The 72089-nt window shown below is 34.3% G+C and overlaps 2 protein-coding genes, 1 long non-coding RNA gene, 2 other non-coding genes and 2 pseudogenes across 5 annotated transcripts; 4 read left to right on the top strand and 3 right to left on the bottom strand.

Annotated features, from left to right (window-relative positions):
* Positions 1 to 26796: 26796 nt before the first annotated feature.
* On the bottom strand, positions 26797 to 30497 carry LOC107629874 (Tetraspanin family protein). Its single transcript, XM_016332811.3, has 6 exons — positions 30063 to 30497; positions 29507 to 29606; positions 28734 to 28814; positions 28497 to 28601; positions 27920 to 28072; positions 26797 to 27209 (listed from the first exon to the last, which is right to left on the bottom strand). Exons 1-6 carry the CDS (start codon positions 30230 to 30232, stop codon positions 27198 to 27200), a joined length of 621 nt encoding a protein of 206 aa, XP_016188297.1. The 5' UTR covers positions 30233 to 30497; the 3' UTR covers positions 26797 to 27197.
* Positions 30498 to 30586: 89 nt separating this feature from the next.
* On the top strand, positions 30587 to 30659 carry TRNAV-UAC (transfer RNA valine (anticodon UAC)). The gene has a single exon. It is a non-coding gene; the product is annotated as a tRNA-Val (tRNA).
* A 93-nt stretch (positions 30660 to 30752) lies between these two features.
* On the top strand, positions 30753 to 33975 carry LOC148570024 (uncharacterized). Its single transcript, XR_015907520.1, has 3 exons — positions 30753 to 31283; positions 31692 to 31881; positions 33629 to 33975. It is a non-coding gene; the product is annotated as an uncharacterized LOC148570024 (long non-coding RNA).
* A 233-nt stretch (positions 33976 to 34208) lies between these two features.
* LOC148570025 (signal recognition particle RNA) lies at positions 34209 to 34517 on the top strand. Its single transcript, XR_015908704.1, has one exon.
* Positions 34518 to 41383: 6866 nt separating this feature from the next.
* Positions 41384 to 45353, bottom strand: LOC107629875 (uncharacterized). The gene is made up of 3 exons (XM_016332812.3): positions 45148 to 45353; positions 44719 to 45040; positions 41384 to 41793 (listed from the first exon to the last, which is right to left on the bottom strand). Exons 2-3 carry the CDS (start codon positions 44963 to 44965, stop codon positions 41564 to 41566), a joined length of 477 nt encoding a protein of 158 aa, XP_016188298.1. The 5' UTR covers positions 44966 to 45040; positions 45148 to 45353; the 3' UTR covers positions 41384 to 41563.
* Positions 45354 to 50239: 4886 nt separating this feature from the next.
* Positions 50240 to 50858, bottom strand: LOC107632635 (bifunctional dTDP-4-dehydrorhamnose 3,5-epimerase/dTDP-4-dehydrorhamnose reductase pseudogene; annotated as a pseudogene).
* A 20849-nt stretch (positions 50859 to 71707) lies between these two features.
* The window catches only part of LOC148570026 (uncharacterized), a 7039-nt pseudogene continuing 6657 nt past the window's right edge, over positions 71708 to 72089 (top strand).

A 72089-nucleotide genomic window follows, 5' to 3' on the forward strand; every position in this document is an offset into this window, starting at 1 on the left:
CTCAAAACATACCCAAACATAATAAAACACTACCTCCTACGTCAATTCACTATTTCATAGCATTTCCATCAATTTTGACACCTATTACACTCATTCTCTTCCAACTTTTTTCACCACAAATCAAACACATACACAACTTCCAAATCAAAATATCAATATTAACCAATTTGCACAATTCAACCATTCATAAACCTCATCCATCCTATGACATATTCAATCCTCATAAGTTACATCATTCAACATCAATATCAATCCTCAACATCATTCATTAACAACAACATCATAATATCATCAAAATCATCACATTCATCTAAATCATCATACATCATCAATCCACAATTTTCAACAACCAATTCAATTCTATCCTAAGGTCCACTAGCCTAAATGTCCAGAAACATTACATATTACATAAAGAAAATCGAAACCATATCTTGGCCGATTTCTAACACCAAACCTCAATCTAACATCATATAACATATCACATCAAACCAAGGATTTACAAAAATAACTAAACACAAGGGTTTAGTGAGACCTTATCTTTCCCAATGAGATTAGGGATAAAATCCAACAATTACCTGCTACTAGAGATCACCTAATAATCAAAATCACAAAATTTGCTCAAAAACTAAACCCAAAAATACAGAATTATTAGGGCTGGAAAATGGAGCTTGAGTTTCGATTTCTTACTAACAAAGTTTAGCTAGAAATGAAGAGCTCAACGAGAGTTTCACGTGGCTGCAAATGACTCGTCAATCGGAGCTCCGTAGCTCAAGATATGACCAAATGAAGAAGAAGGTGAATAATATCCTCTCTTCTTCTCTCATGCTCGAACCCTCACTCTTTCTTGGGGTGAAATGAGCTGAATGGTCATTAAATGGCCTTATATATGTTGGACCTTGGGCCCAGTTTGGGCTTGGTCCAACTTGTTAGTATTTTTGGTGCGTTTGGTCCACTTTGGGCCAAAACTTTTAAGATTAGTGCTCGGTTTTACATTCTAAATTATTTTGGTCTTTTCAAAACAATAAATTAAATTTTCAAAATCTTATTTTTCTAAAAATACGATACCGAACAGACTAGAGCCGGTACTGCCGGCTTAAGCACCGGTACACATTTTTACTAAAATCTTTCGCAAAAGATACATTTTCTAACTCAGAAAAATTGATTGAATTAAAATTTCACCTTTATATTTAAAAAAAATATTTTTATATTTTTAAACCTATTTCGGACAATTAAATTATCATTTTATATTATCTAAACGGTCGGTTTAATCACAGGTCTTATAGATATAAAGGTTATGCTCAAAGGAACATCCTTTGAAATAATTCTGAGTGAAATAAGAATCAATCTTCTTGTACCACGCTCTTGGTGCTTACTTTAACCCATATAAAACTTTCTTCAATCTGTAAACTTTATCTTCTTTTCCAGAAATTTCATATCCTGCAAGTTGCTCAACATACACTTTTTCTTCTAAAGTGCTATTTAGAAATACAAAGTTAACATCCATTTGATGTATCTTCTATTTATTTTGAGGCGAAAGTGAAATAATCATATGAATAGTATCTAATCTAGCAACGAGAACAAATAATTTAAAGTAGTCAATACCTAGTTTTTGTTTATATCACTTAGCAACCAATCTTGTTTTGAAACGATCAACTTCACAGTTGGGTTTGTACTTAGTTTTGTAAATCCACTTTACTCTAATCAGCTTCTCATCTATTGGTAAATCTGTCAGCTCCCATGTGGCATTCTTCTTGATGGCATGAATCTCCTCATAATTGCTTTTTTTTTTTAATTTTTGTCTCTAGAGGCTTTTTCAAAGTTCAATGGCTCATAGTCTAAAAATAGAGAAAAATTTATGATTTTTTCATTGGACTGATTGTTGTCATTGCCAACTTCATAATCTGCTAATCCAGCAAGTAATCGTTGTTCTCTTTGAGGCCTTCTAGATGATTCTGGTTGTTCAGTTGTGTCAGGTTACATTTCTTCTACTTCATCATATGATTTTGGAATCACAATCGGCTGCTTTTGTCTTTGTATTCCAGTCCCACATGTCTTTCTGGTCAAATGTCACGTCCCTATTAATGATCACCTTCTTTGATTCTGGATTATAGAGCTTGTATGCTTTTGAGTTTGTGCTATAGCCAATAAAGATACACTTCTCGCTTTTGTTATCTAACTTCTTCCTTAACTAGTCTGGTACGTGGGCATAAGTAATATACCCAAAGACTCTAAATGATGAATGGAAGGCTGCTTTCCACTCCAGTCTTCCTCTGGAGTTTCATCATGAACACTCTTTGTTTGACACCTGTTCAAAATATGAACTGCTGTTGCGACTACTTCTTCCCAAAATTCTTTAGGCATTTATTTTGACTTGAGCATGCATTTGACCATATCCATGATAGTTCTGTTCTTTCTTTCAACAAATTCATTTTGTTGAGGAGTATATCTTGTTGTTAGTTAGTGTTGAATTCCATGTTGCTTAAAATAATTTGAACATGTAAGATATTCTGTCTCTCTGTCTGTTCTGAGAATTTTGATTTTACAACCACTTTGTTTTTTAACAAATGTCTTTAATGTCTTGAAGGTATCATATACTTCTAATTTCTGTTTTAGAAAGTATACCCATGTATATGTACTAAAATCATTAATAAAAGTGATATAGTACCTGCTACCACCATTGCTTGGAACTTCTACAGAACAAAGATCTGAATGCACAATTTCAAGTAATCTTTTGTCTCTCTATGACTTTCTTATAGGGATGATAAATCACAATTTTATGGTTTATTTTGTATTGAATTTGGTGGATTTTGTCAACTTTTCTCTCATTTATTCACTAAAATAGCACGGTTTTATAATTCTTCCTAATTTGTGGCTAAGAGTGAAAACATGCTTTTTATGCCTTAAAATTGTTAATTTTAATTCACTTTAATTCCATTCAATACCTTGATATGTTTGTTGAGTGATCTTAGGATTTATAAGGCAAGGATTGGATAGAAGAAGTGAAGAAAAAGTATACAAAGTGGAGAAATCATGAAGAAATGAGCATTTGAAGGATTCATGGCGACGCGTACGCATGAGAAGGTCATTTTCCATGTGACACGCACGCGTGACCCATGCGTATGCGTGATAAGCAGCACGTGACCACATTAAAGGCAAAACGCTGGGAGCGATTTCTAAGCCCATTGAAGCCCAGATACAACTCATTTCTGATGCATTTGAACCCAAGGATTGAAAGGGGAATGACAACAAGTAGTCATAGTTTAGTTTTCATCAAGTTTTAGATAGATGTAGAATTCTAGAGAGAGAGGATCTCTCATCTCTCTAGGTTTTATGGTTCTTAGTTTAATTTCTTCTTAGATCTAGTTTTTAATCTTGCTTCCATTTAGTTTTCCTTCACTTTTATATGTTCTAGTATCTTAGTTTATATACTTCTCTTGTTAATTCCTTTATGTTGTTAATTTTATTTCATGAACTTTCTTGTCAATTTCAATTTCCTTTCAATGTAATTTTATGTTTTCATGTCTTTGATGTTTACATTAGTTGCTATTGTTGATTTTTTGCTTATGTTAGTTATAACTTTTATTAATTCTTACATTTTATGATGTTTGCTTTTATTGCATTCTAGGTATTTGATAAAATATTTTTTTTTTAGTTATGAGTTAGATTTTTCTCCTCTTGACTTTGGTTGGTTACTTGGGTGACCTTGAGTTGCTAATGTCCAAGTCATTGATAATTGGTGTCCATTGACACTAGCTTTCACTAATTCAATTAGTGAGTGGCTAGGACTTATGGATTGAGATTAATGAAACTCATTTGACTTTCCTTTAATTATTAGAGGATGACTAAATGGGATTGATCCTAACAATTATCATGTTGTGGTTAGTAACAAGGATAGCGATCCTTAACCATCAACCCTTGCCAATACCTTTTTACCATTTGAATTTTCTTTCCTTTATTAGTTAATTGTCATTTACTTTCTTATTATTTACATTTCTTGTCTCTTATTACAAAATCCCAAAATATTCCGTCATAACTAATAATTGAGAACTCAATTGCAATTCCTAGGGAGAATGACCCGAGACTAATACTCCCGGTTATTTTGATTTGTATTGTGACAACCTTTTAAACTTTGATTGAAGGTTAATTGCTGGTTTAGACTATGCTTGCAACGAAATTTCTTTGAGAAATTCTAGACCAACATTTATCCCTCATCAAGGGAATGGATCTCTGTGCTTCTTTTCCAGTTAACAAATCTCACAAATACAATTAGGAATATGAATTCGTGGTAGACTAGAAATAGGTCATTTTCTTGACAAGTAGTTTAGACCAAAAAGATAAAAATGCCCAAACTGCATATGCCACAGTCAGCTATCATCAAGTATTACAGAACTCATGCAAGAGGGATTAGCATATTGAATTTTCAATAGAAACATTATGTTTGAAGTCATCTTTTCTTTATCTATGAACCTTTTGTTGTTGTCAAACATAGTGCAATATCCATGATAAGTTATTATTTTATATTCTTTTTAGGTAACTGCCACATACTAAATAAATTGCAATAAAGTTCAGGAGCGTAGAAAACATAAAAAATAGAACTCATAGAACCATCATTCAATCTAATTGGTATTTCCCCTTTTTCTTCAATAGGGATCTTTGTACTATTACCAAAATTCAATAGTAGTTTAACTGAATCATCTAGTGAAAATTTTTTTTTCTTTTTTACCAAACATATGATTACTGCAAGCATTATTCAGGTACCATATATTTTCATCTTCAGCACATGAATTACTTGTAAAAAATAAAGTTTGTGTACCCGAATTATGATCATTATTTTAATGCTGATTTTTTGCAATGTGTGCTTGATTGTTACTCATAAATTTAAATATGTAATATGTTGCTTTGTGTCCATACTTTCAACAAGGAAAGAAATTGAAATTTGTTCTTTCTTGATAAAAATTGTCTGAACCTCTTTCTCGGTTGATAGGTCTGAAATTTGTTTCACTTCTTCCTTGATTATATTGTGTAAAATTATTATACATTCCTTGGTTGTAATTTTCGCGATCTCTTTCTCTAAAGTTTTCTCTGCTTTTATTTTGAAAATTAAAACCACGACTTCGTCCTTATTGTGTATGGCTTAATTCTGCAATATTATTTAAATTCACCCGGCTTTTCAGGGCTTCTTCGGTTGATTTTTCTGACTTCTCTAATATTCTGCTTATGTGACTTTCCATGGTTCCTTGCAACTTTGTAATCGTCACGGTATCGATATCATGGGACTCTAGTATTGTAGTCATCACATGATCATACTTCATCGGCATGGTGCGAAGAACTTTTTCCAACACTTTGCTATCGGGCATATCTTTTCCATAGACTCTCATCTTATTGACAAGATCTATAACACAAGTAAAATGTTACTCAACTGTTTCTGAGACATCTCGTACTTTTCATATTCTCTTTATAAAGATTGTAGCTTTGCTTTCTAGACTTTATCAGCACCTTTGTACGACAGCTTTAACGTGTTTCATGCCTCTTTTACACTTTACTTCTTGATGAATTTGAGATAGCGCCAATTGATCTCTCCTCTGTTAGGCAGCATTAGCTCCTTCTTGCAAATCCAGTTCAATAAAATTTCATAGGTTCTAGTCTTCAAATGGGTAGATATCAAAGCCCGCAATGACTGTAAACAAGTTTTCCATCTAATTTGGGATCGGACCACACAACAGTGAAAATATTTGCTATGCTGACTCTATGAACAAACAAATACGTGAGAACTCTCTCACACCTCACAATCTCTCAAACACTTGGCATTGGATTAACTAGTTCTGATACCAAATGTAAGTATAATACTCACAATTTATTGGCTCCAAGATCACTCACTCATATAAATAACACTATTATCTTTTTTTGGCTCTCAAATTCACCAACAACACACTCATAAAGTATAACAGAATTTCTAATAACTCAATACATTTTCACTCATGTGAAGAGATAATTAAAGTACATGGAGTTTAAGTCTATAGACAAAGTTTCATAATAAAATAATAATTCTTATAACAACTAAACACTAGTTGTAATAATTCAAGAAACTAGTAGAAACTTTGACTAGTCAACTTTCTTATTCAATTTTGCTTCAAATTCTTCAAGTTTAGTCACAACTTGAAACTTTCAATTCATGATTCTTCTAGAATTTTGTAAAAAATAATATATGAGTTATAAATTCTCAAATCTTCAAATAACTTGGCAATGTGTGGAGTCTTCTAGTTTCTTATATTTTTATCTTATTTGCTAACTTCTTTATCTCTCATAATCATTCATGATGATTCTAATATTGAGGCAGATACAAGTTAATTTATTTTATCCAATAGATCCTATTCTTAAGCTAAGACAAGAGAATTATTTCGAATTAGCTAAAAATATTTTATTAAACATTTGGCATTTGGCATTCGGCATGTATGAATAGAACTTAACATTACAAGTAATAATATCTAAATTTAAATTAAGCAAATTAACAAAAAAGGCAAGAATAATTCAAATAAACATAGATTCAAGATAAACAAGAAAAAATTTATTCCCTAACATCAAATTAAATATAAAAGTAACAAGCATCCATAACTAGTAATTAAAGAATGAGAAAGAATAAACCAAAGTATACTTGCAGAATTGCACTATAAGAAAAATAATGAGTACTGTCGAATTTATCATCGCAGAATAGCGATAAATTTACTGTCGGATTTATCGGCGATAATCACGTCGAATTTGTAAGGTTAAGTAATAATTACCGGCAGATTCTGTTTTCCAATGATAATCCGCCGATAATAGTTGGAGGGAAAATAAATTAGATTGGCACATTCTTTACCGTCAGATTTTAGTGAAGCGATGCGTTTTGGTGACCCGCAATGGAGACGGTAATTTTTCTACAGAAAATTCGACGATAAAAGAGTCGTAAATTCAAATCAAGAATCTCTTCCCCCTTATTCGAACTCTCTCTCTCTCTCTCTCTCTCTCTCTCTCTCTCTCTCTCTCTCTCGTTCCAACTGCCGTCACCTTCATTTGCCACTGCCACCGAGACCACCGCCATTGCAAACCCCTCTCCGTCGCCGTCAATTCTTTACGCCGACGCCTCTTTCTTCCCCTCCCTCTCTCTCTCTCCTTCGCCGTCACCACCATCTGCCATTACCATCATCTGCCACCACTGATACTTTGGTGACCAAGGCTGTAACATCCATCTCTTTCCTTATTTCTTGTTCTGTTCTTTATTATAGGTTCTTGAGAAACTCTTTTTCAATTTCTTTCATTTTAGTTTAATTTGGTTTAGGTTTGAGTAGAATTTCAATTTAATTTTGAATTAGTTTCAAATCTAATGGATTTAGTTTTCTAATCTTAGTAAATTAGGGTTAATTAATTTAGGTTAGATTCAATACATTAGGTTTTGAATTATTAAAGTGTTTAGAATTCTCTAATTTTGTTATTTTCTACGTTGATGACTCTTTTGTTGAAAAATTGTTGCTGAGATTGTTTGCTAATTATTTAATTTTAGTTTAATTTAGTTTTAGGTTTAATTAGAATTTCAATTTTAATTTTGAATTTGTTTCAAAGTTAGTTCAGTTCAGTTTAATTTTGAATTAGTTTTTGCGAAGAAAAATAAGATTTTGTCAATTCACTGTAACTCGAAACTTGATGTCTTAACTTCGAGTTCGAGTTGGAGGTCTATTCTAAATTACTTCTTTAGGTCCAATACCAAGAATCGAGCTCAAGTGCATCTAAAATTCCAAAGATCCAGATTGACAATTGAAATTATCTCGGATTTCAAAAAAGACTTTTACGTTTTAAAAGTATTAAAGATAGAATAACAATAATTCTTTATTACTTGATACTTATATTACCTAACCAACTTCATGAGTTTGATGGCTTACATTGTAACTATCATTTTTCTATTAAAGAAAAAATTACAATACTATTATATATAGGCGTAAGAAAATTGAACTCAGGATCTCACAGAATAAGTGTAGTTCACTATCATAGAATCAACTAATTTAAAAGACAATTTGTGACCTTGAAATCACATAAAAAAGATGAATTCATAATATTATAATCTCATGATATATAAATTATTTCAAACACATGTACTCATGTTTGATCTTTAATTTAATGCTTCTTGCAACTTATGCTAACTTGAGTGTCAAAATCCTTCTAAATATACCCTATCATAAGAAATGACAAATTTAAAACTCTAAAAATTTAGAATACAAGAAAATCTTGATAACTGAGTTTTTAATCTACTATCTCTATATTTTATTCAAGTAACTTTTCAACTTAAAAGGTGATAAAACACTTCTAAACAACATTATTTGAATTCATTTTGCTCATATATCTATGATTTCCAAGAATGAGGATTGATAAGGAACCATCTCGGAGTGATGCGCAACAAAGTGTCAACTATTTGAATATTACTTGGACCGCTAGTCTCTCTTTAGCTTCCAATCAATCTTGTGGCTGGAAAACAATTGTTTTATTTATTTGCTTGAACAAGAGCCTTGATACAGGTAGTGAAGGAATTGCACGAGCTTAACTCTCATGATCCATATAGATTGTTGAAGAATGCACAGAGCTAATATATAGCTCAACAAGAACAAACTTAGTCTTGGACACATTTTATCCTCAAAATTAAGATTTGAATTTTAAAAAGATCCAATGAGTCTTGATGAGAAATATAATATACTATTAACAGTGATTTTTAGAATTTTCCACCCAATCTTTTCATAATAGAAAATATAAAATAAAAAATATAAAGGTCAATTAAGCCCTTGCAATATTTGTAACTTTCCTTCTTTTCTTTTTGACGAAGGTAGAGTACTAATAGTAGTTCTCTTTATTTAATTTTGGCTGCATTATTATAAGGTGACAAAAGAAGGGAAAGATTTGCTTTGCTCGGTGTTGTTTTTTTTGCAGGTATGGCTTGTCCATATGTGTAGTCACTACTCACTAGCTGAGAAATTTGCGGACATTTTCTTAGATTGATTGCCCTTTTGGCCCGATGAGGCAACTATTGTATGTCATTCTCCATTTCTTATTTCTTATCCCTCAGTGGTGGACCAATACATGTACACATTCAATTGTAAAATACAAGTCGATAAACAACTTAAGTTGGTTCAGTTATTAATTTATTTGGCCATTTAAGCAAGTGTTAAACGTTCAAATCTCAACTTGTGCAACAGTTATTTATTGACTAACGATAAATTTTTAAATAAAATTTAGATTCACAACAAATTATTTTTCTCTCAAAATTAAGAGTACTTTATTAATTAATAAAAAAAATATAATTGTCCAACAATAGATCAATCAAACAAAGAAAAGGGGTGTCTTCCCAAATACATCACTACAGCAAAAAAAAAAAACTTAAGAAGAAGAAAAATTATTGAATCAAGGGAAAAAAAAGACTTGATAGAGCGTGCAACATCTGGAGCTCGACCAGCAGCTTGATGGAAGCGGAAATCACTTTTGATGAGGTCTTCTTATTTTCTCAAAAACCCAAGAGTTACGTTCCTTCCAGCTATATCAGAGAAGGATCGCCAAAATAGCAGAATCTTTTTTACCGTTTCGATTCAATTTGAGCTTTCTAACCATCGCCTGCCACCATTGATGAAAGCAAGTGGGGGACACAGCTAGGAAGAACCCATTCAAGGAAAAACGCACCCAGATCTCCTTAGAAATTTTACAGTATATTAAGCAGTGAAGTATTGTCTCTAAATTTTCATGGCAGGAAGGATAAGTGTCTGTTGAGTTAAGAAATTAACTAACATAATTGATGATGATAAATATTAGATTATTGAGCTAATTATCCAATCAGTTTTAATTATTTTGGTGTTGTGTTGCAGGCCAAAAATCAATATGAAGCAGCAACCCAAGTGGATGAAAAATATAAACAAGGTTGATGGGCTGTACAAACAAAGAAAGTCCAAAGGAATCAAAGCAAATGAACTCAGATAGGTCAAAGATATCAAACGGGTTGCATGAATGATAACCGATCCAAGCCCGATTGTATATCTCATTCAAATTCCTCCAATTTGCTTTCACCAAAAGCAACGTTCACCTGTTCCCTCATGGTTAGAACTCAGAGAAAGAGAGAGAGAAAGCTTAACTCCTAAGTTGTTCACCAAAGAAGCAAGAAAGAGAAGGTTTAGCAAAAAGGTTAAAATTTAATCACCCACATCAATCTGTATCAAGAAGAGGTCAGAAGCTAAAGGTGATTTTATTTTCTTCTACATGCATCTCATTTTCTTCTCTTCATCTTCAACTCTCTGCCACTCCATATTGGGATACATAGAAAATATGATCTCTGTTCAACACTTCTGTGAATCTACGGTCAAATGTGTGTCTTGGGGACCAAGTAGTGTTTCAATGGCCAAGATTTGGGTTTACCATTGAAAATATTTATTTCTGCTGTCCTGTGACTTTCGGTCAAGGAAGAAGGTCAGAACCAAAGTTCTTAATTTGAGGATTAATTGGAAAAATGTGCTGTGGTGAGTTGGTGAAGCACACAACTCGAGGGTTGACCTAGGAGAGAGCAACTCAACAACATACAAGGAGATACAAAAGAAGATTTTTCATTCCTCAGAAGCCAAGGAGAGAAAACCAGCGTTTGAGATTTATGTTCTGAGAAGAGCTCTTTAAAGAAGTTCATCAACTTGGATAGTGCTTCCTAGTCAAAGGGGCATTCCGCTAGAATGAGAAACTGAATCAGAGACAAACAAATCTGGTTTATCACATAGCAAAGAGGTTGTAGAAGCATCAATCTCCTTCATTTTTTACAGATTGTAATTTTCTTTTTAATGTTTATCTTTCTGTAATTTCTTAAGGTAAAAGGCTGAATGAGAGTGTCATTGAAAAAGCCTAAGAGTGGAAAAAGGCAGAGAGATACACATGAGTGAAAAGCCTAGAGTTATTTCAGATTTCTTTAGGTTGTGTATGTATCTTGTATCTTGTACCTGTGAGGTACCCCTTTCTTAGTTGGGTTAGCACTAAGAGTGAAGAGTTAGGTATTAGCATAACCAAGTCAAGTTAGGATAGAACATGAGTGTGAAAGGATTGTGTCAATCCTGTGGAATTGGTGTATGTAATACTTTAACTATAGTGAAAATTCCACCACTGTTGTGGTGAAGACTGGACGTAGATTGCATTGCACAAGGCAACCGAACCAGGATACATGATGGTGTCAACTTCTCTCTTCCCTGCTCTGTTCTATTTTCTAATATTCATGAGACAAAATGAAATTGTCTCATAAATTTTCCGCTATTGAATTCAAACAGATTCAGATTGCAAGTCGGTTTTAAAAGGGTTATTTCATTAAAATAAAAGAAGGTCATAGATTCAACCCCCTTCTCTAAGCCTTCTACAACTTTCAGTGTCTCTGGTTGGTGGGAATCTTTGGTCGAGCAAGTAAAGGATTGGGTTCGTGGAGAGCTTTTCACAAAAAATCTTGATCTTGTGGAAAATTGAGAGTTTCCAAAAGCAATTCCACATTTCTTTTTGTTGCAACAGTAGGGGCACAATTCAATTGGCTCATGCATAAAGTGGTAGGCTATTTGATAACCATAAGTAACATCATAACATTGTGATTTATTCTTTATCCATTGCAATTTATCAGCACCATTACTAATTGTAGTGGATAAAATTTTATTACTGATATTTTGGAAAAAGTGTTCTAACACCAGAGATTGATTTCATTGTCTGTCTTCATTGAGCAGGTCCTTCACCCAAAACAACTGATGTTGAGCAGCTTGGGATGGTGAAATTAGAGGGACCGTGAATGGGTAGGGAGGCAAAAGCTAAGGATCCTCAAAAATTCTAATATCAGTGTCCATGCCAATACTCTAGGATAGTCCTTTTTTAACAACTGTTTAACCTTCCAATAAGCTACGCCAGCCCCAAGAAGGTAAGCTCCCAACTTCAACTTTTAGAGCATTAGTGTATTTGAAATATTTGCTTTTAAGAATTCTTGCTAGAAGGAAATTAGGTTGTGTCGCCAGTCTCCAAAATTGCTTGCTCAATAGAGCCAGATTTTGAGTCCTGGGATCTTTAATCCCCAAACCTCCTTCCTTCTTAGGTTAGGTCATGGTGTTCCAACCAATCCAAGCCATTTTTCTCTCTGCCTCTTTTTGGCCCCACCAAAATTGGGAAAAAATACTGTGAATGTCAGACAATAAGCTATCAGAAAGTTTAAAATAGGAGAGAGAGTATAAATTGAAACAGTTTCTCCTACTGCCTTAAGAAGGACCTGTCTTCCTCCTGTCGATAAAAGACTTCTTTTTCAGCTATTTATTTTCTTACGCATCTTCTCTTTTATTTCTCCAAATGTGGTCATTTTAGATTTGGAAATAGTTGAAAGTAAGCCAAGATATTTATCTTGCATGCCAATATAATCAATCATTAGAGATGCTGCCTATTATAAATGAATTGGCTTGGGGGTATTAATACTGAAAAACACATGCGACTTATTTAAATTTACCTGCTGCCCACTAAAGCTCTTGTAAGAATCCAACAACTCTATAATTCTCTGGCGAGATTCGGAGGAGGCCTTGCAAAAAAGAATGAAGTCATCTGCAAATAATAAATGATTCATCCTAGGGCATTTTCTTGTTACTTGAATGCCCTAAATTAGTCTTTTTTGTTCTGTCTTGTATAGGAAGAAGGATAGAACTTCTGCATAAAAGAATAGGATGCCTCTATATGGTTTGAAAAAACCATAGGGTTTTCCTTTCACAACGACAGAATAAGAAACAGTAGTGACCAATTCTCAAATTCAACAAACAAAAGCATCATCGAATCCAGCTTTTTAGGATAAACCACAAAAAATGCCGTTCTACTCTGTCATAAGCCTTACTCATGTCTAACTTCACAGTCATTTCAGTTTCACAACTATGCCTTTTAGTCTTGAGGTAGTGTATATATTCGTGAGCTATAAGAATATTGTCTGAGTTCAGCCTTCCCTTAATAAATGCACTCTGATTAAGGCTCACTAGTTCATTCATTATACCTTGAAGTCTATGGACAAGAACTTTAGATATAATTTTGTAAATGATAGAAGATAAAATAATGGGTCTCACCTGAGTCATATTAGAGGCATCCAGGATCTTCAGAACATAAAGATGTGTGGTTGAAGTTTTTTTCAGTATTCTTCCACCTGCATAGAAACTACATACTGCCCAAAATACATCCCCGCCAACCAAATCCTGAAAATGCTGAAAGAATTTAGCAGTCATGCCATCATTTTTTGGAGCACTTTAAGGATGTACACTAAAAGTAGCCCTCTTCACTTCCTCAAAAGAGATCGGCCTTCGTAACCGTCGGTTCATGGAAGTTGTAACCTTATGTTCGAAGTCTGTAAAAAATAAATATCTATCAGCTTGGAAAGTTGAGGTGAAAATTCCTCTGAAGTAGTTTTCAACCACTACTGTAATGTTTGCATTCGAAGTAGCTACCTCAAGTTTTCTCTCCAATTCGGTCAGTTCGGTGTCACCAACAATTCCAACTGATCTCAGTTTCTCTATGCGATTAGTGAGATGCTTAATTGCCTTTCTTGAGTTTTGGTTGCCTGATTGTTGCCATTGTACTAATTTATATCTTCACCCTTTAATCTTCTGCGCCAGAATAAACACAGCTGATCCTTATATTCTCTCTCTCCAAATATCACAAACAATCCTCCTAACCTCTAGCATAGAGCATCATCTCTCTTGGAATTTAAATTTTCTTTTAGATCTTTCAACACTTGGTTTGGAATCTACACGAAGAGGCGCATGATCCGAACCCGTTTATGATAATCTAAGTATCTTAGAAGAGGGATAGAGATTCATCCAATCAGCACCAGCAAGAACCTGATCTAATCTTTCTTGGATAAGATCGGCCCCTTTGAGTTTATTAGACCATGTAAACGGCCTCCCCAACATGCCTAAATCCAAGAGAGAAGTATCATTAATGAAATTCTGAAAATTAGTGATAGAAGATTGATAGTTACCACCCTATTTTTCAGCTTGGAAAGAATGGCATTGAAGTCACCCGCAACCACAACTTTAGAATTGAAAATTGCTGAATTATAGTTTGTAAATGCGTGAATTGAGAGTAGCGAATCTGTTCATTTACACTCAAATAAACCCCTATTAGCCCCCAGCTCTTTGCTAGAATCGGATCCTCTATTCTAGCCGCAATGTAAAACGGATCAGATTTCAAAATTTAGATCTTGACGTCTTCCTTCCATGTCAATACCATGCCACCAGCCATATCATCTGTGTCTACCACCTGGCAAGCTTGGTTTTTTGTCTCGCAAAAAAAAAAAAAAAAACCAATCTCGAGGGAGTGGGATCACATCATCCCTTTAAGATTATGGACTGTCAAGGGGTCTCCCCAAATTCTGACAATTCCATATCACTAGCTTCATGTCTCCTTGGGTGCCATTTGGCGGCTGGCACCCTCCACCTCAAAGTCAGCAACACGTTTGTCATTTGGGCAGAATCTCTTTTGAATACATTCATTCTCCCTGTTTGTCATCTTTCTTTTGCTTCCCACATACTTCTTGAGCGATGAACTTTCCTGCCGCGCTAAATGTTTCATGTTTGGAGCTCTGGTCAGTTTTATAGTGATAGGAGCAGTGGTATTTTTCGGGGCGATCTCCTTTAAGGGCAATCTAAGCTCATCCAATAGAGTTAGAATAGAAGCTTCTGAAGTAGCTGAATCAGTTTCGACAGCATCACTCTTATTACCTCCTATGTTGGAATTTGTTTTGCTCCTTACGTTTGCTCTGGAATTTCTCTCTTCTCCCATACTTAGTTTTGAAAAGCCCTCCAAAAGCCAAGAATGTGTAGGTTTCTTTTTTGGTTGAAGGACATTTTCATGTATTGACCTGAATTTGGAGAAATTCACATCCTCTTTTCCTTCAATCCTTTTTCCTACTTGATCTACCTTTATCCAATCTCCAATTTTGTTATGTTGTATCTGATTATTTGCTGAATCCATGATCCAAATTGGGCATGTCTTAGCTTCCTAACCCAACCTGGCACAATAGGTACAACAATTGCCTAATTGTTCATACTGCAGCCCCACTTTAATTAGTTTCTTATCCGGCCAGTAACTTTAACACTATCTTGGATCTCCTTCTCTCCATTAATAAAAATTTTTTCTTTGAAAATCCTTGTTTTCTTTTTCCGAATCTAAAAAAATCCCATGTCGTAGACTCTCCCCAACCTTCACCAATTTTTCTCCCTACTTCCAAAGTTTTGAATATCTCTGGCAAACCTTAGAAGTGTGTCCAAACTAAAAGTTCTGTGAAAATCACTCCCTCCAATTTCTCGAAATTACTCCACCTTTTAATGTGTAAAACATAGTTCTTAAATAGCTATGGAGAACCTTTCTCAATTCTCATCAATTCGGCTTCCAGATAAAAATAGAACTAAAATTGATTGTGGTCAATTTTAATCACACAAAACCCAGCCAGTTTTTTCCATATGGCCCTTAATGCATTTTCCATGGTGCCTACTATAAAGGATATGTCCGCAAACACTCTCCTTCTTAAGCTATTGGTACCAGACTGCACTCCCTCAGATATATTCTCTTCTTCAAAATAGATAACCCCCTCATCATGCTCCTCTGGTTATTGTTCAAACACGTGGTGATCCTCACATCTCCCATCCATGCTAAATTGCCAGCGTCTACTAGTCACACAATGTAGGGATTAGAAATACTCATATCTGAGAATGAAAGTAAAAGAAATTCTAGTGGGACTAAAACTCTAGTAGAGCACAAATAACCCTAATGAGCTACACAAATGTTAATTATAGATCCACAATAAATTAATTCTTTAAAAATTAAACAAAAAAAGAAAGTATAAGTTGATTAGAGTGACACATATTCATTTCTCTTAACTAGTTGTTTTAAGTTGAAATATTAGTTATGAAGTGTTCAATGCCAGAAACAAGAATGTTTTTGTCACAACATCTCCTGTCTTATAACGTTAATCAAAGTCCAAAGACTACCCTGTTTTTTTTACTTTGAAGGAACCCAACTATGCCTTAAAGTTTAAGGTATATGAGCAAATTAAGAGTAAATTTGTCTCTGAGAAAAATGATTATTAGTATTTCTGTTTTCAATTATAAAAGTATTAAGTAACCAAATGCTATCCTCTTTAGGATATAGAAAATATATAGGAGCTAATTATGCACCAAAAAGCAAAAAAATTATAGGAATTTGTGACACCTCCTTGGAACACATTATGAAAGCAAATAAATTGTTTCTTAGCCTAAAAGGTAAGACATGGGAAGAGGAAGTTTAATTTGTTGTGTACCTTATTATATAGCGCACGCAAACTTCAAAACTATAATGTATGCTTTCTGCTTCTTATATATGCTAGTAGCTCAATTAGCTTAGCTTATTGTATTAGGCATCATTAATTATTATTAACCAATTAAGGTGCTCGAGGGTACCACAAAATCCGCGGTTATTGTGGCTTCAACTGAGTACACTATGAGAGATCCAAGGTCACGATTCTGGAACCTGCAATTCTGATTACCAACGTAGTAGTACTTAGAAAATTAAATAATAAATATATATTGGGAGGAAGTGAAAAATAAAAAAAGAGAGTACTAGTATTCCTACGACTACTACTAAATTTTGAGAAAGGGTTTTGTATTTTCTGCATAAGATTCTTTTACTTTTGTTTTCTTGTGTGCAAGATTGGAAGATACACACATGACACAATTAATGGCAGCTATAAAACATTATATTTCTGATTTATACTCGATCTGGTCGCCGAGTTATAAGCTGAACAATTCTAACTATACCATTCTAGTTACTTAATTACATACCAATAATTTTACATATATATGACCTTAAAGATAAAGTACTGCATAACTGCGGTTTTTTTTTATTTAAATAAAATTGATTAATTATTTACTCGAATAAATTAATTTACAGAATTTTTTTAACATTTAGTTAAACTTTTGCTAGCACAAAAAGTAAAAACAAAAATTACATATTTACACTGAAAACGGATAAAAGAGAGAAAAGAAAAATGTGGGAGTGATTTACAATATTTTTTTTTCTTCTTTTTTTTTTTTTTGCCCATTTTCAATGATAGCGTAAACGTAGAAAAAAAAGTTGTTCTATTTTTGCTAGTAACAACAGCAAAAATACAAAAATAATTCAGTACTATTTTTGCTGTCAATACTAGTGCAAATATCGTCATCTTCATTTTCTTTTGTTGTGTCAGCGAAATTGTAACTAAAAATTTAAAAAAGTAAAATTTAATAAATCAATTTATTTGAGTAATTAATTAATTTATTTTATTTAAATAAAAAATCAGCATAACTGCATTATAGCCAGTAATTACAGATTTGCAGTTGTTATAGATTAGTTGTAGAGCTCCATCTTATTTTTTTACTTTTATGTAAATTTTTAATTGTAAATATATTTTATGTTTAGTAATTTGAATTTATTTTAGAAATATAAATTTAGTTTATAAACTTTCAATTAATTTTATATGTTTAATTTACCTTATAAATATTATTTTAGGCAGAAAAGTGCTTCTTACAAAATGTGATTTTAAAAATTAATACTTTTAAAATTTCAAAAACTAAATTAAAATAATTTACTTATATTTTAATAATAAAATTAAATCTTTACCCTTTTCTATGAAGCACAAATATTAATAAGTAAAAAAAATGTATAATAATAAAAAGTTAGATTATATTAGTTGGATTAATATATTATGTATGGATGTTGATCATTTATTTTTTTATTGTGAATTTAATTGATCAGTGTCGAGTATATGAGTATCTAATTTTTATAGATTAGTCTTTTTTAAATTTGTTGAAGAAATATTTTTTAAGTTGGACAAAAGTAACAAAAAAAAGGAGAATCGAAAGAAATAGTTGATATGTTTATTTACTATTATTTAAAATATTTGGATAAAAAAATAGACTTATATTTTAGAATAAGGACAAATATGTAGAAAAAATTATCAATATATCCTTACTTAATTATAAAGAGTGAAAAAATATAGATATTTTTTGTTGTTAATGATTATTCTGAAAATAATAGTAAAATATATTTTTGTGTTGTTTTGTTACTGACTTATTGATTAGCTGTTTGATATATTAGTCTGTATTGTTTCGTTTCACTTTATTAGATTGAATTTTTTGTTTAAAAAGAAATAGAGCATGAATTTAGAAACTATACTAAGATTTCTTCATTGGCACATTTTGCAATGTAGATAATTACAAAAGTTTGTGTCTTACCTTTGATTTTGTAGGTACGTATAAATGTATTATAATGTTAAATGTATATTAAAATTAATTATTAAAATATAAAATATATATTAAAAATAAATTAAATAATATATATTTATATATAAATATATGATGATTATTTTTTATGTACAAATGTACAATAATATTTTTGAATATGTAGTATATCCTAATCTCAATGTTTGGCAAATTAAATCATCAATAGATTTCCTTGATTATCGGAGAATGATTGAATAAGGTAACCACGTGTAAGAGTAAGATTTACAAAAGGCTTCGAGACATGGCATCAAATCCAACAGATTTGGTGGTCGAAATTGTTGAGATAAGATTTGTTACGTGGATGCCCATTTATGAAGGGCGGTGTAGTATTTTTAAGGAAGAATGCTTTTAATAAGCATTTGAAAATCTATTATATGTACATCTATAAATAGAGGTTCAAGCCTCTGAAAGTTACATAACAACAGAATAAAATACTATTTTCCCTTTTTTACAAATAAATAAATTCTCTTTTATGCTGCAATCAAATACTCTTCTCCTTATATTTCTACTACAATTCTTTCTCTTCTTTTATTTTATAAGTATTTTAAATTCTATTTTTTTATTACTCTTTACATATAATATTAATAGCAATATTAACCATCTTTATTATATTGAGATTGTAACAATAAACAAATGCGATTCTCTCTCTCTTTATTTTTAATACTTCTTTCTATCTTTATATATATATACACATTACAACATATAATATTATTATATATATATAGATTATTATTGAGCTAATTATTTTAATACTAGAGTCTTCTATTTATACATCTTTATATATATATCTTTTATTTTACAACACGTTATCAGCACGAGACTCTGATCAAATTTTTAGGAAGACTCAAGTAACAATTTTTCATTATGTCGAAGCTCTCTCATCTTGAATTCAATGCTCTTGATATATCTGGAAACAATTATTTATCATGGATATTAGATGCTGAAATCCATCTTGATTCAATGGATCTTGGAGATACCATTAAGGCTGAAAATAATGCATCCCAGAAGGATAAAGGCAAAGCCATGATTTTTCTTCGTCGTCACCTTGACGAGGGATTGAAAAATGAATATCTCACATTAAAAGATCCTGCAGATCTTTGGAAAGACCTTGAAGAAAGGTACAATCATTAGAAAACGGTGATACTTCCTCAAGCCCGGTATGAATGGACGCATTTGCGTTTACAAGATTTTAAATCTATAAATGAATATAATTCTGCAATGTTTCGAATCACCTCACGAATGAAATTGTGTGGGAAAAAAATAACTGATCATGATATGTTGGAGAAAACTTTCTCAACCTTCCATGCCTCGAATGTGCTCCTGCAGCAGCAGTATCGAGAGAAAGGGTTTAAAAAATATTCTGAGTTAATTTCTTGCCTTCTTGTTGCCGAACGCAACAATGAGTTGTTATTAAAAAATCATGAAGCGCGCCCAGCTGGTGCCGTCCCATTTCCTGAAGTAAATGCGGCAAATCATTACCCCAGAAGAGGTAAATGGCAAGCTTTTAATAACAAGAAAAATTATGGAAGGAAAAAGAATTATGTTCAAAAGAGAGGATCTCACCAGAAGTGGGACAAAGAAAGGAATATCGGGCAGAATAAATCAACCGAGGAGAAGTGTTTCCGCTGTGGTGGAAAGGGCCATTGGTCACGTACCTGTCGTACCCCAAGGCACCTAGTCGATCTTTACCAGGCATCTTTGAAAAAGAACGACAAAGGAAAGGAAACAAATTTTGTTTCAAATGATGCTGAGAACTCCACCACTCATTATGATGTATCTGATTTCTTTGAGGACCCTGAAGGAAATATTGGTCATTTGATCAATGATGGAATAGTTTAATATGTGGGATTGTGAAGTATATATGTAAATAAATAATGTAAAAAACTTATTGTTAAGTTTTATTTTCTATGTATTTAAGTTTCAAATGTGATGTACATAAATAATGAAATATTAATAAATTTTGAAATTATTAAATGTGTCAAATTTTAAAATAAAATTTTAGTATATGACATTATTTTATGTACAGTATTTCTTAGAAAAATAATTCTGATCAAGTATTCAATTTAACTGTGCATACTACTAATTTTATTATTATTTGTTTTTGAAGAATGGCAAGGATATGTAATGAAGATGTATGCCTTGCGGATAGTGCAAGTTCACACACTATTCTCAAAAGTGATATATATTTTACCCATCTTGTGCCAAAAGAGGAATATGTTAACACTATTATTGGCTCAGGCAATGTGATAGAAGGCTCCGGAAGAGCTATAATTTTGTTTCCTGGAGGAACAAAATTTATAATAAATAATGCACTGTTATCTACCAAGTCTCGAAGAAACTTGTTGAGCTTTAAAGATATTCGCTGAAATGGATATCATATTGAGACTATGAATGAGGGAGATCATGAGTATTTATATATCACAACTCATGATTCAAATAAGAAAGTTATATTAGAAAAATTACCCTCACTTTCATCTGGGTTGTATTATACCAAGATTAGTGCAATTGAATCACATGCCATTGTAAACCAGAAGTTTACTAACTCAAATGAGTTCATAACTTGGCACGACCGATTGGGTCATCCGGGAACAACCATGATGAGAAGAATTATTGAAAACTCTCATGGGCATTCACTAAAGGACTAGAAGATTCTTAAAACTAGTGAATTTTGTTATGCTGCATGTTCTCAAGGGAAGTTAATTTTAAGGCCATCACCAGTAAAGATTGGATTTGAGTCCCCTGAATTCCTAGAGAGGATTCAAGGTGATATATGTGGACCTATTCATCCACCATGTGGATCTTTTAGATATTTTATGGTCCTGATAGACGCATCTTCGAGATGGTCACATGTGTGCTTATTATCTTCTCGCAACCTGGCGTTTGCGAGATTACTGGCTCAAATTATTCGATTAAAAGCACAATTTCCAGAAAATCCAATCAAAGCAATTCGTCTTGATAATGCTGGTGAATTTACTTCCCAAGCTTTTGATGCTTATTGTATGGCTAATGGAATAAGTGTTGAACATCCAGTGGCTTATGTTCACACACAAAATGGGTTAACAGAATCACTTATTAAACGCCTCCAATTGATTGCTAGACCTTTGCTTATGAGAACAAATCTCCCAACCTCGGTTTGGGGGCATGCTATTTTACATGCCGCAGCACTTATTCGTTTGAGGCCAATGAGTTACCATCGGTTCTCTCCTATGCAATTAGCTTTTGGCCAGCAGCCAAATGTCTCCCATTTAAGAATATTTGGGTGTGCGATATATGTTCCCATTGCACCACCTAATCGCACCAAAATGGGACCCCAAAGAAAATTGGGGATATATGTTGGATATGATTCTCCCTCTATAGTGAGGTATCTTGAGATACAAACTGGTAATGTGTTTAAAGCCCGGTTTGCGGATTGTCATTTTGATGAATCAAAATTTCCAACATTAGGGGGAGAGAATAAGCTTCCTGAAAAGGAACTTAATTGGAATGCATCATCGTTGATGCATTTAGATCCTCGATCAGGGAAATGTGAACTAGAAGTTCAAAAGATTATACATTTGCAAAGAATAGCAAATGAATTGCCTGATGCATTTTCCGATACAAAGAGGATAACCAAATCTTACATACCAACGAAAAATGCCTCAATTCGAATTGACGTCCCAGTAGGACAAGTAGCCACTGAAGCAAATTCACGCTAGAAGCGTGGCAGGGCGGAAAATGCCCCAATTCGAATTGATGTCCCAGTAGGACAAATAGCCACGGAAGCAAATACACGCCAGAAGCGTGGCAGGCCTGTCGGTTCCAAAGATAAAAATCCTCGAAAGAGAAAAGAGGTAAATACGATTCCTGTTGAAAAAGACATAGTAAAGACACCGGCAGTTATCCAAAATTCTGATATAACGCCAGAAGACGTTCAGGTACCTGAAAATTGTGAAAATGACGAGATCTCGATAAATTATGTCTTTACAGGAGAGAAATGGGACCGAAATAAGACAATTGTCAATGAAATATTTGCATATAATGTGGCATTAAATATCATGCATGAGAGTAAAGATCTTGAGCCAAGATCAGTTGAAGAATGTCGACAAAGAAATGATTGGCCAAAATGGGAAGCAGCCATGAAGGCTGAATTAGACTCACTTACAAAACGTGAAGTCTTTGGACCTGTAGTCCGTACACCAGAAGATGTAAAACCTGTTGAATACAAATGGGTATTTGTGAGAAAATGAAATGAGAAAAATGAAGTTGTGCGCTATAAAGCCCGACTTGTGGCACAAGGTTTTTCACAAAGGCCCGGTATAGATTATGAAGAAACGTATTCCTCTGTAGTGAATGCGATAACATTGCGTTATTTGGTCAGTTTATCTGCATATCATAAACTGCATATGCATTTAATGGATGTGGTAACAGCCTATTTGTACGGCTCATTAGATCGGGATATCTATATGAAAGTCCCTGAAGGACTAAAGATATCTAAACCATCCAGTGAATATTCGCAAGGGTTATACTCAGTCAAATTGCAAAGATCTTTATATGGTCTAAAGCAATCTGGACGAATGTGGTATAATCGTCCTACTCAGTATCTGGCCAAAAATGGTTTCAAGAATGATGATATCTGCCCATGTGTTTTCATAAAGAAAACTACATCTGGGTTCATTATAATTGCTGTGTACGTTGATGATTTAAATATCATTGGGACTCCTGAAGAGATTCCAACAATTATAAAAACTCTAAAAGAAGAGTTCGAGATGAAAGATCTTGGAAAGACTAAGTTTTGTCTCGGCCTGCAGATCGAGCATATAAAAGGTGGGATCTTTATTCATCAAACAACATACACAGAAAGAATCTTGAAAAGATTTTATATGGACAAGTCACATCCATTAAGTACACCAATGATCGTAAGATCTTTGGATGTGAAAAAGGATCAATTCCGTCCTAAAGAAGAAAATGAAGATATCCTTGGTCCTGAAGTACCATATCTTAGTGCCATTGGAGCGCTAATGTATCTTGCTAATAATACGCGACCTGACATATCATTCGCGGTGAATTTACTAGCAAGGTATAGTTCCTCTCCAACCAGAAGACATTGGAGTGGAATCAAACAAATTTTTCGATATCTTCATGGAACAGTTGATATGGGATTGTTTTATCCCTATGGATCCAAGTCACAACTAGTTGGCTATGCAGATGCCGGATACTTGTCTGATCCACATAAAGGGAGATCTCAAACAGGATACCTGTTCACATATGGTGGTACAGCTATATCTTGGAGGTCCACGAAACAGACGATTGCTGCAACATCCTCTAATCATGCTGAAATACTGGCGATTCATGAAGCTAGTCGCGAGTGTTTTTGGCTGAGGAGTCTGATTCAATATATTCTATCATCATGTGGACTGATTGATCATAAGATAGCTCCAACTGTCCTGTTTGAAGATAATGCAGCATGCATTGCTCAACTTAAGGGTGGATACATCAAAGGTGATAGAACAAAGCATATTTCTCCCAAATTCTTCTTCACTCATGACCTTCAAAATCAAGGGACAATTGATGTCCAACAGATCCGTTCAAGTGACAATTTGGCAGATTTATTTACAAAGTCACTCCCAAAATCCTCCTTTGAAAGATTGGTACATAAAATTGGGATGCGCCGATTTCGAGACATTAAATGATGTCGGCAAGAGGGGGAGACTGTACTCTTTTTCCCTTGGTCAAGTTTTTTTTTTCCCATTGGGTTTTTCTTGACAAGGTTTTTAATGAGGCAGTCCCCATCACAAAGGATATTGTACTCTTTTTCCTTCACTAAGGTTTTTCCCACAGGGTTTTCCTTTAGTAAGGTTTTAATGAGGCATATTCCTAAATGAGCATCCAAGGGGGAGTGTTGAGATAAGATTTGTTACGTGGATGCCCATTTATGAAGGGCGGTGTAGTATTCTCAAGGAAGAATGCTTTTAATAAACATTTGAAAATCTATCCTATGTACATCTATAAATAGAGGTTCAAGCCTTTGAAAGTTACATAACAACAGAACAAAATACCATTCTCCCTTTCTTACAAATAAATCAATCCTCTTTTATGCTGCAATCAAATACTCTTCTCCTTATATTTCTACTACAATTCTTTCTCTTCTTTTATTTTATAAGTATTTTAAATTCTATTTTCTATTACTCTTTACATATAATATTAATAGCAATATTAACCATCTTTATTATATTGAGATTGTAACAATAAACAAATGCGATTCTCTCTCTCTTTATTTTTAATACTTCTTTCTATCTTTGTATATATATACACATTACAATATATAATATTATTATATATATATAGATTATTATTGAGCTAATTATTTTAATACTAGAGTATTCTATTTATACATCTTTATATATATATATATATCTTTTATTTTATAACAGAAATGCCGTTTAAAGAAGCCTTAGTTTAGTTTTGTTCGACTTGGATGCGTTTGCGAACTTTTCGATAGACGCGTTTAGATTAAAATTTAATCCTAATACACTTTAATCGTAAAATAATTTTATACGTATATTTAATTATATATATTATATTATTATAAGTATTTATTATTTTTATTAACTATATAAATAAATATTTAAAAAAATTGTAAAATATTTTATATTATTAATACACTAAAATTAGACTCTTTAAATTATTACTTTTAAAATAATATGAACTATCTAATAATTAATAAATAAAGTCACTCATAATGTTAACCCAATCAAATAATAATACTGAGAGTCCAAATAATTTAATCTAATATGACTAAAATTTTAGACAGATTTTAATTACTCACTATCAAAACCTATTTGCAATATATAAACCAAACATTAAATAATAAAAAATATTAGATGATCATCTTTCTTATATTCTCCCACATTTGAGCCGATACTAGTCAAATTTCTCCTTTTTTTTTTTTTTAACTAAAATTATTAGTTTCTTAATGTTTCTCTTAAAATAAATTAAAAAACATGAATTTTGACCATCTTTGCCTTTAATTATGACACCCCGGATGACCTAAGGAGACAAGCTCAATGATGAAAACAAAAAAATTCAAAGTTTCTCACTTTCAGTTGCACTATGAGTTCTTCGTACAAAGTGCAGCAATACTCTTTTAAATTTTACAAAAGCATATTTGGCAGAATAAAATAATAAATGCCCATGAATCACGATGTCCTAATAAAGGAGTTATCTAATTCTCAAATACTTAAACACAACTAAAATGGTGGTTCTGGTTAGGCTCAATAAATGCATGTTTGTTTGTTTGTGAGAGAACCATGGACACCATAATTTCCTTTGAACTGATCTCTTAATGCTGCCGAACGCTTATACGTTCCAAATAAAATAAGGAGTGCAAAGTTTTTTGAATTTTAAAATATAAATTTTAAATTCTAAATCTAAGTTATTAATATAAAATAGGAAATCTTTTAAGTATACTGGTACACCGGTATTTCAGTAAATTTAAATCGTTGATCTTAATTATATATATTATATATATTTTTAATAATTAAAATTAATGATTAAAAATTATTGAAACACCGATATACTAGTACATTTGAAAGTTTTTTTATAAAATATAATAAATAAAAAATAAAATTTGTTTAATTAATAAAGAATAAAGCACTCTTCACTTACCGAGCTTTTAAGTATGAGCCTTAATGCTGCTGCTGCTGGAATTATACGTGTGGTCTTTCTTATTTCCGTGTGTTGTAAATTTTATAACCTGTTAATAATACTCTGCGTCTTTGTTCCTCTGTATTGAAAAAAAATGTAGCTTGAAATAAATAAAATTAATTTACCACATTTTTTATCCTCAAAATTTTCACACTATATTATAGGCAGATGAATAAATCTTTTCAGTAGTATAAAATCATGGAGTACCTGAACTAACGAAACAGTGGTTCAGAAATGTTATATGCGAAAGGAGAGGATAAAAGCCTTTAGTAAATGCTAGTGCTATAGCTTCACCTAGTAGAGTAGTAGTGTTTTGTTTTGTTTCTTCTTTTTCTACACCTCTACATGTGTTATTGCATGAGGAAACAAAAGACTTCACGAGTTGTCCAAACTAAACCACATGGTAGGGGCAAAATTTTCTTCAAAATTGATCTACTAACAGTCACTAGGTGGTATGACCTAAAACTTCCACAACTTATAATTTTGCCAACTCTTTCTAGGAGGAAAAACTTATAGTAGTTTCAGTGCTAGTTCTCATTGAAGCTTCAACACGTGCTACTCTAGATATGCATATTTCAGAAGGGGCTACTCACATGGTGATTCCCTAATAATATATAAAGATAAAATAGAAAAAAAAATTGACTGACATTACAGAACAAAAAATATACTTTTTATTTTGCAAATATATTTAGTTTAGGGTACATATTCATGATGCTTGATTAAAGATATTCTAGGTTAGGGTGTAACTTATTAGATCCATGGCATGCTTCACTGATGCTCTAAGTAGGGAAAAATGAAAATTTATTTATATCTGCTGATCCAGTCCAACTTCTTCAGAGACACTTTCAACAGAATATGCATGGAAAAAAAAAAAAAAGAAAAAGGGGGGGGGGGGGGAGATTAAAAAAGGGACTGGATTACATATACATTCTAAAAAGCATTAGTCATAGAGAACGAACATATCGTCTCATAACTATCATGGCGTTGTTGTATCAAATGCTAGAGTCAGCAAGCACTTGTTTCCTCCCATCGCCATCAATTTTTCTTCTGATAGAATCTTGCATCACTACCATGTAAAATTGCTAATCCGTCTCCAGGTGACAGATTCTTAACTATGTCAACTTCGATTTTAAAACGACGACCATCCCTATGTCTTTCCATGGCTCAAAATGTCGGAGCAAAAGATCACCTATTTGCCTGAATAAGAGATAACGGCGGGATTGTCAATGATAGAGAGTTAAGCCGGTAAAAAAAAAAAAAATTAAGGTTTAGCATGATAACTTTCTTAATAACGAGTAGAGCTTCAAACCCCTTTAATCCAACTATAGGGTGGGATATAACTGATATATAGTAACAAAATAAAACCAAGCAGGATATCTGTTAATGTATCCAAGAACTGAAAGAATAATGTTCTATTGTAGTTATGAAAAATGGACAACAACATCAACAGCAAAAGTTTGTGCTCTGAGCAGCATCTTGGAACCCCAAGTAAAGAGGATGCTAACACACATATATATGAATTTAATTTTGATGTATCATCAATGTAAAATAGTTTTATATGTACATCTAATTACACAATGGGACGTCAGCTAAAATAACTGCGTTTTACATTGGTCAGGCGAATGATCATCTAAAAGAACGAATGTAATTGGACGACTGTATAAAATATTTTACGCTGTCAATACATTACTAAACTTTCTCTTATAGTTGGATTATTTTATTTACCTTCAAATGAGACCAACTACGATCACATTCTTCCAAATCTTATATCTATCTAGATGTTTTATACTAAAATATTATTCAAGTTATGCTTATTTTAGGATTCAATTAGATTTTTCTCTACAATTTCAATTAATATATCTGACATGTAAAGCGGTATCTGTGGCAAAGCATTCTAATAGTTTTACCTTGTCATTAATCCTAAGCCATGTTTCATTTTTAGCATAAGGCGGAGCATTCTTCAAGAGTGGCACACTGTCAGGGCCATACTCATCATCACTGTCGTAGGATTGATGTGGCCCAAGACCTTTGAGAATCATTGACATTAGCAAAGAGAGACCCTGCTAGTAAAGGGCACAGAAGCCATCCATCAACCAAAATTCACCGATTCAAAATAGAACACTACTTCACCATCAGCTTTTTTTCTCTCTCTCTCTTTTTTTTTAAACAAAAGGTTAGTACTTAGCAGCAGAAAAATGTGCCCAAGAACAACAAAAAACTGAAAAAAGTATCCATCAGCTGATCATGTACCATTGAAAGATCTTAAAAAACGGAAAAAAAGAAGATACATACAGATCCATTTAAAAATAAAATAGGTATCCAGGTTTTGCTGTCAGGAAGAAATAACCCAACAAGCAAGTTGAATTCATGTTTCTAAGAAAGAATAAAGCACTTTTTCAAACATTTATAAATAGGCAACATCGGTAAATGCATCTTAAATTGTTGTCGTTGCACGCGCACGCACATACATGGAGGGAAATTTACCTGCAGAGCAACAAGTGACAGACCAACCCATTTGCACATCTCAAAGTTTGATTTTACGAACTTCTGGAACTGATCAAAGTTGCCTGTGGGGTCGATTGGAAAGTCCTGATTCCAATTGCCAAGTTAAAATGGTTCAGACCATAACTTAACCCATTGAATGTGTTACTTCGAGAAAGAACTACATGTGTATTGAATTAACAAAAACATTACTATGGGTGTGTTTCCATGCATACATACCTTCTCCCAGTCTGAGTGTAAAAACACATCAACTGCTAATGAAGCTTCCAGCATTATAAGGATAACCATGAACACCATATACTGTAAGCAGTCAAGGTCAACAGTGCTTTAATGACATAATGATATCATAATATGAAATACTTCTAAAATTAAAAACAATATTACTAGCTTACTGCTGTCTAGGGCTGTTTGAAAGGTCAATTCAATGAGGGAGAGAAAGAAATCTTTTAGTGCGCTTTCACTTTCAATGTTTTTTGTTTTCTAAATATTGGGAAGAAAAAAGTGAGAACAGTGATAATAATAAAATCTTGTCTTTTATTTTCATGTCCTGTATTCACCTTTTTCCTTTATAAAATTCTGAAAATAGAAAACATTTTTAACTTTAGGATAAGTACCTTTTATAGATCATGAATGATCATCCATACAATAAATAAATAAGACTCTTTTCAATAGAAAACATGAACTAGATTTGGGAATTCAAGTACCTTAAAATTTTCTTAGTTCTGCCCATAGTTACATGAATTCACTAATTAGGTAGCGTACCGGGTACCAATTCGTCTACATATTGGAACGTCATATGTATATTTTCCACATAAAATATTTTACATATGGCGTTCCGCATGCTGCGTACCCGTTCCCGTACCAAAACATATTGCGTTCCATGTAACTATGGTTCTGCCTTGTCTTCTATAACCTCATGCTGTGTCTGATGCAAACATGAATATGCACTCATCATGAACTGAAATTATTAACAATAGTCAAGAAAAGGATACCATATACAAGCAACAGCCATTGGCAGTTTCAGCAGCAACATGACCAGTACAGGTGATCATACAGAACACAACTCCAAGGAAAAGAAATGTGTAAATGAACCTGATTGTGTTGGGAAAAAAAAAAAGCAATTTGATCACCAACAAACAATCAACACCAAACAATAAAACAAAACAAAATAAAACAATCAACATAAAAAAACTCCCTGTGTTCAGACAAGGAATCAAATAATGCAAATTTTAGGTTCCAAAATGCAGCATCCCCGCTCAAAAAATCCTGCTTGCATGTAAAACTATCACCAAATCCCTTAATTTCCAAAACTACTAGGAATTCAACAGCCTTCTCTCCCATGAAAAACAAAAATCCCCAATAATAAGCAATTCCCTTACCCTATTTAATTCCTTGATTTCCAAAAATTTCATGTTCCATCCAACAAATCAATAACAAAAGTAATTAGCATCCACTAACAGCACATTAACAAAAGTAATTAGCCTTCCCAACAATTTTATCTTCAATGGACAATCAAAATCTAAATTCAAAGGGAATTTTATAATTTACCAGGGAGGTGGATATTTAGAATCCGAACCAAATGGAAGCTCACCCATCTCCCTCTGCCAAATCCTGATCATCCACGCAGAATAGAGAATCATGGCTATTCCAGCCATTCCAATAAACGAGTTGACCATCTTCAATATCGATTGAATGCAGCTCCTCAAAACCCTCACCATTTTCCTTTTTTTTTTTCTTTTCAAAATCACAAAAATAAACCTGGAGAATAATGAAATAAATCAAACAATTGAACCCCCTGGACAGAGTAAATTAACAAATGCAAAAAACTTTTTCGATAAAATGCAAGGAACCCTAGAATTTCTAGGGCTCTAGCACGTATAGATTTCCTAATGGAACAGCCAGGTTGGTTTCTTTTCTTTCTTTCCTTCTTTCTTCTATTTTTCTTTTTCTGTTTTTGTTTCAGCTGATGGATTTTCCTTCGCTGATTTTTCGATTATTTTTGTGGCCTTGAATTTTTTTATGACGTCATAATTACTTTATTTTATATTTTCATTAAATGTGGAGGCATGCAGGTTGCTGTGGTGTAGTGGTTATCACGTTAGTCTTACACACTAAAGGTCTCCAGTTCGATCCTGGGCAGCAACAGTTACTGTGTTTTTTGTCTCAAATTCTTGACAAGTGTAGCAGCTTTTATGCCAAGTGTAACTTACAATAACCCAATATGTAAACAAAAGAAAAATTACAAACGTTGTTTTTTGAATTCAAACCATTCACTCACACACTCTCTTAGCCAGTAGAGGTAGAGCAGCACCATTGGCTTCACTGGTAAGATCTTGAATGGAAAGCAAATGCTCTTGAATCTTCCTGATAATATCTCCATCTTCAATACTCTCCGGCGGAGGAAAAATTGGAAGCCATCGCAGAGAACGTCGCAGCTGCTGGATCCACGACCGATAGAAATACATTGGAAAGAGGGGAGAGGAAAAAAATGGAAGAAAAAAAAGTAGAGAGGGAGACACGAAACAGAGAACGTGGGGGAGGAGGGAGCTCCTCCGCTGCCACACACCGCCACAACCGCCTGCTATTCGCCGTGGTCACCGCCGGAGAGAAAACCCTAAAGAGTTAAGTATTTCATCTTCACACCCAGTGGATTTTAGAATTTACGTATCACATTTATGCTTTCGATTTTTATTTTTGAAGCTCGGGGAATGCTTTTTCTCCGTGCCATCTCCTCTGTCGTCTTCATCTGGGTTCTCTATGTTGGAAAAGGTTACTATTCTCTAGTCCTGTCTCTTGATTATAGTGTTGGATTGTGATTACAGTTGTTTTTCATGTCTCTAATTTATTAATAGTCTACTTTATTTTGGCAGAATTATTCGAGATAATTCAAAACCATCAATAATGTATTCACCGTGTTTATGCAATAGTGGCTCTATCTATATACGTTCTCCATGTTTTTTAAATTTTCCATTTTTTCTTTGTTGCCTGATGTGGTGTTGCTTTCTATGAGTTGACCACTTTTTAGATCAACTTCTAATGCAAACTCTTAATGCTATAATTGTTGTGGTATTTAGATGATAAGGTTGACAAAATAACCATTTTAGTTGTTTTAAAAGTAAGCTAAAAATTATATTTAAGCATGTCTTCTTGACGAGGAAAACCAAAATGTTGACTCAGGTAGCATTTGCAAGAAGGGCACTCACTGAAAGATCCAAATTTGAGGATGGCCCCTACGGTGCATAAAGATGTAATTGGTGGATGGAATGCTCTTAGTAGCGGACGATTTATTTCATAAAACTCCATACATTCATGCTGCATGGCATCTTGCAGCCGCAATTAGTGTCAGTACCTGCAACAAGCTCCTTGAGTAGGTGTTCCTCCACTTGGTTCGATTCTTAGTTTCTATTTAAACTGTATTGTTGGGATAAATAAATAAATATGCATTGCAGCTATTTTGTTTGTGCTTAGTAGAATTATCTCATATGCTAGCTGATCTTCCTTTCAAGCATTTTATATTTAAGGCTTCAATTCAATTTTCATGTTGTTTTGCTAATAGTTAAAATAAAGATTACTCTGTACAATTAACACTTAGGATCACAGATAAAATGCTTTATGGTTTTTTAAATAAAATACTCTAAATTATCCAACACAACTATTTTTTATCCCTCATTTTATTGAAGTGTCTTAGATAAATTTTTTTTTGCTTATCTTGCTTCATTATGGAAGTGTTTATTTATTGTACTCTTGGTCTTTTAAAACAGTTTTATGCTCTTTGGAAGTGTTTTGAGTTTTATTGCTTGATTGTGCTAAGTACTACTACTACTATTCTGAAGTTGAATCATTTCAAATTAAACTGAATTTAGTCCCGACGACATGAACTACCAAATGGTAACTTGGAAGTTTAGGTATTTAGATATACTAATATGTACATTATGCTTGCAGTCAAGATTCATGTAACATATGTTATTGGACTTATAAAAGCAATAAAAGGTTGAGGACAATTTTTTGACTTTTGTTTTCCATGATGAAGGGATGGCTACAAATAAATCCATATATGTAGTATGTACAGACCAAAAGCACTAGATTATTTTCATCCCTTCATTTTCAATCAATTTCATTTAAACAACAAGCCATGCAGCGTCTGTTGAATCATGTTGAATGTGAAGGCCATTGCTTTATTGAATAAATAGATTCTCCATTTTGATGTCATCTTAAGTTCTCGTATTCTCTTTGCTAATAGCTACAATATTCATAGAAGGAGCTGCTCGATGATATGCCTTTTTTACTACCCGAAGTTATGTCTTATTCTTTTATAATTGTTAGTTGATGGTAGTTTCTCTTATTATCCTACATTGGCTTCTATCTTTTATAATTTTATGCTTTGGAGTGTAATGTGTGTAGTATAATTTTCTGTTTATTTGAGAAATTTTCTATGTAAAGTATTTTATAAGTGAATGATAGCTAATATGAACTTGCATAATGCATTGGCTTGGACATGGTAACACTTACAAAACTACAAGGAGAAATAGTAGCTATATCATGTATTACTTGCTCTCTTTTACGTAATAATTTCCCTATGAGCTGTGGGGTGAGAATTTGGTGATGAAGAGAGATGTATGATGAGTGCGGTTATTTGTTGTGTTTGGGTTATTGTTTTGTGTTATTACTTGCATTGTCGAAGAGGATAATCATATGTCAGTTTTATATAGGGTCGAGCTCTTTACTAACAATTTAAAAAAAATAAATATAATAAAAGGAAATTAATTATTCAATCTGTGTAACATGCAAAAAAACTTTACTATTCATATATAAAATCCTTTGCTATAGATTAAGGAACCAAAAGATAAAATAGATTTGCAAAACAGCCTGCGGGAAGCGCGGGAAACACCCTAGTATATCAAACAGTAGTAAAGACACTGAAATTTCAATCAGCCTTTGTCTCGGTTCGTGTCAACTGAAATGCCTTTGTCTGCATTAACACATTAATGGTTTGCTATAGTGGCATGTAAATTTACAAGGTTTAAAAAGTAAACTTATTTATATAGGGTCATACCAATTTGATTAAGTTCTATTAAAAACTTAATTTCAAAATATCCTTTTTTTTTCTTGTTCAGTCTACTTGAATTTGAATTTGAAGGTGGTGGTTTTGAAGAAATGAAGGGAAAATGAGGAGCAAGCTGCTGTCTCTTATTACAGTTCTTTGGAGACTTGTTTTTGCATTGGAACACACAGTTATACTACATTTAAGGATATCTTAGGTAAGGTAAATTTATAATCAGTAATATGTGTAAACATTTTGCATTTATAGAGGCCATGGCTAGCCTCTATTGGTTTTTTGGCATTCGGAAGTGATAAATCTCAGCATTTATTTTAGGATGAAAATGAAAATTGACAATGCTAATCTTATCTTAGTCAGGAAGATAGTTTCAAGCTTTATATTTTTTCCTTTGGTCTGTCTTTTCGATGTACTGTAAATTTTATACTTGCAATTAATTATAAAATATGTATATTACAATCTGTCTCTATTATTTGGTATTTTAAAGTTGAGTTATAGTATAAGTTTCAGGTCTGCAAGGACTCAAAATTGTTTTCCTTGAATTGAGAATCCCAAGATTTATACCCACTATAGTCTCACATCGGGTAGATATAAGAAAAGGAGAATCCTTAAATGCCTCTGACTGTGGTTTTGTGTTCGCCGAGCTGTGTAACGGCAGCTTGTAACCCATGTGGGGGCATTTAAGGTGATGGAACAAGTGCTTCTGGCCTGCTAGGTTGGGTTTGCAAGGGCAAATTGTTGGTCTGCCCACTCCAAGTTGAGAGTTGGGCCCGGTAGTCTGGGCGAAGGCCCAAGGCTCCTCGGCTCCTAGAATGGAGGGCAATGCGTGAGGCTGGTTTAACAGAGCAGCGACCACCTCCTGCTCCCAACAGTGGAGGGATCACAGGCCGATGCTCCTCTGGCCCAATATGGCCTGGTGGGCCTAGCGATCTTGGACCATCATTTTTACATTTTCATGCTACAACGTTATGACCCAAAAAAAAAATAAAAAATGCTACACTCTTTTACTTGGTTTTAGATTTGTTAGACATAATCTTTATTCCTCCCCAAAAAATAAAAAACACAATCTTTATTCTTTATACCTTGCTCTCACTCTACTTCATGCTGATTACTCATAAAAACACATTTATTTATAATTACTTACATAAGCATAACGTACATTATTTAATAATACACCTTGCCATCCCACTCACTTATTGAAGAAAGCATCTTATTATATTATGTTAAACCAAACTTTTTACTCAACTCGTCACGAAGACTAATTGTTCTTGGAGCACAGCGGTAACAGAATGGAGGGCAATGACTGCTGATGAACTTGAGTGCAATGAGAGAAAATTGAAGCTGAAATTTTTTTCTTGTATATTTATTATTGCTTTAATTACATTGGGGAGTCATATATGTATATATTGCTTTAGTAGTTAGTTCACTGATTGAAACCCTAGCAGAGAAAGAGTACGTACTCCGTACTCAGAGAGAATGAGAGAAGGAGAGAGCGGGAACGAGTGTTTGAGGGCGAAACACAGTGAGCATGGCGGCCATGCCGTCGGAAGAGATAAGGGGGAGAGTGTGGGTGGGGGTGCATCCGGTGTCAAGGAGGGTTTTTCACGAGGGGGTTTTTCAAATCCTACAAAGATCTCCTTTAGAGATAAAGTCATTGGTCCAGAAAAATCGAAGGCGTTTGCACTTGCAGGATCTCTATCTGGGGATAGTATAGCCACGGTGGTGGGCAAGCAGGGCGATTCCCAACCTCCATGTGTAAACTTCACTGAAGAAGCCAAGCTTTGTTTGGCAGAGCCTTATCGAGAAGCTTTAGTGATTAAGGTTCTTGATAAAAATTATAGTTACACAGCTCTTTCACACAAGCTTCGGATGGTTTGGCGCATCAAAGGTGGCTTTGATCTGCTTGATGTGGGGTTTGGGTACTTCATGGTAAAATTCGATGCATGTGAAGATCGTGAGAAGGTCATGCTTGGTGGTCCGTGGTTGATTGAGGGGCACTATGTTGCTGTAAAACCGTGGGATATAGATTTTCGGCCATGTGAGCAATCCTTCGGGGCTACGCTTGTATGGGTTCGGATTTCGGGGCTCCCAATCTGGTGCTATCAGGAACAGGCCATGATGCGTATTGCTTCTGCAATAGGAGTTCCCATCAAAGTGGACTTAGCCACTAAATTGGCTGAGAGAGGACGATATGCCCGAGTATGTGTTCAAATAAATTTAGGACTGCCAGTGATCAAGCATATCATTGTGGAAGGCGTAACTCATGTAGTGGAGTATGAAAGTTTAAATTTAATTTGTAACTCTTGTGCACGTTATGGTCACGATATGGCACAGTGCTTGGGTAGAAACTCTAGGGAAGGAAAGAGTGTTGATTCCGATGCCACCAAGCCACGGGACGGTACAAAGGCAGTGCCACATCCTGAGACCAAAAGTCACAATTCAAATGAAGTAGAACCTAATGTGGTAGGTGGCGTTACTGGCGAGAATCCTGCATCGAATTTGCAAGAAGATTTGGAGGCTAATAATTTGGAAGAAAATAATGTTGAGGAGGCTTGCATGCATGATGAACCAGGCTGGGAGCAAGTTGTGAGGAAAGGTAAAACCAAGCTGGGTCAGAAGCAATCTAACAAGGTCCAAAGAGGCATTCAATCCAGAATCGATTCGGGTAGAGTAATCAGGCCCACCATTCACTTCTCTCACACGAATGGATCAAGCTCCTATCGTGCTAGGGTCGGGTCACGAGTCAAGGTCGGACACATCGCTTCCCGTGTTGGTGAGACGTCGATCTCCTCAACCCGACACACCCCAGTGCCTTGCGGGTCCTCTCTCCGAAAACGACCAAGGCCGGGGTCCCTACAGAGCTCGCCAGTTGAGAAGAATGGAGGCACGGTGGTGGAAGCATCGTCATGTCTTCCTGCAACCGTGAAGGATGGTGTTACCGTGGCGGTTCCATTGGAGAAGGAAGGCGCATTGCCGGCTGTTACTACGTCGGTAGGCGGGATTAAGGAGATATTCCAGGGAGATCCGGCAAACCTGAAGGTCACGGGAGTCACTTCCGCTGGGCAAGCCTCAGTTTGAGGTTGGTGAAGCACTTTGATTTCCTTGTTTTATATTTTTATATTTTATATTATGGATAGTTTAAATATAATAGCTTGGAATATTAGGGGTGCTTCTAATAAGTTAGCCCGGGTGAATTGTAAAGAGCTGGTTAGGAAATTTAAACCTGTAATTTTTATTGTGGTTGAAACTCACTGTCCTTTTCAACACTTGAAAATGTTCTGGGAAAGACTTGGTTATCACCCTATTGGTATAGTGGAGGCGTCAGGACACAAGGGGGGTATTTGGTTCCTTTCTGCAATACAGGGTGTTCACTGCAAATGGGTTGATGCTTTCGATCAGTGTGTTACAGTTGAGGTTCAGGTAAATAATGTGATTTGGAGGTGCAGTGGTATCTATGGTAGTCCTCAATTTAATACCAGAGTTTTGCTATGGGATTATCTTGTTACTCAGTCTTCGTCTTTCTGCGGGCCATGGATTGTTCTTGGTGATTTTAATGAAGTACTATTCTCTCATGAATCTAAGGGTTGCCTCTTCTCGAGTCATCATGCAGATCGGCTTGCTGCCTCTCTAGGGGATAGTAATCTGTTTGACTTGAAGACTATTGGAAGACAATTTTCTTGGTACAGAAGGGTTAAAAATGGTGTTGAGGTGGCGAAAAAACTTGACCGGGTTTGTATCAATAGTGGCTGGCTATCTCTATTTCCAGAGGCTTACGCAGAAATTTTAAATAGGCTTCAATCTGATCATTGTCCTATCCTAGTACGCTGTACAGGTCGTCCCCAACCGAAAAAGAATAGACCTTTTCGGTTTATTGCAGCTTGGGCAACTCATCCGGGGTACAGAAATATTGTGAACCAGTCATGGCAGGCTGGCTACAGAGAGATGCACGGCAAGCTTTTAGAAGTGCAGAAGAACTCTTTGGAGTTTAATTCTAAAGTGTTCGGCAATATTTTCGTTAGGAAATGCAAATTGGAGAGACAGATTAATTTCCTTCAGAGGCGACTTGAAGTAATGGAAGATTTGTCTATGCGGCAAAAAGAAAAACAGCTGATTGAGGAATTTAATAACACGCTTGTGCAGGAGGAACTTCTATGGTTTCAAAAATCCAGAGAGCAGTGGGTAAAATTTGGGGATAGAAATACCAAGTTCTTTCATGTCCAGACTCTTGTGCGGAGAAAGCATAATAAGATTCATGGTCTCTTTCTTCAAGATGGGGTGTGGGAAACGGACCCGGATGTCCTTAGAAGGGAAGCTGAATCCTTCTATAAACGCCTATTCTGCCAGTCGGAGGATGTAGACTTAGGTTGTCTTGGTGATGTGCCACTGCCTTCCCTGAATGATGAAGCCTGTTGTAGCCTCACAGCGCCAGTTACTCTGGAAGAAGTTAAGTCGGCTGTTTTCAGTATGCATTCTTTTAAGGCGCCGGGCCCTGATGGGTTTCAGGCTTTCTTCTTTAAAGAATACTGGAAGATTGTTAGTTTTGATGTTTGGACTATGGTTCGTCATGCGTTCTCTGGTTTGGATATGGATCCAAGGATGATGGAAACTCTTGTGGTTCTTATTCCGAAGGTAGAAAACCCGGTTTCCATGAAGGATTTCCGACCAATTAGTCTATGTAATGTGGTTTACAAAGTTATAACGAAGGTCCTGGTCAATAGACTTCGTCCCCATCTCAAAGAGATTATTGGGCCCCTTCAAGGAGGGTTTATCCCGGGGAGAGGAACCCCTGACAACATCATTGTAGCACAAGAGGTTCTCCATTTCATGAAGAAGACAAAGTCAAAGAAAGGCACCCTGGCCTTTAAGATTGATTTGGAGAAAGCGTACGATAGAGTGGATTGGGGATTTCTGAAACAAACCCTGGTGAGTTTTGGCTTTCCTCCTCCGACAGTCAATCTGATTATGCGTTGTGTCACTGCTTCCTCACTGTCTATCCTCTGGAATGGGGATAGATTAAATAGCTTTACTCCGAGCAGGGGTCTTAGGCAAGGAGATCCTATATCACCGTATCTGTTTGTGTTGTGTATGGAGAGATTGTCCTGTTCTATTAATCAGCAAGTTGATAAGGGCGTGTGGAAGCCAGTTGCGGTTTCTAGAGGGGGTCCAAGAATTTCTCATTTGATGTTTGCCGATGATTTGCTTCTTTTCTGTAAAGCTGAAAAACAGTAAGTTCAAACTGTAATGGTAGCTTTGGAAAATTTCTGCAGAGCCTCTGGGATGAAGGTTAATGTGGAAAAATCTAAAGCGCTATGCTCCAAGAATGTTTCAGCGACAAGAAAAGAGATTTTCACTGGAGTCTCCTCCATCAGATTCGTTCAGAACTTGGGCAAGTATTTAGGGGTGAACCTTAATCACTCTCGGGTGACACGCGCAACTTTCAACGATGTTTTGGACAAGATTCGGGGAAGGCTAGCCAGCTGGAAAGGAAGATTGCTTAATAAGGCAGGCAGACTCTGTTTGCTCAACTCGGTAGTGACTGCGATTCCTACTTATCGCATGCAAGTATCTCTCTTCCCTAAAGGGGTAACTAATAAGATAGAATCCATGATGCGAAACTTTCTATGGAAGGGTCAAGCTGATGGTAGAGGCCTGAATCTAGTTAACTGGAAAGTGTTGGTCACTCCTAAGAAGTTTGGAGGTCTGGGAATTAGAGATCCCTTTTGTGCCAATATTGCTCTTCTTGGAAAACTAGTTTGGCAACTTTTTCACCATCCCAACAAGCTATGGGTTCAACTGTTGACAGAGAAATACCATTCTTCTAAGGATGATTGTTTTAGTCGGTCTCGAGGAAGTGGATCTTATGTTTGGAAGAGTATATGTCGAGCTTGGGATATTCTAAAGGAAGGTTTTAGTTGGTGCATTGGGGATTTGGAACAGAACTTTTGGTTTTCTAAATGGAGAAGAGAGGGGCGACTGTGTCAGGAGATGGATTATGTTCACATTTCTGATTCGGATCTCAGGATCTTGGACCTTTGGTCATCTGGACAGTGGAACCTTGAGAATATCTATTCTCCTCTGAATCAGTCTCTGCAGAGCAACATTAATTCTTACAACCCAGATGTTCAAGCTGGTTCAGAGGTCGGTTGGTGTTGGACTGGTGCGGCCTCAAAGGTTTATGATGCTCATAGTGGTTATTTATGACTCAGTAAGAAGATGTTTAGTTGGGAGGATAGGGGTAATTGGCTTTGACTTTGGCGTCAACATGTTCCGGAAAAGCACAAATTTTTGGCCTGGCTATGTCTTCGGGAGGCTCTTCCTACTGCTGCATTTCGTTTTAGAAGGGGCATTTCGCACACGGATAGTTGTCCACGATGTTTCTCAAGTCAGGAGTCGGTTTTACATTGTATTCGGGATTGTCCAAAAGCCCAACTTGTTTGGCAAGCTTTAGGGATCTCCGATCAACCAGTGGATTTGATGAGTTGGTTCTTACATAATAGCAAACAGCGCCCCTTTAGATTCTTTTCTGGTCTCTGGTGGATTTGGTGTTCGAGAAACAACGAGATCTTTCATCCTCACGAGCATTGGACCACAGACAAGGTGATTGGTATGGCTTTGTCCTTAGAAAAGGAGCTCCGAAATATTTTTGAGTTGCAACGACTATCTATCCCCTCAACCATTAGTGGCTCTTGGATTCCCCCTCAGTGGGTACCTTTAAGATTAATTGTGATGCTAGCTATCCTGGCAGTGGTGCTCGAGTTGGTTTTGCTTGTGTTAGCAGAGATTGGAAGGGAAGGTGGCAACGAGGCTGTCTGGGAACAATTGAGAGTCGTAGCATTTTGCAAGGAGAGTTGTTTGCTATTTGGAGAGGCTTTCTTTTAGCATGGGACTCGGGACAAAGAGACATTATATGTGAGACAGACTGTGTGGAGGCTTTTACTATTGTCAATAATTTACAAGATTGCTCTGGGTTTACTGATCCTTTGGTGTTAAAAATCCGAGATATCATGTCTTGGAAATGGCATGTTGATCTTCGGTTGATCTTGAGAGATGCAAATACAGTAGCAGACATCATGGCAAAGACTGCAATGAGGACTATTTCTCCCCAAGTGGAGCTTCCATTGCCTTGGAAGGAGTTTGAGAGTAGTATTCAGCGGGACTGCCTTTCTTAAGCAGTTTCTTATTTTTTTTTTCTTTCTTAGTTTTTGTTTATTTTTCTTTTAAGTCACCAAAAAAAAATATATGTATATATTGCAAGATCATTAGGATTGACACTATTGGTTGACCAAATAAAATGCTCCTAAGTTTTTTCATTAAAGTCAATAGAGCCATCGACAATGGTCAAAACTATTGGGGCTCGAAGATGGATAATTGAAAGAGACGGTGGAGTTTTCTGAGAAGATATTATGCATGCAAAAACAAGTGATAGTTATTTAGATTACTTAAATATCATATTTTGTGTGTTATTTTTAAAAGACAATATGTATGTAGAACTTGTGGTAGACTTTCAAGTATCGAATATATGGGAATTTACACCAATGAACTCAAAAAAACAGAGTCAAGCTACATGTACAACAATACAAGTGAAAAGTTGCCAAAATCTGGAACTATAACGAATTTTTATTCAAATAACACATCTTTAGTTGAATATCACAGAAATTTGTCTAGTTTTTCTAGTTTTGTAGTAATCATGATATGATTCTGGTTTTTGATAATCAATAAGAGGAGATAATTGAACCTTAAGATCCATAGAAAGAAGGTTGCTGGTCCTCAATACGCAAAAATCATTTCCCCCTTACCTTGGAATACAAAAGTAGGCACAAATGCTTGTCTATGAAATATGAATGTATGTTACCCCAAAAAGAATAAAGTAAATTAGAATTGCTTGTTTATCATAACCTCCAAGCCTATATAACCAACAATGTTACAGAATTGATCTTTGTTTCACATTGAGGCAAAACAAAACAAACACAAGATCCTTTTATCAATTTCTACTTCAATTTGAATCAAGTTCCAAGTACATGACATATGCATGTCTTTCCAAGGAGTAGTAACCTTCAATCAAGCGATCAACTTGAAAACCATGTTTCTTGTAAAGGCTCACTGCTGGTGTCCTCGAGGGATCCACATGAAACATTATGCGCGAAACCTTCCTGGTCTTGCATTTCTGAATCGCTGCTTTCAGCAGTGCCTCGCCGTGGCCTTGCTTCCTCCATTGCTCCTTCACTAACAAAACCAAACCATACCCTCCACATGGTGAATAAACCCAAAAGTAATTATGTTTTTACTGATAAAAAGAATCATTTATATCTTCACCTAACAATTCAAAATGTTGATTAAAAAACTTATCAAAATTCTGTTATAAAACCATTTAAAAACAAACCTTTTCACTTCCATTCTTCTAACAGAAACACAAAGGAAGAAAGCATGAAGGATATACCTTATTCATGCTTCAATATTCAAAAGAACATGTTATATTTAGTTCATGAAATATTCAGTACACATACACCCTAAAATTATATATATAGTCTCTGAAGTTGCAAACATCAGTTACATTAGTTCCGTTTTCTTCATTGTGTTGTCTATTTCATTCATATGTCTGACTCATATGTTAACATTACATGTGACATTTAAGTTGACATTAATGATGCATCTGTTTGAATTAGTTCTTGAAATTTTCGAATATATACTAAAAAGGCCAGCTATGCGAATCAAGTGGAGTAATAACAAAAACCATTTTCAGTCAATAATTTGAACATACTCATTATCTATACGATTTCGAACATCATATGAAATACCGACATGTTACTTAATACAACAAATAACAGGAAGGATAGACAACACAGTAATAAATATGCAGATAAGAACTAACATGAGATATTTTGCAATTTCGGGGATTAAAGTGTTAATTGTCAAAGTTCAAAGATTAAATTAAACAGACCCAGATATCCAATTTTAGGGATTGAAATGCACATTTACTCAATATCTAACTAGTTTGATTTTAATACTCTCAAGAACTTTTATCATTTCAACAAATTGATAATAAGGCTCTGTTTGGTTATTATAACAGGACACTAAGACTGTATTTAGAAAGGAAACTGAAACTGAAACGGAGAGACAAAAACTAAATTAAGTCTCTAGATTGTGTTTGGCGTATAATATATTGGACTGAGTTATGTCTCATTCTCATGTTTGGTTTAAGATAAATATGGAGATTGAGGAGTAAATTTGAAATTTAAAAAGCTAAGTGAGAGTATTTTTTGAAAGAAATATTATGAGTATATACTCATTTTGGTCTTCAAAAAATTTTAAACTGGACACTTTAGTCCCCAACTAAAATTAATTATTCGATTGGTCCCTAACAATTAATTCCGTCAGTCACTTAAGTCCTTTACTCCGTTAACTCTAACGGAGGACAAAATAGTCCCTAACAACGGACAAAATGGTCCCTGACAACTCTAACAAGGGACAAGATGATCCCTGACCCCTTTATTCGAAAACGACACTGTTCTTCTCCAATTTTTATCATATCTCGCATAACCCTAACCTTCATACTCTCATTCTTCACCTTCACAGTCTTCTTTTCCATCTTTTCCTTCCTCATCTTTAGCTCCAAGATTAAACTGTGGTGTAATTGTCACACGTATCGCACCTACCTCAACATGTCATAGACCACACACTTCCTAAATCTTTGTGACTGGTACATCCACCTCCTCTACACTTCACCCACCAAAAACATCCACTTCCACGTCTTCGATAACATCACCTCCAACCCCGACACGTCCACGACATCCTCAAGACCAAGTTCCACAACTACTCCAAGGGCACGTCTTTCTTCACTCTCCGGCAAGCAATATAGATTGTTGGACATTAGGACATCATGAGAAGATTCTCCTTCGACATCATATGCAAATTCTCATTTGAAATAGACACCGAGTGCTTCATTCCTTCTTTTCCAGAGTCCAAGTTGGCAGATAGCTTCGACCTCGCATCTAAACTATCAGTATAACGAGCAATGTCGTCGTTGCCGCTCATATGGAAACTGAAGCGATTACTGAACATTGGTTTGGAGAAGAAGTTGAAGGAAGCGATCGGAGTGGTGGACAATGTGGTCATGGAGACGATAGGGCAGAGGAAGAGGGAGATGGCAACGACGACGACAGGTCTTAACAAATCAGACTTGCTGTATAAATTCATGGGATCCATCGAAGACGATAACTAGTTGAGAGACATAGGCATTAGTTTCCTGAGTATGAATTGGTTGAGAACAAGTTGAGGATTTTTTTTCTTGTGAACATTAAATTTATAGAGTGTGCATTGTGTAGTTTGAAGTTACAGTGTTACACTGCTAGTGTTATGCGAGATATGATGGAAATTGGGAGAGAACAGTGTCGTTTCTGAACAAAGGAGATCAAGGACCATTTTGTCCCCTGTTAAAGTTATCAGAGACTATTTTGTCCTCCGTTAGAGTTAACGGAGTAAAGGACCTAAGTGACTGACGGAATTAATTGTTAGGGACCAATCGAATAATTAATTTTAGTTGGGGACTAAAGTGTCCAGTTTAAAATTCTTTGAGGACCAAAATAGGTATATACTCAAATATTATTAAAGTTTTAATCTCCATCCCTAGAAGTTTTAGTCCCCTATGTGTAGAAATATTAAAGGGACTAAAATTTTATATTCCGAAACTGAAATTTTAGTTCGAGTTTCTGATCATCAAACACAATACTCAGTCTCAGTCTCCCAATCCCAAAAACAAGTGGATCAGTGACACAAAGGGACAAAGGTTTGTTTCCTATGAGGCTATGACAGAAGAGATACAAAAACTCTCCACCATGGGAAGGACTGAGATGGACTGAGCTGGTAAAAGAAATTGTAGTTCCAATTTACTGTCACTCTTTTTCTTAATTATCCAAATTTATCCCCCCTCTTAAATATTCTCATTCTATATAACCAAACTAACATGAATACATGTTACATTCTCATTTCCCCAAGCGTAAAATAAGAGCTTTCGCATTTTTCATTGGAGAATTTCATCAAACACCTTATAGGACACAACACAAGCTTCAATTTCAGAACAACACAAAGCAATTGGATTTCACCTACTTAGATTTCAACCAAAGAAACAAAGAGAAGTAGAGGTATTGGAACCTGCGAGCTTGGTGATGGAGGCGTAGAGGGAAGAAGGCCAAGAATACATGACATAGCCAACAAGTTCACCATCAGCGTGGAGGTAGAGAAGTCCAGCGTTCTTCCTTTTGAGTTCGTTGTCGAAAAATGCGGCGTATGATTCGTGTTTGGGAAAGATCTTTCTCTCCAACTTCACAATTTCTTCAATTAATTTAGCACGCTTTTCAGTGTTCCTGTTAAGCTCGGCGATAATCGCCGCGTTCGCCATGATTCACGAGGAAGCCAACCAAACCTGTGTTTATTAAATAAAAACAGAACCTGAAAGATTCCTTCTTCAAGTATCCTGCAAGAGAATTAGGGATAAGAAAAAAAAATAGAGATTGGAGAGGCATTCTGAATCTGAGGAACAGAGAGGTGTATGATTAAAATTACAAAAAAAGACCTTCACACCTGCATAGAATTATCGCCATGGTTTACTCCTAAACCGAATTAATGAGCAGAGGGGAAAAGAGGGTTGGAGGGGCTGTTCCGCCATAAGGGACACTCTTTTTGCAGATTTCACTGTTTCGGACGATCCTCCGCCGCTTCTGTCGTCCGAGTTACTGGCTTACTGCGTGACTCTGCCGGCGGGGTTGGTTTTCTTTGGGCTTTAAGCCTTCTACTTGAAAAAAAAGAAAAAAAAAGAAATAGGTGTTAGATGCGGCTAAATTTTTTAGAAATGGTAAATGTTTGTATATTTAAATTTTTTCTTCAATTGTTTGATGAAAATTAATTTTTTATCGGCACAAACTCCCTTACAGTCTTACAGTCGATTTCACGTTAAATTGTTTTTGAACAGATGATACGTATTATCATTTAGTTTAAAAAAAATCGATTTATTTTATATAAATGATTTTAATTAAAAAATTAATTGATATAGCTATAATATTAAATTTTTTACTGTATTTTATTTTAAAAATAAATTGACTAATTTAAATTAAAAAATTGTAGTTAATTATTTACTATATAATTTTTTAACCAAAATTATAATTAAAAATTATTAAAAAATAAAATTATCTAACATATTGAACTAACTCAATGTTAATCAGATTTTTTTTATTATAAAATATAAAAAATTAATTCTAAAAAAATGTTATTTTTTAGGATTTAATTTTTTTTTATTATGTTTTCATAAAGTTTACACAAAATTCATCTATCACATTGACTAAACTTATTTATTTACGTAAAGATTGTTTATAGACTCAACAAACTTATTTACGTTTTAATACGATTTGAATTGTATTAGTATATTTTTATTTTTTAATCAATTTAATTTTATTTAAATAATCAAAATTTTAAATTATATTTTGTATTAGTTTGTAATTTAAAATTTAAATAGATATAATTTAAATTAATAATTTATAAAATTATATGTATTCATATTATTGTACTCATATGATTAATTATATTTATTCGATTTCAAAAAATAACGGTAGTTAATTTTTTTATTTAAATACATTTATATTATTTTCAGATTAAAAGAATATACTTATTTAAAATAATATGAATACATTTATTTAAATTTAAAAAATTTTAAAATAATAAGACTATGTTTATTTAAAATATTTAAATTTTAAATTTTAAATAAACCTATTTACATTAATTTTAAATTCTATTTAAAATAATACGAATATGTTTATTTAAATTAAAAAATTAAAATAATAAGAGTACATTTATTTAAAAAATTTTAATTTAAAAATAATATAAGTGTATTTATTTGTTAGTTAAAAATTAACAACCGTTATTTTTTTTTAAAAAATCGAATAAATATAATTAATTATATGAGTACAATAATACGAATACATACAGTTTTATAAATCATTAATTTAAATTATATCTATTTAAATTTTAAATTACAAACTAATACAAATTTTATAATTTAAAATTCTAATTATTTAAATAAAATTAAATTGTTTAAAAAATAAAAATATACTAATAAAATTCAAATCGTATTAAAATAAGTTTGCTGAGTCCATAAACAAACTTTACGTAAATAAATAAGTTTAGTCAATGTGATAGGTAAATTTTATGCAAACTTTATGAAAACATAATAAAAAAAATTAAATCCTAAAAAATAATATGATTTTTTTTAGAATTAAATTTTTTTAATATTTATATTAGAAATAAAAAATCTTATTAACATTAAACTGGTCCAATATACTAGATAATTTTATTTTTTTAATGATTTTTAATTATAATTTTAGTTAAAAAATTATATAGTAAACAATTAACTACAATTTTTCAGTTTAAATTAGTCAATTTATTTTTAAAATAAAATACAGTAAAAAATCTAACATCATAGCTATATCAATTGGTTTTTTAATTAAATTATTTGTATAAAATAAACCGGTTTTTTTTAAACCAAATGGTAACACGTGTCATCCATCCAAAAACAACTGCAAGTGAATTTCCACCTTTTTATCATTTAATTTTTTTTATATGTTTTTTTGTCTCGTTTATAAAATGTAAAGTAAAAGATTACATTTTATTAAATAATTAAAAAAATTGAGAATATCTATTCTCATATATAATCTAGTTAATGGTTAGTAAAATGTAAGGTAAAAGATTACATTTTATTAAATAATTAAAAAAATTGAGAATATCTATTCTCATATATAATCTAGTTAATGGTTAGTTGGTATATTTTTTTTATTATAGATTTTAATTTTTTTTAATTTTAATTGATAAATTGAATCCTCAAATTTGAGGAATAATAAAATTTATAGACAAATTTAATAATAAGATTTTAAAGTGCACAAATCTTATGGTTCGATTTGTGTTAAAATAATTTTTTTATTTCATTATAAAATAAATCGAAGGGTCTGGTTAGCATATTTCTCAAGAGATTAACGTCTTGAATAATTCACAAGAAAAATCTTATGATCTATTTGGCATCAGATTCGATGGTTCCAAAACGTTTGGACCATTAAATGATCCCATAATAAAACATGTTTTTTAAGTTTTTTAATAACGGATAAATAGTCCTTATCTAAGTTTAATTACAAATTAACCTCATATATTTTATTTAATCATAAAAACTATTTTTTATTTTATAAATTATTACTTTATCATTAATCTATTATGTTTATTAACAATCAAAAACAAAAAACAATAACGAATTAGATCTTCCATTGATCGTAATAAACTTTTTGGCTATTCCAATCGATTAAAAGATTATATTTGATCTGTGACGTTCGTCCAGGACTAAGAAATCGTGTTTCTTTAAAAATCAATCGATTGGATTATCAAAACAATTGATTGAATTTCAGGTTTTCCATAACTCAATCGATTGGACTACAGGTTGTTATCACAAAACAATCGATTGAAAATTGTAAGGTAGCATGGTTTTCACAAAAATCAATCGATTGGTCATATTACACAATCGATTGAACGATGACTAAAATGTGGGTTTTTAATAATTCAATCGATTGCTTATACTACCCAATCGATTGAATGCTTCAAAACAACTTGAGATCTCACAATTCAATCGATTGGTTGTGCTACCCAGTAAATGGTACATAAAAGACATATAAAATTGATTAACCATCACTTACAATTCCTAGGCACAAAAGTCACAAGTCTATTCAAATACGTATAATATATTATCATTTATTCAAAAGAGAGAATGCATAACCAATTACCCTAAAGAAGATTGAAAGTTTGGAGTCCCATTCATTTATGCAGTCAATCACGTTCACATGCTCAAGTGAATAAGCTCAAGAAGACAATGTTATAAGAATGCAAAATTGACCTCACAGTTCTAAGATCTGAACATAGCTAAAACTAAAAGACGGACGGACGCAATTCTTAGTGGATTAGGATTAGCCTCAATTCTTTTCATTAATATCAAGTTCTAGATATGCAAATTCATATTGTTTTGATGACTTCAATCGATTGGGTAACACAACCAATCGATTGAATTGTGAGACCTTATGTTGTTTTGAAGCATTCAATCAATTGGATAGTATAAGCAATCGATTGAATTATTAAAAACCCACATTTTAGTCATCGTTCAATCGATTGGGTAATATGACCAATCGATTGATTTTTGTGAAAACCATGCTTTCTTTCAATTTTCAATCGATTGTTTTGTGATAACAACCTGTAGTCCAATCGTTATGGAAACATGAAATTCAATCGATTGTTTTGATAATCCAATCGATTGATTTTTAAAGAAACACGATTTCACAGTCCTAGACGAACGTCACGGATCAAATATAATCTTTTAATTGATTGGAATAGTCAAAAAGTTTATTATGATCAATAGAAGATTTAATTCGTTATTGTTTTTATTTTTAATTGTCAATAAACATAATAGATTAATGATAAAATAATAATTTATAAAATAAAAAATAATTTTTATGATTAAATAAAATATATGGGGTTATTTGTAATTAAAATTATATAAGGACTATTTATCAGTTATTAAAAAACTTAAAAAATATGTTTTGTTATGAGACCATTTAATGGTCTAAACGTTTTGGGACCATCGAATCCTTTGCCGATCTACTTAGAGTTTTTAACCTTCCACCCAAACTTCTCCTCACATCTTTCGCTTATTATTTTTCATGTGTGAGAGAGAGAGGTGTATAACAAGAAGTTGTGAGGAGAGATGTGTTTTACACTAGTATGGGATATACAAATCGGAGGCACCGATTTGTTTGTATTATTTTCTTTTTTAAACAAACAAATCACAAATCGAACGGTACAATTTGTGATTTTGAAAATAAAAAAATTTTTAATGTTGAAATCGGACCATCCGATTTTTATTTTAAAAAATAAAAAATACAAATCGGAGGGTTTGATTTGTAGTTTATTTTTTCTTCAAACAAATCGGACCCTCCGATTTGTAGTTTATTTTTTTTTTTCAAACAAATCAGACCATCCAATTTAAATAAAATACCATATCAAAAAAAATACCTAATCTTCTAATAACAATGTATTACACATATATTTAATCAATATAAAAAAAAATTAGCCACATCTTTCCTTAGAAAATCTAAATGAAAAAGAATTCAAACATACAAGAGTTTTGACCTTTATCAATACATCAACCTAGTTACTACACCCATGATATAATTAACTCAAAACCGAAAAGCTTTTTCTTTCATAAGTTATAATGATCTTTGAGATTGTTTTGTTGGTATTTGTGTTAGTCTGTAAGTATGACTCTCTCCATCCTTATTGAAATTCTTGTAAGTGGAAAGCATAAAAAAAAAATTATTTGTACTCACAAACTTTGTAAACGCTAATAAAAAAATTAACATTATATCTATGAAAGATAGGTTCCGTGTAACGAAAGTATTCAAATTCTAATTTTTTGTTAGCTTTTTGATAAAATTTTCAAATTACTCTTTATTTTCAATCTCAATCTCACCCTCTCTTTTCTTTTCCAAATTCCAAACTTTCACAATCCTCGCCACCACCACCAATGACTCCCCTAATTATCAATGCCTCCCTCCCCCTCAGTCCTTTGCCAACACCGACTCTCTCGTTACCTGCCTCAAGAACTTCTCATTCTCAATGTGCACACATTTTCATAGTTCAGCAGCAGATCTTTCACCTACCACACACCATAAAAAAAAATCACAATATCATTTTATTATATATTAATTCCAACATAAATCACAACATATAGTCCAATACATTTCAACATGTGATGCTACTTTGAATTAGAGGGATCTAAATATATACCATATCTTCGAGTAGAAAGATCTGATAAAGTTGGGAGTGTCCTCCTCCTTGAAGCCGACGCCGGATCTCAAAGTGTGGAGTCATACTCGAAGATGCACTCTAGTGTAGTTGATCAGAATGAGGCCCTTCTCATAGCACACGTTGGCCAGGGTGAAGATGCCAACCACGTTCGTGCGGATGGTCTCCACCTTGTAAGACTCGCACCAGTCCATGTTGGGCCTGCCAGTCACGCCAATTGCATTGAAGTCGTGGCTGGGGTTCACAGTGGCAATATCTGAGCGGTTTTCAAGACGGCCAGTGTCGTACACAAAGGAAATGCTTTGGGTTTCAAAGAGCTTGCCGAGGAGGCCACCAATCCAGTCCGTGCATATGTAGATCAAGAACTTGAGTTGCTCGTCACTGGCGCAGCCGTTAGCTGGTAAGCCCATTGTGTCGGTGTTGGTGAAGGACTGGGAGGAGAGGAGGCAATGGTATTCTGGGGAGCCATTGGTGATAGTGAGGGTTGGAAAAGTTTGGGATTTAAATAAATAGGGATGGGGTGTAGTTTGTTATAAAATAACTAAATAAATAAATAAGAAAGAGGTAACAAATAAAATAAAGAAATATAAAGAGAGAGATATTAATAGTGTAGAAAGAAAGAAGAGAATGTTTATTATTGCTGTGTGTTTTTATTCAGAGGCTTAAGCCTCTATTTATAGGTGCACATGGTGACATTTTTCAAATTACAATAAATGGAGTCATCCTTGATAAACCAAGCTATATTGGAAATGGGTATTCACATAAGATCTTATCACAACACTCCCTCTTGGATGACCATTTAGGATTATTGTCTCGTTAAAACCTTACTAAAGAAAAATCCAGTGGGAAAAACCTTAGTGAAGGAAAAAGAGTACAATATCCTTTAGTGATGGGGACTGCCTCATTAAAAACCTTGTCAAGAAAAACCCATTAGGAAAAAACCTGACTAAGGAAAAAAGAGTACAGTCACCCCCTCTTGCCGACATCATTTAATGTCTCGAAATCGACGCATCTCAATCTCATGTACCAATCTTTCAAAGGAGGATTTTGGGAGTGACTTTGTAAATAAATCTACCAGATTATCATTTGAATGGATCTGTTGGATAGCAATTGTCCCTTGATTTTGAAGATCATGAGTGAAGAAGAATTTGAGAGAAATATGCTTTGTTCTATCACCTTTGATGTATCCGCCTTTAAGTTGAGCAATGCATGTTGTATTATCTAGGGGTGAGTACGGGTAGCGGGTACCCGATTACTCGTCCGAACCCGAACCAAACCAATTAAATTGGTTCTGAAACTAACGGGTAATCGGGTCCAACCCGAACCAAACCGATGGCTATTTCTAGTGATTGGTTCGGGTATCGGTTCTAGGGGTATGGAACCCGAACCAACCCGTGAATCCGATCATATATTAATTAAATAAAAAATATATATTTTTATTACACTTTTGTATTTAGCTTCTAATTTATTTGGTATTTAATGTGTTTGGATTTTAATGTGTTTAGTGTTTAATATGTTTGGATTTTAATGTGTTTAGTTTTTAATGTATTTGGTGTTTAACATGATTGGATTATTTCTATTGATGTTACAAGTTTATTGTACTTGATGAATTTTTAAGATAGAAATTTGGATTTTTTTATGAATTTCAAAGTCATTGGGTACCCAATTACCCGAACCGAACCAATCCGTTCTTAATCGGTTTGGTTTGGTTCGGGTACATACACAAAAAAAATACAAATCCAAACCAAACCAAACCAATTACATTTTAATTGGTTCGGTTCTAGTTTTACCTTGAACCCGAACCAAACCGACACGTGCTCACCCCTAGTATTATCTTCAAACATGACAGTTGGAGCTATCTTATGATCAATCAGTCCACATGATAACATAATATATTGGATCAAACTCCTGAGCCAAAAACATTCGCGACTAGCTTCATGAATCGCTAGTATTTCGGCAAGATTAGAGGATGTTGCAGCAATCGTCTGTTTCGTGGACCTCCATGATATAGCTGTACCACCATATGTGAACAAGTATCCTGTTTGAGATCTCCCTTTGTGTGGATCAGACAAGTATCCAACATCTGCATAGCCAACTAGTTGTGACTTGGATCCATATGGATAAAACAATCCTATATCAACCGTTCCATGAAGATATCGAAAGATTTGTTTGATTCCACTCCAATGTCTTCTGGTTGGAGAGGAACTATATCTTGCTAGTAAATTCACAACAAATGATACCGGGTCGCGTATTATTAGCAAGATACATTAGCGCTCCAATGGCACTAAGATATGGTACTTCAGGATCAAGGATATCTTTATTTTCTTCTTTAGGACGAAATTAATCCTTTTTCACATCCAAAGATCTTACGATCATTGGAGTACTTAATGGATGTAACTTATCCATATAAAATCTCTTCAAGATCTTCTCTGTGTACGTTGTTTGATGAATAAAGATCCCACTTTTTGTATGCTCGATTTGCAGGCCGAGACAAAATTTAGTTTTTCCAAGATCTTTCATCTCAAACTCTTCTTTTAGAGTTTTTATAATTGTTGGAATCTCTTCAGGAGTTCTAATGATATTTAAATCATCAACGTACACAGCAATTATAATGAACCCAGATGCAGATTTCTTTATGAAAACACATGGGCAGATATCATCATTCTTGAATTCGTTTTTGGCCAGATACTCAGTAAGACGATTATACCACATTCGTCCAGATTGCTTTAGACCATATAAAGATCTTTGCAATTTGACTGAGTATAACCCTTGCGAATATTCATTGGATGGTTTAGATATCTTTAGTCCTTCAAGGACTTTCATATAGATATCCCGATCTAATGAGCCGTATAAATAGGCTGTTACCACATCCATTAAATGCACATGTAGTTTATGATATGCAGATAAACTGACCAAATAACGCAATGTTATCGCATCCACTACAGGGAAATACGTTTCTTCATAATCTATACTGGGCCTTTGTGAAAAATCTTGTGCCACAAGTCGGACTTTGTAGCGCACAACTTCATATTTCTCATTTTGTTTTCTCACAAATACCCATCAGTATCCAACAGGTTTTACATCTTCAGGTGTACGGACAACAGGTCCAAAGACTTCACGTTTTGCAAGTGAGTCTAACTCAGCCTTCATGGCTTCTTTCCATTTTGGCCAATCATTTCTTTGTCGACATTCTTCGACTGATCTTGGCTCAAGATCCTTACTTTCATGCATGATATTTAATGCCACATTATATGCAAATATTTCATTGACAATTGTCTTATTTCGGTCCCATTTCTCTCCTGTAAAGACATAATTTACCGAGATCTCGTCATTTTCACAATTTTCAGGTACCTGAACGTCTTTTGGCGTTAACACTATATCAGAATTTTGGACAACTGCAGGTGTCTCTACTATATCTTTTTCAACAGGAATAGTATTTACCTCTTTCCTTTTTCGAAAATTTTTGTCTTTGGAACCGACAGGCCTGCCACGCTTCTGGTGTGAATTTGCTTGAGTGGCTACTTGTCCTACTGGGACAGCAATTCGAATTGGGGTATTTTTCGCTGGTATATAAGATTTGGTTATCCTCTTTGTATCGGAAAATGCATCAGGCAATTCATTTGCTATTCTTTGCAAATGTATAATCTTTTGAACTTCTAGTTCACATTGCCCTGATCGAGGATCTAAATGCATCAAGGATGATGCATTCCAATTAAGTTCCTTTTCAGGAAGCTTATTCTCTCTCCCTAATGTTGGAAATTTTGATTCATCAAAATGACAATCTGCAAACCAGGCTTTAAATACATCTCCAGTTTGTATCTCAAGATACCTCACGATAGAGGGAGAATCATATCTAACATATATCCCCAATTTTCTTTGGAATCCCATTTTGGTGTGATTAGGTGGTGCAATGGGAACATATATCACACACCCAAATATTCTTAAATGGAAAATATTTGGCTGCTGGCCAAAAACTAATTGCATAGGAGAGAACTGATGGTAACTCGTTGGCCTCAAACAAATAAGTGATGCGGCATGTAAAACAGGATGTTCTCAAACCGAAGTTGGGAGATTTGTTCTCATAAGTAAAGGTCTAGCAATTAATTGGAGGCGTTTAATAAGTGATTCTGCTAACCCATTTTGTGTGTGAACATGAGCTACTAGATGTTCAACACTTATTCCATTAGCCATACAATAAGCATCAAATACTTGGGAAGTAAATTCACCAGCATTATCAAGACGAATTGCTTTAATTAGATTTTCTGAAAACTGTGCTTTTAATCGAATAATTTGAGCCAGTAATATTGCAAACGCCAGGTTGCGAGAAGACAATAAGCACACATGTGACCATCTTAAAGATGCGTCTATCAGGACCATAAAATATCTAAAAGATCCACATGGTGGATGAATAGGTATACATATATCACCTTGAATCCTTTCTAGGAATTCAGTGGACTCAAATCCAATCTTTACTGGTGATGACCTTAAAATTAACTTCCCTTGAGAACATACAGCACAACAAAATTCACTAGATTTAATAATCTTTTGGTTCTTTAGTGAATGTCCATAGGAGTTTTCAATAATTCTCCGCATCATGGTTGTTCCCGGATGACCCAATCGGTCGTGCCAAGTTATGAATTCATTTAGGCTAGTAAACTTCTGGTTTACAATGGCATGTGATTCAATTGCACTAATCTTGATATAATATAACTCAGATGAAAGTGAGGGCAATTTTTCTAATATAACCTTTTTATTTAAATCATGAGTTGTGATACATAAATACTCATGATTTTCCTCATTCATTATTTCAATATGATATCCATTTCGGCGAATATCTTTGAAACTCAACAAGTTCCTCAGAGACTTGGTAGATAATAGTGTATTATTTATTACAAATTTTGTTCCTCCAGGAAACAAAATTATAGCTCTTCCGGAGCCTTCTATCACATTTTCCGAGCCAATAATAGTATTAACATACTCTTCTTTTGGCACAAGATGGGTAAAATATATATTACTTTTAAGAATAGTGTGCGAACTTGCACTATCCGCAAGGCAAATATCTTCACAATATGTCCTTGCCATTTTTCTTCAAAAACAAATAATAATAATAATAAAATGAGCAAAAGTACATGCACAGTAAAATTATTCACATGAATACTTAACAAACACACATATTAAACTTCCATCATTGATCAAATGGCCAATATTTCCTTCAAGATCCTCAAAGAAATTAGATACATCATAATGAGTGGTGAAATTTTCATAATTTGAAACAAAATTTGTTTCCTTTTCGTTGTCATCATTTTTCAAGGATGCTTAATAAAGATTAACAATGTGCCTTGGGGTACGACAGGTATGTGACCAATGGCCCTTTCCACCACAACGGAAGCATCTATCCTCAATTGATTTACTTTACCCAGTGTTTCTTTCTTTATCCCACTTCTGGTGAGATCCTTTCTTATGAACATAATTTCCTTTCCTTCCATAATTTTTCTTGTTATCAAAATCTTGCCATTTACCTCTTCTGGGGTTATAATTTGCCGCATTTACTTCAGGAAATGGGGCGGCGCCAACTGGGCGCGCTTCATGATTTCTCAAAAGTAGTGCATTATTGCGTTCAGCAACAAGAAGGCAAAAAATTAACTCAGAATATTTTTAATTTCTTTTTCTCGATACTGCTGCTGCAGCTGCAGGAGCACATTCGAGATATGGAAGATCGAGATAGTTTTCTCTAACATATCGGGCTTGAGGAAGTATCACCGTCTTTTGATGATTATACCTTTCTTTAAGGTCTTTCCATAGATCTGCAGGATCTTTTAATGTGATATATTCATTTTTCAATCATAAGTCAAGATGACGACGAAGGAAAATCATGGCTTTGGCTATATATCCTTCTGGGATGTATTATTTTCAGCCTTAATGGTATCTCCAAGATCCATTGAATCAAGATAGATTTTAGCATCTAACATCCATGATAAATAATTGTTTCCAAATATATCAAAAGCATTATATTCAAAATGAAAGAGTTTCGACATAATGAAAATTTGTTACCTGGAGTCTTCCTAAAATTTCGTTAGAGTTTCGTGCTGATAACGTGTTATAAAATAACTAAATAAATAAATAAGGAAGAGGTAACAAATAAAATAAAAAAAATATAAAGAGAGAGAGATATTAATAGTGTTAAAAGAAAGAAGAAAATGTTTATTGTTGGTGTGTGTTTTTATTTAGAAGCTAGGTGCACATAGTGACATTTTTCAAATTACAATAAATAGAGTCATCCTTGATAAACCAAACTAATTGGAAATGGACATCCACATAAGATCTTATCACAACATAATTGAGATTGAAGATAAAGGATAATTTAAAAATTTTATTAAAAAGTCAACAAAAAATTATGATTAGATCCTTTTGTCACACAAAATTTATCTTTTATAAATATAATATTAGTTTCTTTGTTTAATAGTACTTTTGTTAGGATTTATAAAGTTCATGAGTATATATAGTTATTTTTTCAAAAAAAAAATATTAAAAAAGTCCAAACACTAATCCATTTTGGACACCTAGCTTCGGGAATATTAAACATTCACAACATTGGCGTAATCATTACATTGTCATTTTAACCATAACACTACTAAGGCTTGCAACTTAACCAAATCAAAACTATCAAAAATACAATTAGAATAGTCCAGTGCATCGTAGTCACTCATTCAGCCACAACATATCCATCAACTCCGTCAGATCATGCGCTCGCGCTCTAGTCATATAATCATCTACCCTCCACAGTTTAACCTAATCAATTGCACCAACCATAGACCAGAGCAGAGCTTTCACATTATTAAAGAAAATATTGTTTCAATTACTGAAAAATAAAACTATCAATTACTGAATGTTTCTTGGTTCATGTTTTTACCTTAGACTAACTCTAAGTACGATAAATAGTGATTAGTCTATCATGTAGAGTTTACATACACTTGAGATTAATAATAGTTTAATTTTACATCCTTTACTTTTTTCATTGCCAAAGTTCTTTCTCTGTTTTACTTTGTTCTTTGAGTTACTACTCAAAATTCATTTTTCTTTCATGGTATCAAGAGCTAGGGCTTCCATGATCCATGGTTTCCAGTTCTGCAAATTCAAATTCTTCTCTTTCATCCTCTTCATCTTCAGCTTTAAATTTTACTCCTAGGTTGATCATCCAATTAGTGACAAGCTCAATGAAAACAATCACACAACCTGGCAAGAACAGGCTTTGGCAGCGATTTATGGTCAAGATCATGAAAATCACCTTCATGCTAATTAGATTCCATCTCAATATGCAACAGATGATGATTGTGTTGGTGGTAACATCTTAATCACATACAAAAGATGGAGACAAGAGGATTATAACATCATCTCTTGGCTATTGGCTTTGATGGATGAATCTTTCAAAAACAAAATGGTTGGATCTAAGTTTGCCTATGATATTTGGGCCAAAATTGAATATTACTTTGCCAAATCCACCAAGTATAAGGTTAAACAGTTGAAATCGCAGTTAAAGTTTAATAAAAAGCAAGGTATGAGTGCTACTGATTATGTTACTAAGATTAAAAAAAAAGATTGTAGATTCATTGGCATTCTTGGGGAATCCAATTTCGACTAATGAGCATATTGATGCCTTGCCTGAGGGATTGAATGAAGATTACAAAATCTTATAACTGCTGTATCTACAAAGTTTGAATTGTATTCTCTTCAAGAAGTGAAAACTTCAATTCTTTCATATGATGATATGTTGAAAAGGTTTAGAAAGTCAGATTCCATCTTACCACAAGCACATATTGCTCAAGCAAATTTTTCTTCAACAAATTACTCTAGAAGAGGTTTTGGAGGTCGCGGTGGACGTGGTGGACAATTCTCCCGTGGAGGCAGATCCTTTTATGGTAACAATTGACCACAATGTCAAGTCTGTGGACGTTTCAGATATATAGCCTAGAATTTTTTTTTTTTTTTTTGAAAGATTTAATCAAGATCAACCACCACCTTCTCAAAATTTGAGATATGTTGCATTCAATTCAACATTTTCAACCACTTCATCACCCAATCAATCTTCGGCTGCTAGTGCTGCTACACCTCCACCACTGCCTCCTTCTTTTCATAATCCTTCTGCATATATGGTCATTTCCTCTTCTGTTTTATATTTTCCTGGTTTTTAGACTTTGGAGGCTCACATCATGTTACTCCCCATCAATTCAATTTACTATCCTATTCTAAGTATGCTGGCCCTAAACAAATTTAGATAGGTAATGGAGCAGGTATGTACATTAAAAATATTGGCAATTCTTATTTGCATGCTTTAGATTCAAAATATATTTTAAGCTTCAATCTTTAATTCATGCTCTTCAAATTATAAAGAATTTGGTTAGTGTGTCACAATTTGCTAAAGATAATGCTGTGTTTTTTTAGTTTTATGATTATTTGTCTTGTGAAGTGCAAGTATACCAAGAAGATCCTGCTGCAAGATTTTAATGATGGAGGTCTTTATCAATTTCACAATGTTGTTGTTCCAAGATTAAGTCATAATGCTAATAAGCATACAATCCTATCTATTACTTGTTCTGATTTTCAATTATGGTAGTAAGAAAGTAAAGGATGTACAATTGAACTATTATTAATCTCAAGTGTATGTAAATTTTACATGAAAAACTAATCCCTATTTATAGTACTTAGAGTTAGTCTAAGGCAAAAACAAGAACCGAGAAACATTCAGTAATTGATAGTTCTATTTTTTAGTAATTGAAACAATATTTCCTTTACAATTGATATATTCAAATGTTTGGGGTCCAAATCCTCAGTTTCTGCATTCTTGTCTGCTTGTTACATTAGTTTGCTTTGTGTGCCTTTAGAATATGTTTCATATATCCATTTTTTTGTTTTTTTAGGATGACTGACAGAAAAGGACAGGGTAAGGCCACAGGCCCAAGTAAGCGGAAGAGAAGCCAACAAATCGCTGAAACAATGGATGCACCACTCTCTGAGAGATAGATCAGTGAGAGACAGAGCTAATCAGAATTTACCTCCCTCTGATCTGTATAAGTTTTCTCTACCCTATACTCAGAGCTTAAGTTCTCGGACTTTAAGAAGCGGAATCTGCATGTTGAGCAGGAGCTGCAAATCCCCGATGCACTGAGCCAGTATACTGATAATCGGATTGCTCAGCGAGGATGGGGGTTCCTAGCTAGGGAACTTGTCACGATGAACGCGTCATGGACCCGGGAGTTTTATGTCAACTACTACAATGCAGCCCTCGACATAGTTCACCTCAGAGGCCAGAAGATCTCAGTAATTGAGGAGACTATAGAGCGTATCCTCCACTTTTTGCCTAGGCCCAATGGTAAAGATGGTTTTGAAGAGGCATAGGGTGAGAGGAAGATGATGACTTTTGACTGGGATAAGGTGATGGCAGTGATTGCCAAGCTTGGGAGCCAGTGAATTTTTGGAACAGACAAGACAGCTCCCAGGGTGATATCAATCCATGTTCTGACTGATGAGGCTCAGATCTAGTAGTAGATCTTGGCCAATTACGTGATTTCGAGCACCCACCATACCGTCTTAGCCAATTACTCTAGACTCTCTCGAGTCGTTCTCTATAGAAATTACAATCGATTGCCTAATTATTGGTTATGAGATTTATGGGGTGGGTTGATGATAAAAAGACTAGAAATTAAATTGCAAAAAAGCAAATCAAACAACTAAAGATAACAACTGCTAAAAAGAAGTTTTCATGGCAAGAATTGAGAATCAAGGCTTTCGATTCTAATCATTAATCAGAACACAATAATTATCAAGAGCTAATCCTATTTCATTATCTCCAACATCGGGAGAAAGTCAAATAAGCCTAGTTAATCTTAATCCATAAGTAATGTTAATGGAAACAAGATCAACTAACAACCCTATATCACCAATCTAAATTGGGTATCAATGACTCAAGATTGCCTAACTTCTCTTTCCAAGTCAAGAATGCTCGAAAAGCTACTCTAAAACTAAGCCAAGCATTTTATCAAACACTTAGTGTGCATAAAAGGAAAAACATATTAAATTGCAAGAATAATAAAATCTACTACTACCAAATGCAAGAAAATAACAATAACAACTCAATTAAACAATAAGAAATATAAAAAGACATCAATTGCATTAAAGAAAGTGAAAATCAACAAGAGTTCATAAACATAAAAGTGACATAAAAAGGGAAATTAACAAGAAAAACTAAGAGAACAAAGATGTAATAATAAGAAATTGTAAAAAAAACTAGATGAAAACAAGAAGTAAAACCTAAATCTAAGAGAGTTTGACCTAATTCTACCTAATTCTAGAGAGAAGAGGGAGCTTCTCTCTCTAGAAAACTACCCTAAAACATGGTCTTAAGCTACACTAATTGCTCCCCCCTTATTCCCTCTTGAATTCTGCATCAAATAGTTTCAGAAATGAGTTAGATTTGGGCCTATAGATGGCTCAGAAATCGCCCCCAGCATGTTGCCTTTAATGAGGTCACGTGACGCTTGTCACGCGTACACGTCGCTTGGCAGATTTCCTTTCCACGCGTACGCGTGGGCCACGTACACACGTGGCCATAAATTCTGTAAATGCCCATTTCTTCATGAATTTTCCACTTTACATGTTTTTCTTTTCACTTCTTCCACCCAATCCTTGCCTTATGAATCTGAAATCACTCAACAAACATATCAAGGCATCGAATGGAATTAAAGGCTTAAAAAACATATTTTCACTCTTAAGCACAAATTAGGGGGAATTACAAAACCATGCTATTTTAGTGAATAAATGTCAGAAAAGTTGATAAAATCCTCTAAATTCAACATAAGATAAACCCTAAAAATGGGGTTTATCACTGGCCATAGATGAGAGGCCGACCGTCGCAGGCAGTAAGAAGGTGATTCCTCATGGCGACTGGTATGGACCTCAGCCGACCTCCAGACGCCGAGGCAAACGTCAAACAACATCTACTTCAGAAGAAAGACCCTCAGCACCTTCAACACCCTCAGCACCAGTAGTATCGTCATCATCATCAGAGCTGATCTACCGTCTAGTTCACCGGCTTATAGAGGACATAGCTCGTTTGGAGCGTCGCTCCAAGCGACACTATGAGAACATCAAGAGACAGCACCCAGCTTGGGACATGGTGATAGAGAAGTTGGACACCCCCTCCGAGCATAGTGAGGAGGAGGAGCAGGACCCACCAACTGAAGGTGGGGATGACGATGACGACTCCTTCCACTCGGCATGATTACATGAGCACCGAAGACGGTGCAAGATTTTAAGTGTGGGGAGGTCGTCCGACTGGATCGGCGAATTTTGGGTGATAATTCTTCCATTCTGAATACTTCAGTTTTAGTTCTTTTTATGCTTTTTAGATATTTTGTTAGCATTTTGTTATTTTGAACACCTTTTTAGTTTATTGCACTTTTACTAGTTTGCTTTGTACATAACTAGTATTTTTATAGTTGTCGCACTTTTATTTTGGCTTGTATATATGCTTTTAGCTTTAGTTGTTGATTGTGATTGGAAAATTTGATAATTGCACTTTGTTTAATTTCCTATATATATATGATGATTTGGTTTGATTGAAATTAGAAAACGAATTTAAGATTTTTGATGATTTTTATCCGATCACTTTACATATATAGAATAAGCTTAGTGAATAATAAAATTTTTCAAGAAAAATATTCTTTTTATATAGGGCATTGGCATTTCAAAATTGATTTGAGTTGATATTTTTTATTGAAACTTGCTTGAATTATACATTGTGGAACATAATTTTTGAGTTAGAACACACAACCTTGTGAGTTTTGAGCCTTATTGTGTAGTTATATCATATTAACAACTATTTAATTCTTGTGTGTGTTATTCTCTTTCTATGATTGAAATTTTTTATTTGTTTGATTCTTTATATCTATTATTTAATGTATATATGCATTTATATGATTGAGACCTTCATTTCAATTAGCTCACTTTTTCAAATAGTCTTACCCTTTTATCTATCTTTGTTAGCTAATTTTGAGCCTATTTTAATTCCCTTTTGTTCTTAATCTTAACATCTTACTAGCCTTAATTGTCCTTAATTTGAATCTTTGATTAGTTTAGATTAGTGAGAGTGTGTAATATCTAAGTGTGAAAAATTTTAAAACATTAGTTGATAAAAGTGTGTTTTGTATTTTTATTGAAAAACTTTGGGATTTGATACATGCTCATTTATTAATTGTGTAAACCATATGCATTGTACTTATGTATATATTTCACTTTGAAAAAAGAAAAGAAGAAGAAAGCAGTAAAAAGGGGGGGGGGACAAAGGCCCCAATGAAAAGGAATAATAACAATCCATATGGAATTTGAAATGAAAAAGAAGGCATGAATGTGTGAAAAGTGAAATGATGGATAGTTAGGTTTGCTTTAGAATTGTATAAGTTGTTATATGTGTTGGTGAGAGCTTAAGTTAATCAAAGATTTAAATTCTAGCTTAATTGGCCATTTACATCCTTACCTTTTACTCTAGTCTCGTTACAACCTTTGGAAAAGTCCTCATGATATTTTTATCTATGCATTGAATAATTGTTGATTGTTAGATGAAAAACATGTCTTTGAAAGAAAGATTAGAAGAGAATTGAGTGAATCAACCCTAAACACTTGAGCGAATCAACCCTAAATACTTGAGCGACTAGAGAGTATACACATCCAGTGAGGAGTTTGATAAACCACTATTTTATGGTTTATCTTGTGCTCAATTGAGTGGTTTTTATCAAGTCTTTGCACACTTATTCATACTAATTACATGGTTTTACAATTTCCTTCTTGATTTTGTGCTATGATTGAAAACATACTTCTTTGGACTTTAAATTGCTAATTTTAATCCTCTCTTATTACCATTTGATGCCTTGATATGTGTGTTAAGTGATTTAAGAGATTACAGGGCAGGAATGGCTTAGAGACGGGAAAGAAAGCATGTAAAAATGGAAGGAATACAAGAAGTTGAAGAAATTGCTAAGCTGTCCAGCCTGACCTCTTCGCACTCAAACGGTCATAACTTGAGCTACAGAGGTCCAAATGAGGTGGTTTTAATTGCGTTGGAAAGCTAACGTCTGGGACTTCGAAATGATATATAATTCGATATAGTTTCCATACAGAAAAATGACGCGCACGCGTAAATTATGCGGACACGTTGTTCTGCAGAAAAACCAGTGTGGCAGATTTCGTCCCCAGCGATTTCTGGGCTGTTTCTGACCCAGTTTTCGGTCCAGAAAACACAGATTAGAGGCTATAAAGTGGGAGAATCTATCCATTCATAAAAAACAACATTCATATACAAAATTTTAGGTTTTAGATGTAGTTTTAGAGAGAGAGAGAGAGGCTCTCTCCTCTCTCTTAGGATTTAGGATTAGGATTAGGATTTAGGATTTCTGTTATGATTAGGCTACTTCTCTTTAGTCACAGGTTCAATGTTCCTTTAATTTATTTTCTATTTTTATTTACTCTATTACTTTAATTGTTATTTATCTTTTCAATTTGGTTTATGAACTCCATGTTAGGATTGATTTTCTTAATTAATACATATTGAGGTATTTCAGACTTATGGTTGCTTTCTTTAATTTATGTTATTGATGCTTCTAATTAATCCAAATTATTTTCATTCGAGTAGATTTTCTTCCCTTTTGGCTTTGGTTGAGTAATTGGTGACACTTGAGTTATCAAACTCAGCTGTTGATTAATATTTGAAGCTTGCTGATTGATTTGGATACCTCTAAAGCTAGTCTTTCCTTAGGAGTTGACTAGGACTTGAGGAATCAAATTGATTAGTCCACTTGACTTTCCTTTATTTAAAAAGGGGTTAACTAAGTGGGAGCAACGAACAATTCTCATCACACCTGATAAGGATAACTGGGATGGGATTTCCAGTTCTCATACCTTGCCAAGAGATTTTCTAATTATTAATTTATTTTTCTTGCCATTTAAATTACTTGTTCCCTATTTCAAAAACTAAAAAATATATCTTTTTCCATAACCAATAATAAACACACCTCCCTGCAATTCCTTGAGAGACGACCCGAGGTTTAAATACTTCGGTTATAAATTTTATTGGGTTTGCTTAAGTGACAAACAAAATTTTTGTACGAAATGATTCTCTGTTGGTTTAGAAACTATACTTACAACGTGATTATATTTGTAAATTTCTTTATTGGCAGAAATTCGATCGTCAAAATGGCGCCGTTACCGGGGAATTGCAAACGTGTGCCTTATTATTGGTTATTGTAAATATTTTTCTTGGTTGTTTTCTTCGTTTTGATATAAAAATTTTAAATTTGGTGTCATTTTATTGTTTTTCTCTTTCCTAATTCAAAAATATCTTTTCTCTTTATTTTAATTAATTTTTTTCGAAAATTACAAAAAAAAATTTAGATTTTTATTTTAAAATTTTTATCTTATCTTATCTTAGTTTTAAATTTCAAAATTCAAATCTTTTTCGAAAATCATATCTTTTTCAAAATCTTATCTTATCTTATTTCAAAAATTAAATTTCAAATTTCAATATTTAAATTCCAAAATTCAAAATTTAAAATTCAAAATTTAAATTTAAAATTAAAAAAATCAAACCTTTTCAAAATTTAAACCTTTTTCAAATCTTTATCTTATATTGTTATCAGTGTTTCTTGTTTTAAGAGTTTACTTTCATTAATTTTTATTTGTTTTTTTTATTTTTATTAGCTACTATGAATTCTCACCCCTTTGGCTATGATTTTGGTTACAATCATGTTACATGAAGAGGAAATTACAATGAAATCTTGGGTCATAGATGAGACAATCAAAGATGGGAGGAGCCACAAGGATTTGATCAACCCTCTTGGCAACAACCCCCTCCAATGCGCTATCACCAACAACCATTCTGTGATGCATACTAAGACAATAGTTATGGTGGACCCTTTTGTGACAACCAACCTCCACCAAATTACTATAGTCAAGAGCCATTCCAAGGTGCGTACCAAGATGATAGATATGGTGGACCCCTTGCAGTTACCAGCAAGCCCCATCATATGCCAATGAACCACCTCCTTAACATAGTTTTGAACCACCATAATCACAAGCCACCTACAACCATTCACCTCCATATGACCCTAACCCATATCCACCATACCAACCACCCTATGAGCCGAATGAACCATACATAGAACCACCCCCATTCCAACACAATTACTCTCATGAGCCACTACCTCAATATTCACCATCTTCATGCCCTTACCAAGAAGAACCACCTTCCTACCATGCACCTTTTCTCCAAAATAATGAACCCTCCTATCCACCCCAACCTCCACTGGATGACAACACCCTTGGTGTTATTCACCAAGGGCAAACAGAGCTTCATACCACACTTGCCTCTATCACTAGTCTCATCTCTACTCTTCAAGCTCTTATATCCCGCATGGACCAATCCTCTACCTCCAATATTCAACCCTCAAGCTCTAGTGCACTTCCTTTTCAACCACATAATAATCTTTCTATCCCATCACTACCATCCATGGAAGAGCACCCACATCCGTCAATCCAAGAGCAAAATGATCCCAATTATGCTATTGATATGGAACAAGATAGAAGGAATCATCTTCGCGAATCCATACTTCATAAGAAGTTAGAGGAGGCCCTACAGATGAAGGTAGTAGAAACCCTTGAAGTCGAAGGAGTGGTTGAAGAATTAGTGAAGGAAAACATCAAGGAGGAGCCTGATCTTGTCTTAGAGCAAGAGGAGGCCCAAAGGGTGAAGGTAGGAGAGACCCTTGAAGATGAAGGAATAGTTGAAAGGAGCTGTCATGAAAAAGAAATCATCAAGGATGAGTACGATTTTATACTAAAATAACTGGACAAAGTAGTAATTATTAAAGATGAAGAAGTGGTTGAAGACTTGGGAGATGCAGAACCTCCATGGGAAAGTCCAGTCATAGAACCTCCTTCGAAGACATTTGAATTTGATGCCAAAGAGGGTGTACAACCTCCAAGGCATATCATGGCTAAAGACTTTGAAAAGGTTGATCAAGAAACGGAGATTATAGAAGAAGAAGCACAACCTCCCAAGCCCTTGGTGAGTAATAAAGAAGAGATTGAATTAGAGGAAAGCTACCAAGAGGATGAGGTTAAAACTGAAGAAGCTTGCAAAGAGGTGGAAGTTATCAAGGAAGAGCTCAAGGGAATGGAGTTTGAAATCACCGTGCCAAACTTGTTGGAGACCTCTCCCCCAAAGCCATTACCATCCAATACAACATTCAAGTGGGTAAAACTCTTATCCTTAACTTTCACTTTCCCACTTGAATATGATTTGCTTGAGACAGATGGTCAGCTTAGAGCTCTTTGTGGCTTTAAGAGCAAGAGGGAGACAGTTAGTGGTAGGAATTATCATGCAAGGTTCAATATGGTTGCATGCTCCAAATTAAAGTACAAGGATTGGTATAATTCTCAATTGAATGGGTCTAGGAAGCTGTTCGGATGCCTTAGTGAGAATTCGGATTGCTTGTCACCCGGATGGAATCATCATGATCCACTTGAAGACGGGTGTAGAAACAAGATTTGGGATCCAGGAATATATGAGGATCAATTTTGGGAGCTCAAAGCTTGTGAAGAACTCCCTCAAGGCTTGGCAAATTCACTTGAGAATGATAAAGATTATTGGAAGTCCAAGCATTGGTGGCAGCTTCAGTATGAGTTCAAGCACAAGCCTCCATGACAAGGAGCTCGCCAAATGTCCAACTTAAGGACTTTAACTAAAAGTGCTAGGTGGGAGACAACCCACCATGGTATTATCTTCTATTTTTATCCTTAGTTTTATTTTATTATATTTTTATTCTTAGTTTTATTTTGTTTTGTTTTATTCTTATTTTTATTTTATTCTATTTTTTTAGTATTCATTCATAATGTCTGCATCAGCATTTGCATTTGCATTCTGCATATATATAAAAAAAAACGCACGCAACGCGCAAGCGTCGCTGACGCGTCCGCGTCATACGTGCATTCGGAAGGAAAGAGAATTGAACAGAAAGTCACGTGGAAGCGTGGCTGGAGGCGTGCCTTAGACACCAACGCGTTCACGCGAACGTGTCCCTGACGCGTTTGCGTCGTTTGCGAAACCAGCCCTCCACGCGTGCGCGTGTGACCCTGCAAAATCGACGTAAATGGGTGTATGGCAGCAAGTTATGATGGAGTGGGGCTGGAATCGTGCTAGAAGCACAAGTCCTACCACGTGAACGTGTGCTCCACGCGTCCGCGTCAGTTTTAAAAGAAACGCCTTTCACGCGTGCACGTGACCCACGCGCATGCGTCACCTAAAAATTTTGGCTAAATACGAACAAACAGAAAGTCGTGCGAACGCAAGGCTGCTCTCGCGCCACTAGCACAAATCAAGTCACGTGAACGCGTGCCCCACGCGCCCGCGTCGCCTGCGCCGCACAGCTTATCCAGATTAGCACCAATTATCTTATCTTTTCTTCCCCAATCCTAATTTTTTCTTTCCCCTTCTTATTTCTTTCTTCTTCCTTCTTTCTTCTTTTTTCTTTCTTACTTTCTTCTTCTTCATTCCTTTAACCTCTCATCCCTCTTCACTTCTATTCTATTTTATTTAATTTATTTGCATACTTTCATCCATTGTATTTTAATTTTGTAAATATTTTTATTTTCTTTTCTAAATTTATTATTTTACCATTGGTGTTAAATTTTCTTATTCAACTGTTATATTTTTTCTTGAATTATTTTGGTGCTTAGTGACTTGCTTTACACTGTTGGGTAATATTTTATACTGTCTTTCATTACCTACTATTCCTCTTTGTTGCAAATTTTTTGCAACATTGATATGCCATTTGCTTCCACTGTTTTCTCAATTGCATGTTGTAGCTACCATGTAATTGAGATCCTCATTATTTGGCATTAACCCAACCATGCTTTATTTATTTTTTATCTTTCTTTCTGGGTTACTTTTCTTCCTTTTTCTCTTCTTTCAAGATGGCCACCAAAGAAGGAAAAGGGAAAGCTTCTAAATGGGGAGACAAACAAGTCCATCAGCACAATCTTTAGAGAAAAGTATTAGTTGGAGCAACCCGTCCACTCGCACATCTTAGCATGCACCGAGGACGGTGCAATCTTTAAGTGTGGGGAGGTCGATACCGATCTCCATGGGTTAGTTATTTTCTTCTCAACACCAATATTTTACTTTATTTGTTAGTTCATTGTTGCATTTGCATGTTTAATTGCATGATTGTTTGATTTTATGCATTTAGTTACTACTTGGTTGAAGTAATATTTTCTTTTTCAAGAAATTTTTATAGTATTTCACTAACTTAAATTGAAAAATTTTTGTGTTAAACTTGTTTGAAGACTATAAATTGGAACATGAATTATAGCTAAGAACACACAACCTGTGAGATTTTGAGCTTATTTATATGGTTACGTTATTTAACCATAAATTTTTATTCTTGTGTGTTTTCTTCCCTATAATTGCAATCTTTGCTTTGTTCCATTCTATATGTCCAATATTTAGTGTATTTACATGCTTGCATATGATTGAGGCCATTATTTGATTTTTGCTCACTTATCCCAAAATAAGCCTACCCTTTTAAATCACTCTTGTTAGCCACTTTGAGCTTTTTAATCCCCGTTTGTTCTATATTTTACCACATCACTAGCCTTAAGCAGAAAAACAAGTAATCACCCTAATTGAATCTTTGGTTAGCTTAAGATAGAGATTGTGTATCAACTAAGTGTGGGGAAACTGTGGGAACATGGGTTAATAAGGGAATGTGTTATGTTTTTGGGTTAATAAGGGAATGTGTTATGTTTTTACTTTGATAAAATATTGAGAATTTGGGTACCTACTCATGTGAGACCAGAAAAATTAAAAATCCATGTGCATTGATAAGTTATGTTTATTTTTCTATTTAAAAAAAAAAGAAAAAATCCAAAAATATTCAATAAATAAGTAAATAAATAAGGGGACAAAATTACCCTAATGCAAAGTTAAGTTAATAAAAAGATCAATGCATATGTGATAAAATCAAAAGAAGAGTTGAAGCATAAGTATGTGATGCAAAAGTGGGAATTCTTGGTAGCTAGGCATGATTTTAGAATTACATAGAGAGTGTATGTGTGTTAGGTGAAAGCTTGGGTTAGTCAAGGATTCAATTTATAGCTCACTTAGCCATATATATATCCTCACCCTTACCTTAGCCCCATTACAACCTTGAAAAGACCTCATGATGTTTGCATTAGTACATTAAATATTTGTTGATTGGTTAGATGAAGAACAAAGTTTTAGAAAGCATGACTAGAGAAGAGTGGAGTGATTACCCTATACACTTGAGTGATTAGAGTGCATATACACTACCAGTGAGGGTTCAATGCTTGATTCTATGTTTCCTGCTTTCATGAGCTATCTTCTTACAAGTTTACTTATCTTTTATTGTATAATTTGAATTAGTGAAATCTGATTTATGTTTGTCTTGAAAAATTTGTTTACTTTTAACCAAGTAGATAGAAACATCTTAGCATATAGTTGTGTTGAGTTAAGAAATTTAACTAAAGTAATTAGTGATGACAAACATTATTTTTGGTAAATAAATAATTAGTATGGTTTAATTATAAATTGTATATTACTAATTATTTATTATGTGTTGCAGGCCATAATTCAATTCAAGCAGCCCAATTGGAATAAAATAAAAAAATCAAAAGCTGAGGGCTAGTAATTCAAGAAAAGCCCAAAAGAAACAAAGTCAAAGAAATCAAAACATGTTGCTTAATGGAAATCCAATCCAAGCCCGTATCCATCCCACAAAGCTTCTCTTGTAAGATTGAAGTCTTCACTCTTTCAATGTGTAACGTTCACCTCTGTGAGTTGATCAGAAATTCAGAAAAGTAAGAAAGAGAAAGAGAGAGAGCTTCCTCCCTAAGCAAAACACCAAAGAAGCAAGAAAGAAGGATTAAGCTTGAAACACAGAAGTCTAATAAGAAAATCCAAACCAAATCAAGCTTAGGTTAAAGGTAACCCATTTCCTCTTGCATGCATCAGATCTTCTTCTCCTCTTCCCTCTCTGCTCTATCCGAAATGGGATACAAAGGAAAGATGATTTCTGTTCTTCTTTGCTGTGTATCCACGGTCTTAAACATGACTTGGGGACCAAGTTGGTTTTCAAGGGCTCAGATCAAGTTGACCATTGGAAGATTTCTATGGTTGCTGTTTTATGGCTTTCGGTCAAGGTGAGGAAGTCAGAAGGAGAGTTTCTACTCTAAGGTTTATTGAGAAAAAGTGAATCTGGGGGTTGGTGAAGCTCAAGGCTCAAGGTGTTGACCTTGGAAGAAGGACCCAGCAACATGCAAGGAGATAAAAGAGATTTGCTGTTCATTCAGAAACCAAGGAGAGAAAACCAGTGAATAGAGGTTTTGTTCTGAGAGAGCTCTTTGAAGAAGTTCAACTAACTGGACAGTGTAACCTAATCAAAGGTGCATTCCGCCAGTATGAAGAACTGAATCAGAGGCTTGCCAATCTGATTTTTCACATAGCACAGAGGCTGTTGATGAAGTCAATCTCCTTCATGTTTTACTGAATGTAATGTTCTTTTCTATGTATATCTTTCTGTAATTTCTTGAGAAAAAAGGCATTGTGAGAAAGCTCAAGTAAAAGCCATGAGTGGAAAAGGCTGAGTGATACACTTGAGAGAAAAGCCTAGAGTTATTTTCAGAATTCTTTAGGTATGTCTATGTCTTGTATCTTGTACCTGTAAGGTATCCCTTTCTTAGTTGGGTTAGCACTAAGAGTGAATAGTTAGGTATTAGCATAGCCAATGTCAAGTTAGGTTAGAACTTGAGTGTGAAAGAATTGGGTCAATCCTGTGAAATTGGTGTATGTAATACTGTTAACTATAGTGAAATTCTTCCATAGTTGTGGAGGAGACTGGACGTAGGTTGCATAGCACAAGGCAACCGAACCAGGATACATGCTGGTGTTAGCTTTTTTCTTCTCTGCTGTATTCTGTTTTTTGATATTCATGAGACAAAAATAAATTGTCTTATAAATTTATGCTGCTGAGTACAAACAGAATCAGAATTGAAAGTTTGTTTTAAAAGGATAATAACAGCAACTTAAAAGAAAGGCATAGATTCAACCCCCTTCTCTAAGCCTACCACAACCTTCAGTTGGTATCAGAAGCTAAGGTCTCAAGAATCAAGCTTAACCGCTTGGAGCAAAGATCCAATGGCGAACAACTTGGGCACAACCACAGTTGCCTACACCCTCACTGAAGGCCAGTCAAACAACCGACCACCTTTCTTCAACGGGAAGAACTACTCCTACTGGAAAGGAAGGATAAGGATTTTCATCCAATCCATTGACTACAACATATGGAAGATTGTCGTGAGCGGTCCAAAGATCCCAACAAAAACAAGTGCTGATGGAGTGGTGACTCCAAAAGAAGAAGCTGAATAGAATGAGGATGATAAGAAGAAGATAGAGCTGAATGCTAAAGCAATCAACCTTCTTCACTGTGCTATCAGCTTTGAAGAGTATCGGAATGTGTCTAGATGCAAGACAGCCAAAGAAATCTGGGAAAAACTCCAAGTTACACACGAAGGCACCA

This window comes from Arachis ipaensis, chromosome B3 (assembly GCF_059453495.1).
Source record: "Arachis ipaensis isolate K30076 ecotype BB chromosome B3, ASM5945349v1, whole genome shotgun sequence".
NCBI classification, from domain to species: domain Eukaryota; kingdom Viridiplantae; phylum Streptophyta; class Magnoliopsida; order Fabales; family Fabaceae; genus Arachis; species Arachis ipaensis.

Bases quoted from the DNA above. Each gene is read 5' to 3' on its own strand.
- LOC107629874 (XM_016332811.3), bottom strand. From the start codon at position 30,232: ATGGTGAGGGTTTTGAGGAGCTGCATTCAATCGATATTGAAGATGGTC. The intron at 29,607-30,062 runs GTAAATTATAAA...CAACACAATCAG, and splicing joins TCTAAATATCCACCTCCCTG to GTTCATTTACACATTTCTTT. The intron at 28,815-29,506 runs GTATCCTTTTCT...GACTGCTTACAG, and splicing joins ATGGCTGTTGCTTGTATATG to TATATGGTGTTCATGGTTAT.
- LOC107629875 (XM_016332812.3), bottom strand. From the start codon at position 44,965: ATGGCGAACGCGGCGATTATCGCCGAGCTTAACAGGAACACTGAAAAG. The intron at 41,794-44,718 runs GTTCCAATACCT...TGGTTTTGTTAG, and splicing joins CTCCATCACCAAGCTCGCAG to TGAAGGAGCAATGGAGGAAG.